Here is a 68,835-nt window from a genome sequence, read left to right as displayed (position 1 = left end):
TTTCATTTTTGAGGGCTAGTCTTTGATATACCTATAAAGTTAATGTGCTAAAATTGTCCTGACACGCATGTATATATTCATACATTCATAAATTTACATGTATTTCTTAAGGAGGATCTCAAGACCCTGTACTTGTCAACTGGGGACCTCAACTGAGGTTACAACTCAAATGTTGGGATGATAATATGTATCCGCTAATAATAAGAACTATATTTCTTCGCGGAAGAATTATTTAAAGTTATTTACAGGCTGTTTTCGTTCGGTTCAAAACATTTTATTTATTTATTTATTTATTTTTTTTGTAGGCTATAGGTCAACCTTATTTTAAATGCTGCTATACAGTAGCAGGGGTTTTTACCTTGTGCTCGGCTCTGCAGGATGCTTTCTACATGTTTCACCGTCACCTCCAAAACTTCAGCATTCTCCATCTTCGACTGTAACTGCGGCGAGTGAAAAGCAGCAGCCACCGGTTGAGCTAAATTAACTCAATTAAGGACACATCGACGTGAGGTCATTTAAATAAAAAGGCTCACTTACGTCTGAGTCTGCGATGAGAATCCTGAGCTCTTGTAAGCTTTCATTAATGCGAGCTCTTCTTTTCTTTTCCATGAGAGGTTTCCTCATCTACAGGAAGAATATCGAGGGACAAGAGAGGTCATGGTTATTACTTTCTGCGCTCTGTCGCAGCTCCCAAAATCTCCATACCCTACCTTCCTGTCAGATTGTGCTTCGCTGTCACCTCCATTCATTCCGCTGGTGTTGCTGCGTACCGGAGCCATGGTTGAAGTTTGGCCAGGAGGCTGCTGGGGTGTTTTCCAGAAAGCCGTTAGCTGGAGTCCGTGTGGGGGACAGATGGCCGTGCGGTAGTTGACTCCTTCAGAGAATGGGCTGTTATTGCCGGGGGGGGGGCTTTCTGCGGCTGTATACGTGGCTCATTTACATATAAATGGATGAACTGGGTGTAAAGACAGAGAAGGCGCGCAACGCCCGTACTCTTTATCAACAGGGGTCCTGGACCGCGGGGCCAAGACATGCGATGATGTGCAGTCGAACTTTAAAGAGTTGAAGTAACTTATAAACTATGCATTCAGGATCATATGTTCAGTCGCAGATAGTTTGTTGCACACTGCTCTTAACAAATACAATTCAACATCAGTTTCCTTATTAGTTGCATGGCTAAGCCCTTATTAAGTTGTGCTTATCAGGGACAGTTCTCACGTCATTAGGAAGTTTGGTTAATTAATTCTTAATTGCTAACATTCAGTTGACAAATGAAAACCAATTAACTCCTGTTTAAAAAGCTGTAAAGAAGGCAAACCGCAAAGGTCCCGATTCACTGTTGTTTTACTTTCTCGTGTTTTTGTTTTTTTTCTTCGTTTTGTTCTTCATAAAGTGTTATTTCAGTTCCTTTATTTTAGTCTATTAAAAAAAGAGAACAAGTATGAGCACATGACCTCATTTATTGCCATCTAAGGTACAGTGTGTAAAAAGAAAGTAAAAATGAATGTTCTATCTTTTACTTGCAAAATAACGTTGTCACATTGATCACATTCATTCAAAGGGAGGAAAATCCGCAGCTGACATTGTATGGCAATAAGTATATAATTTAACAACAAAAAAGACCAGCTACATCGCACCTGTATTATTATTTTATGTTTTTATTTACATATGTACACTTAGACTTCTACCCCCAGTGTAGGTTTTTTGTATGGCGAACTATTCCCGACAAGTGTTGGTTGCTATTAATGCATGACACTTGTTAGCAGGAAAACCAGGTGGATTGTGTAACAGTCGTCCTCAGTGACCATTTTAGCAATGCAAGCTAAAACAATAGATGTAGCTGACATTAAATGACAAGAAGTATATTATTTAACAACAAAAAAGACCAGCTACATTGCACTTATTCAGGTCTTACTATTAAACTTCTGTAACAGCCCAACCCCCTCCTCCTTTTTTAAGGTCTGCCAACACATTCTTTTGTTTTCATTTTTTCAGTTTCATCAAAGCTAACTAAGCGTTTTTTTATAGGTTTGAAAGGTTTGAACTATCATTTTAATTAAGGAAATGCAACATTTCCTTTGTGACTTCTCATTATTTAAACAAGGACTTTCTCAGTAGCATGTGAGATGGTCACTGTTTCACATGTGCATATGGTAAATAGCTGACTGTAATCATGAATAGTCAGTTTGCAAGGGAGATATACTGTAGCACATGGATGGCTTTTGATGCCCACTGTTTGTGTCACAGATCATAGATTACCTGCTGGGGATGCCTTAAGTAAGACATGTGTAACATACAAATGTATCATCTGATTTAGCCTCTATTTGTTTTGACCAATTAAACACACAGACGTTTACGTAAGTCATCACTGATTTTTTTAAATTAAATTGCTCAATGATATAATCATCCCAGCCAGTCTAATGTTGATTATTATACATAGTAGTATACAGGTTTTATCTGCAATATCATCATCAACTGTAGCAATAACCTATTGATAACTTTATTGCAGTATAGCTTCTGGCTGAGCCAATTTGTAACATCACAACATTTCCGGACGATAGTGTTCGGAACAGGAATGTGGGGAGGATATTCAGCTTTAAATAAAATGCGGAATACAATACCATATTGGGATTTCGACTTCAAAGTAAAAGCACGAGGTAGCTTAATGTCTGGAAAATGTTTTAAGATGCATTTTTTTTCCGCTGTAAAACGGGTTGAAAAGCAAATCCGTCGGTGTTTTATGCGAACCAGCTCACAAAATACATAATTTAAACTATTTACGTGCACTTTACACTGTCTACGAACGTTTTAAAGCAGCGCTAGCTCTTATGTTGAAACCAACGACGAGGCTTTTCCCTCGGTCCCACACAGCGCTCGTACGTCAGAGAAGACGCTCTTCTGATGTCACAGATTCCCGGGGGCGAGGCTGCACCGGCGCTATAAAGTCCTCCCGGTGCTGTGGATGGAAGCGCGGCGCTGATCCAGAACCACAACCAGGCAGGAGACAAAGGGAGAGAAAAATAAAAAATAAAATAAAAATACAAACTGAGCTAAACCAAAAACATGGTGAAGATCACCTTCCAGTCAGTTTCGGCGCAGAAGCCCGAGAAAGACCAGGATGTCGACAAGATCACTCTACCCCAGGCTCACGTGAGTTTGCGCATCTTATCTTTCTTTTGTTTTCATGTTGTGGCGTTTTTCTTTAGCACTATTATTATTTTTTATTGTAGCAAGAGTAGATTCTCCTTTGCACAGGATATAACTAAGTAGACACATGGTGTCTGGTCATGCGTTCTCCGGCTAGTAACAGGATTTCATTTTAAACCTTTAATCTTTTAATGTGCCTATATTTAAACGTAATCTAACGTGCAATGAAAACCCGAATTTATTTTTTGCATTTTCTGTAAATTTTACAATTTCTAACAACAGACTGAAGGGTTGCAGCAGCTGTTTTGTTCAGGCAATGGGGTAAATTGTGCAGCAGCATAACGGGCCAGTGCATGCCAGTGTCAGTCTGAGGATGTTGACATTACATCATCTCATTCGGCCGGCCTTGAGGACACTGCAGATAATAGACCTGTCTGCATAAGTGTGCATTACAGATGGATGAGACTGACAGTCCTTCATACAGTGCATACCTATAATATCTTCCAATTCTTATTTGCACTTTTACCTCAAGAAAGAAAACTGAGGAAACAAAGAGAGAGAGAAAAAACCTGCTGCAATTCCTGCAGCAGTTGTGCCATTCTGAGCATGTTATACTATTTCAGTCCTGCAGGGGTTGAATCCATCAGGATGAGTAGTGCGATAATAAATGTTTTTGCCTTGTATTTAATGTCCTTTGGGTGCAGCTTAATTCATAATATACTAGACATACACTATGTGTTTGCAATGAGCAAGAGTTAACCTGAAAATAATTCATGGATACATAAAGAAGAAAGGCTTAGAAGAGGAACTGAAGATGGAAACATGTCAAATCTACCTCATAGATAGATAGATAGATAGATAGATAGATAGATAGATAGATAGATAGATAGATAGATAGATAGATAGATAGATAGATAGATAGATAGATAGATAGATAGATAGATAGATAGATAGATAGATAGATAGATAGATCACATTGCCTCTGTCTTTTCTCAGCCTCCGTTCTTCACTCTGTCCCAGTAGTAGGATATAATTAGATATCAGGCACTGAATAGTCTTTATTCAATCTCCCCCTTCTTCTCCCAGCCCACTTTGCACTGTAAAAACCACTCAATGACGTATCAGTCATCAGAGAAGACACCCCTTTTCATCTGTTTTGTTTACGTCAGCTGAAGGATGTCAGAGGCGGAGTGGGTTCTGATTGGCCAAGACAGGAGGTGAGGCGTCAGAGCCGATACGCAATATGTGTAGATCTATTAATACGTGCCCCCTCCTATGCCGAGGGACCCCTCTACTCTACGCAGCCATCCTCCCTTTTTTTTTTTCTTTCAATCCCACTTGGTGAGCCGGGATTTAATATCGGCAGATATGGAGCTTTGAAGTAGGGCTCCAAGAATAAACCCAGACGGCCACGTGCCAGCATCTTCGTCAGAGGCTGGCACAATCTGTTCTCCCCGCTTCCGCTCTCCATGGCAACAGTAGTATGGGAGAGGCAGAAGCTTGGCCGAGAGACCGTGGGTGGGCATCTGGCGTGCTTCACTCCAGTCCTTCCTACGTCTACCAGATCTCCTCGCCTGACTAACAGCTTGGCAACTGTCAGAATTAACTCTGTTACAATTCAGACTCAGTAAGGAAGAGCGTGGCTCTGTGAGCTGTTGCGTCATCCGGGATTCGATTGTAGAACAAAAGCGCAGCCTTGTGTGAGTTTACTGAGCTGCTGTCTAACCAGTCGCCTTTTCCTCTTTGCCTTTCAGGGGCGGCTGGTTCCTCCCATGAAGCCCAGAAAACCCTTTCCAGTGGGCCTGTGCTGCCTCGCCATTGGCCTCGTCATCTTCACCCTGGGACTGGTGCTGCCTTCCATTTACATCTATCGCTTCTACTTTATGTCCCAGGTTAGTCGAGTTAAGAACTCCCCCCACCTCAAAACAAGTCTTACCTCGAATCTTACCTCACTGGACAATGCAACTGAAAACAAAACATGCTGACAAGGCTTTGTTTCGTGACTTGACAGCAGATCCCAGAGGACAGCTTATTCCACTGCCGGGTCATCTACGAGGACTCTGTCTACGCTCCCCTGAGAGGACGCCAAGAACTGGAGGAGAACGTGGGCATCTACCTTGAGGAGAACTATGAGCAGATCAGTGTTCCCGTGCCTCATTTTGGGGGCAGTGACCCAGCAGACATCGTCCATGACTTCCAGAGGGTAGGCAATAAAGAGTCTCATCCTCTTATCTAAACTCGCGGCATTTGAGTGTTTAAGACTTAATATTTCTTCTTGATTCATTCCAGGGCCTCACAGCCTATTACGACATTGCCTTGGACAAATGCTACATCACTGAGTTGAACACGACTGCTGTGATGCCTCCTCGCAGTCTGTGGGAGCTGCTCGTTAATGTCAAGGTGAGCATTACGAGCGATTTAACACTCGCCAAAGAGGAGCGAGGACACGGTGTTCCCTCGTTACTGACCGCTTTGTCTCTTCGTCTCAGAGGGGGACGTACCTTCCCCAGACATACATCGTCCAAGAGGAGATGGTTGTGACTGGCAGGTTGAGGAACATGAGGCAGCTGGGCCCTTTCATCCACAGACTCTGCTTTGGCAAAGAGACGTACCGCCTCAGACGTCGCAACCAGCGCCAACGTGAGTGAGAATTTGTGAGAAATTATGCGCAGTGTTTGCCCCGGTCACTTCCGTCTAGTTATCACCCTCTCTTAACACCAGACAATGTGAGAATGTGAGCCATGCAATGTGCTTAGGAGAGGAGGCAGAGAGGGGTCACTGTGATCCATCAGAGAGTTCAAATTTACTGTGTGTGGGAGAAAATCGGAGAGTGACCAGAACCAGAACCCAAATTGGGTCTTCCTTCTGGGCACTTCAGACGGTGTGCAATTCACTCCCATCACAGACATTTGTGTGTGTGTGTTTTTATGTGTGTGTTTTTGAGTGTGGGCACAGCCTGGGAACTTCCTCCTGCTACGTGAGTCACTCATAGTGCAGTGGACACGTCCACACATTTGTGGAGGAGGTAGTGATGCGCATGAAAGATAACTCTGGCGTCGCATCCCTCAGTCGGCGTGAGATCTTTTAGAAATGATGCAGCAAACTTCCCCCTGAGTACATATATGGATGAGACTGGTGCTGAATCAAATAGGGCACCGGAGGCATGCCAGCTGCACCAGTAATACGAGGAGTTTCAGTGCCGAGCAGATTTTTGTTTTTCTCAACGCGCCTTTTGTTTCTCTCCCTTTCTGTGCCGCTTCCAGGTATCGAGAGGCGCGAGGCAAAGAAGTGCCACAGAATCCGTCACTTTGAGAACACGTTTGTGGTCGAGACCATCATCTGCGACCGATTCTAAAATCTGAGGCGGAAATCACAGCCATCCGACACTGAAGCCAATTTCAAACCATACCTCTTGAATTCCTTATACGTTATGCTGCACTTTAAGAGCAAAATGTTGTCCTTTTGTTTTGGTTTTAAGAGTTTTTTTTTTTTGTCTCATCTTTGCTCTTTTTGTTGTTAATGTCTTACTTTTTAATTTGGATTGTACGTGTGATGTGCTTGGATTTATCTGTGGCTTGTCCTGAAGAGCAGGAGATATTAATCTCAGTCAAATCAGTCAGTCTGTGACAGTTACATCAGAAAACCAGACTCGCTCTTATTTTGTTTGTATTCGTTTGTTGGTCATTTAAAAAAAAAAATCATTTAAAGGGCAAAACATACCTCATGTAGTTAAGATGTTCATTTTGCTTGTTTATATCATTACCGAATTTTGTATATAATTGATTGTTCCTGAGCAATATACATATATATACTGTAAATTTTCTTCTTAATATCACATTGTTACACATGCATAGATTTTTATCAAAACTTGTTTTTGTGAGAGATCACTTATTTATGTTTTTTTTTTTTTTTCCTTTGGTATCACACTTTACTACTCCTTGGGTTATATACGGCTTTAGACTGTAATTAGTAGCAGTGCTGTAGAGGGACAAAGGGAACCAAAGTCTGCAGTCAGTGATGCTACACGTAGTTGTAAGGGATATAATATTTATATTGAAGAGTGCTTTATAGTTTAGATCACTTACTGTAGATGATATCAAAGGCAAAAAAACTACTTCTTTTTGCTCTTCCTCACTCAGATTTAGCTGTTTGTCTTTAGCTCTCGCCTCCTCTCCGTCCTTTCTGACTTCCGTTCTCTACATTGTTGACGAGTCTTATCATAAATGACATTTTTAGGTGTGTTTATGGTGTACACGTGCTCATATTTCACTGTTTTTGACACTTTATCTGACTGTACAGTCTAAATTCTCTTGTAAGATCTCGCTGCTTTAAAAATAAACAATCAAACTTTCTTTGTCTTTTGGAGTTTTCTCACTATCGGTGGAGCACAGTTAGGATTTTTTGGTACAATTATTGGCACAATCTTTGGAGGATGTGCAAAACAGCATAAAAAAATCAGTTATAAAAAGTTCATTTAGACTGCATCTAGTTTTACCTTTTAGCCCATATTTTCTCAGAAGGTGTCTCTGTGATCTAATTGAAAGGGACAAAGCTTTCTAAATCTGAAAATCAAGTTTTTGTGGGCACATTCAGAAATGAAGTGGTTGGAGCTGCACTTTTAAAGACTATAATCACTGTAATGTCTTGCTGAAAGCAACTTAATATATAATTATAATTATTTTTTTTTTTTAAAAGGCCTTTATTTTTATTCTCAAATTGGAAGTTCTGAATCAAAAGATAAATTTTGGGCTCACATTACCCAGTTACTGGAAGGCAAAAATGCAACAGAAAGCTGTTTTAAGGTGCAAATGAATGAGATATTGAGACTTGCTTTTGCCGAGTTCTCAATAAGTGACTGTTTGTCAATGGATAGTTTTAATTTGAGAGTTGCTGGTCTGGTTCCAGTTTGATGTGCAACCTGGGCAAGGCATTTTACCCGACACTGTCTGATGATCTGTGTGCGAATTCGTGCACATTTATGAGTGTGACTCTGGTGCAAAGTGCTTTGACTGGCTTATTTGACCAGAAAGGCTTTAGATAAACTCAGCCCGTTTATCGTTTTACCATTCATGCCAACCTCCACGTTTTGCCACTCTGGGCAGTGAGTCATAATGGCCTATATACAAAAATGTCGCTAAACGTATGCCACTCCACAGAACAAAGACACCAAAACACTATTTTGGAGAGTCAGACATATATTGTGGAGTGGCCTATTTAAAATATAACACAATAAATGTCGACGTACCTGATTAGTTGAAAGCAAGAATGTACTTAACTTATGTCAGAAAATGTCAGAATATAAAATTTAGAGTCAGTTATTTAAAAAAAATAATGCATGTGTAATAGTTTTTTTTTGTTTTTTTTTTTCGTTCCAAGAATATATTTACAAAATGTTATAAAAAAAAAAACTAAAAGCTATTGTGGGATGATGCCTACAGGATCCTGTGTACAGGATGTTTGGATGAATTGTTTGCACAACTAAATCATCTGTGTTGAGAAACTCATTCAAGGAGTCTAACATTTTAATTGGGACATTTTGATGAGATTCAAGATCAAGGGACGAGTGGAGGTAACCAAAAGAAAAAGGGGATGTAGTTCTGGTGACCTCAGGACAGTAGATTTTGTCACACTGTTTTGCACATAGTTTGTTTCATTTTAAGACTTACGGTCATGGCGATCAGATCAAGCATCTTGTCTTCATGCAGTCCTTCTTGGCACAGTTACAACTGTTTTAAAATTTTAGATGCTTTTACCCTGACTGTCGATGTGTGTCTGTTTAGATGGTTGGAGACTTAATTACAACTATTTCCCTGACTCCCAAAAAAATCAACACAAATTTGCCTCATTTGAATAACATTAACTTCTTTTCCCTCCTGTTTTGAAGAGAGTGGATAGGAGAAAGAACATCTGCCTCATTATATTTATAACCCATATAAACTGAACTTGTAAGAAATTCATGCTAAAAAAGTAAAATAGCATTCTAAAACTACTTCAATTAGGTTGATTTTCCCCTTACTGAATAGGTGTTCTTAACTTAAACATTGGATCCCCCAAAATATGCAGCTGTAGCTGAAACATGTATTTATTTGTTTTCATTTCTACCCAATGCATATCGAGGGCGCTGTGCGATCAAAATAGAGTAAATTGAAGTTACAGAAGCCAGCAAAACAACCTTTTGTGGTTCCCATTGCAGTCTGTAGATTTGTCATGTGGCTTCAATGGTTTGCTGACTGAAGCGTTTAGCACAGTCACTTAGCTACAGGTGGCTTCAATAAGAGTTTCAGACAAAGGGTGGCAAATTTATTTTAAAAATCCATGCCTTCCTGTAAGGCCAAATCATTTAATCTTTATGCATGTTTGAACCGTGAATTTGATATGCTGGTTTTTTTTAAATAGTTTCTAAGAAATGTATTCTGTATTTTTAATGAGAAAGCCCAATCAAGGGCCAAAAATTCCTAAGTATTATCATTACTTCATTTTGTAGTGCTGTGTTTTGGTTTGCAGGAAGCAGCAGAAAATAAACACTACACCTGCCTTGTTAAAAGATTTTTTTTTTTTTGTGGTACAAATGTGATTAGCCCTGTAATTAATTTTCCACTGTGACCGCATAACAGCATTTTAATTACTATGAAACTGGCAGGCATCTCATGCTGTCATCTACAACACTTTGGTTTGTGCTCGCATATAAATTAAAATTTTTCTTCTAAATGTTTATGAAACCGACCCGTAAGCAATCCGGTAGCTCACCCAGAAGACCGACTGCCATCAACAAATTGTTTTTAGCTATTTAATTAAAAACTATAAAAACTTGAAATTTAAAAAATGCCAATTAAAGTGAATTATTTTTAACATACGTATATTAATTTTATAACTACCAAACAAGCTACATATAAAATTCACTAAGCTGACGGACTAAATAAAAAGACAAAATGAAAACATCACTGAATTTCATACTGTAATTTTCTTATTGCTGCGCCAGCTTTTTCTTTTAAAATAGAAATGACATATTTCATTATTATTTTAGGGGAGTTTAATAATAAAATCATTCTTTGTTTATTACTCTCTCTCAAACAGATGGTAATTGTGTAATTAACTAGAAATGAACAGAAACAAAGCTATCCGTTAAAATTTATTGCAAACAGACAAACATTTAAGAATATTTTTGTAATCCCAACACAATACTCTCTGTTATTTAAGGCTCAGTTACACAGTTATTTCTTCTACAAATCAGTCACACTACTTAAACCGTTTGTAATGTACAGAATAAGCAAAAAATAAAAGTAAAGTAAAAAATGTTTCAACTATTATTTAAAGGGTTAATGTTGGTAACCAGCTAGCATCAGTAAATGTTTATTGCATTAATGTTTATCAAGACCATAGATGATGAATTTGGCGTTGACGTAATTGTAACATCATGAATAAATATTCAGACGCTTTTATTAGTGTGCCTTTGACACTTATTCATTTACGTAAAAGATTAAATAAATAAAATCTACAGCTATTTCTGTAAAATATCAAACAAGATATATATTTTCCCATTTTAATTATTTGTTTCTTTTTATGGTACATATATTCATTTACACAGCCAACCAATAGTTATAATAATAATAAGCATGTCCAATGAAATAATATTGTTTGATATTTATCAACTGTGATTGTTTGGTCTTGTTTTTTTTAAAGAATTTCTCTTTCATTTATTTCTCTCTTTCTTTTTGTTTGACCCGTGTTCTTGAGAATCAAAACAACAAAGCTCTGCAATGAGCCGCCTGCGCCAGATTTAAAATGAATCATACCACAAGTCAGTTTCTCATCAGGGAGTGAGAAAGCAGAAAGTTTTCTCAGCCATCTCTCTCTCAAAAAAAAAAAAAAAAATCTCTTTTCATCATCTGTAGTGGAAGTTTTCTTCTTTGCTGCCCCGACTTTAGTTATTGGCGCTCTTTGAGGTTACAGATGCGTCAAGTGGCTTACTGCTCCAGGTCGGTGGTTAATTTTCATTGCAGGTTGACCTGGTTCACTTCCCGTTGCTTAAAATGCCTGCCAAACGTTTTCAAGAGCTGCTTGCTCGGTTTGTTTTACTGCCCAGCTAAAAAAAACAACAACAACAAAAAAAACCAACATCAACAAAACAACACTGAACATGACCCAGGTCGTCGAAAACAAGTCCTATGTTTAGCTGTCACTCTCAAGCATTCAGACCTCTGAAGTGCTGGAGTTTCCTCGCCTTTGGCTCAGTCTGGACATCCTGAAGTTGTTTTTCGTGTTTTTTTTCACCTCGTCAGCTATGAAGTAGTAGCACAGGCCATCCAAGCAGCAGGTGATGTTGGACAGACACATGGTGGTCTGTAAAAACATGCTTATACTTTTCATGGAGCTGCAGTCCACAATCACTTTCTGGTGTACCTGAAGGTATGCGCAAAAGTTGAATATTGTTATATCCAACTGAATGGTAGGACATTTTATATGTTTTTAAATTTACATATAATTTCATACTTTTTTTTTTTGTATTTATAGAGGCATCACGAGTAAATACTAAAGACATAATCCTGATGAATGTCCTTTTTAAATAAGTATTTTTGGAAAAAAACAAGAATCACACAGTGCTAGTGTTCAGTTGAATTTGTATATGTTTACCAGATCTAGAGTTTGACAGTTAATATATATTTAATGGCTATTTTTGTACCAATAACAAATCTCCACTAAGTTACATAAAATGCATTTATGTGCTTTTGCGAATAAAGCAAGCGTAACGTTGAGCTATATAACAATTTTTCAAATAGAATCAAAGGTTATTGATGCCTGCGTGGACGGATTTTGAAACCTCACAACAAACTAAGAAAACACCCAACACTGAGTCATTTTACAAGTGTGTAAAATAGTAAAGCTGTACGCCTACAGGTTTGTCATAAAGAAATAAGGTGGTGAGACAAAAAACATCACAAAAAAACGTTAATTTTGTCTGCTAGTAAAAAACAGTTTCCTTGACATCTCCTTCGAACCAAATCCTGATTCAATTGAACATTGCCAGCTTTGTCAGCTGTCATTCAATTGTAAAATTATCTTCTGTATATGTTTAATTTTAGATATTTACCCGTCGAGTTTATAGAAAAATCTTGAACCCGGTTGCATATCATAATCAGAGCTTAATGTTGTGTGCTCTACAGCTAAGTTCACATTTATGTTAATGTAAAATGTGTCTCACCAGGAACTGCAGGAAGATGGCCAGGTGGCTCGGAGTGAACGGCACCAAGAAACAGCACAGGCCGCTGCAGATGATCTTCACGCAGGCCTGGCTCGTGGTGCTCCGCTGGCCGGACTCCTGGAGGGTCCAGATGACTTGAGCTGAACAGCAAACCAACGTGAGCGCAGGCGCCAGGAAACCAAATATTTGCAAGCAGATGATCACTTTGGGACTCCAGCCATTTTCCGAAAATCGATGGAAGCAGTGGAAGTCGTTCTTAACTACTGTCCTTAAGTTGAAGGTGACTGGAAAGATTGCGGTAAACACCAGAACCCAGATCCCCATGCAGGTCATGACAGCCGCCTTGGGGGAGCGCAGCTGCTTGGCTTTGAATGGGTGACATATTGCCAGCCACCTGTCAACGCCTATGCACATGATCATGTAGATACCGCCGTACGTTCCGACAAAATAAAGGTTTTCCAGAAATGAACAAGCGAACTGGAATTCCTGCGGCCATGTATGATATGCAGCGTGCATTTTGAAGGGTAGAGGCAAGAGGAGGAGGAGGTCCATTAGAGCCAAGCTAGTCATGTAGATGGTTGACTCAGTCCACTTTCGGAGGCACCGGCAATAAACCAGCAGCGCCCCCAGGTTAAAAAACATCCCCACTATGAATATGGGAATATAGATGGCCAGCTCCACGTGTTTCATTGGTTCGTCCACCTCTCTAAAAGAGCACCCACTGCTGCTGCTGTTGCTGTTGTTGCTGCTGCAAGGAAACAGTTTTGGTTCAATTTCATCATGTATGCCAAGTATTTTCAAACTGAACATTTCATTGTGAAAACTTTCTTTCAGATGAATGTGCCGTTCCTGTCATCGCTCTTCGTTCCCACACTGAGCATTAAGCATAAACCACGCCAGTGAGGCAACTGAAACTTCTCAGATGTGTGGGTATGCGAGCTGCGGGCTTGCTTTTTGCGTTTCTGCTATCAAGACCAGACACAACGTGGCATGGGAACTTTTTACATGTTACTACTTTCATTTAGATTGGTGGTGTTATTTTGAATCAGAGTAGCAGAGATCTAGACTGAGGTAAGTTCTAATTTGTGGTGGAAATCACCTAGTCACCGGCATTACTGATCTGCAGAATCATAATTAAGACTTTATTGGGTGTGTGTTTTCATCAGGAGTTGCGTTGAGCCTTAGACTGGCGCTCAGTGGAAAACACTGAGGGACTGATTTCCTTTAACGTCGCACTTAGTCTGCTGCCAACTGCAGTGGCTCAGGTCATGTTATCACACAGCAAAGTTATTTTTGATCTAAGAAGAAAAGTAAAGCATTTTATCAACAGACAGGTCTAATGTAAATCTATGACTTATTTGTGGTGTTTACTTAGTTTAAATGGTTTTAGGGAAACTATTCTTCCAGAAGCAGCACAGCAAGGTGACGAAGATTGAGTACTTTTCAAATATATATATATATATATAAACAGAATTTCTTAGACAATTAATCGTGCTAAATTAAGTCTTTTGCATGTAAATTCTTACTATCAAAGAAACATTTCCGTCTACCTTCCTAAAACACTCCAGCAGGTAAAAACAGCTGCCCAGCAGCTATGCATGAAGAATTTCACCTGCTCTGTTTTTAATGTAAAGGTACAGTAGAAAAATTGAAATCTAGTCTTGCTCTTACCTCATGATTGTCACAGAGGAATTTTGCTGTTTCTTTCTGAGTGTCTCTGCTGTGCCAGACAGCTTCTGCTTTTCTGCCCTTTGTTGTTTCATCACCACTTCCTGCGTCATGCCACACATGTATGTTTGCTCAGATGTGTGTGTGTGTGTGTGTTTTTCTTTTAAAACTGAACTTGTCCAGCAAGTCTTAAACTGCCACACTCGGCGCTGCCAATGTAAGCGATCACTTGCAAACGGATAAAAAGGTAAAAACTGTCTGCACAGATGGAAAATCTAGCTGCAAGTACATATGTTTTAGATGCCACCTTTCTCTTGTCTCAACATATTGTAAAATGTGTTACTCAATTGTTGGTGAATTTTTTTTTCCACTCTTTGTTGGAGAAAAAAATAGAGGTCTTGCAAAAATGTACTTCGTATAAATATGTATATCTATATATCTATATATCTACATATATATATAGATATATGTACATAATTAATCTGTAAAGGACATTTCTATAATTTACAACATTGCTGTTTATTTTCAAGAGGAGCTTCCAAAACATTCAACCATATCGTGCGCACTTTCCACTGAAAACCACAAAGCTCGACCAGAAGTACCAAGCACTTATCTCAAACCGGCACGTTGAAGTCAAGGTGTTTTAGGCTGGATTAAAGTGAGGAAACAAACACTTGACTGTAAGCGCCAACATACCGTTGTCACCCTCAATTCAACGGCTCAATGCTACAAAGAAAAGAAACAAAAGCTAGAAATATCAAATTGAGGAAACACTGGTTGTTAGTAAATGACACCGCTTTCCTATGAATTGTTATGCTTGCGTTTTTGTATTTTTTTATATGTTTCCTCAAACTGGAATTTACATCTCTGCACAGGTTGTTATTTTTGTCCTGTTGATATTGAAACGTGTGAGCCTTAAACATTTGACAATTTCTGTGTATTAGTTCATGTGTGCTTTCGTCTTTTTTTTTCTGCTCAGTTTTGCCTTCATCTTTTAACAGAAATGAGTGATACAGTGTGAAAGAGGCCTCACTGTGATTTCTGTACGGGTACACGGGCTGGCACTTTGTCTGCAGCTTCCCATATCAAAGGGAATGACTGAGCTCTGAGCAGAAAGTGACTATGACAAGCTGCAGAGGCAGATTTTTGACTGTGATTATATTTGAGGGTTTCCTGGTTTCAAGTGTTGAAATGACTTCACTGAATTTTAAGTGTGAGAATTTCTCTGCGCCGCTGTTCAGTTGCCAAAAGTCGGATGTCTGAGCTTCCCAAAGCAGGTGGATAGAGGAAATATCCTAACATTGACAGTCACTGAAGGTGAAGATTTGAGAATTACCTTCACGTCAAAAAAAAAAAGGAAAAAGCCAAGAAACTTCTTCTATTGTACCGAGGTGCGTGTGCTCAGCACGCTGCCCTCTGCTGCTGTGAACAGGGTACTGCAAATGTTCATGGTTTATTAATCCAAATTCTGACTCGCATAGAAGTACTTCATTTTGTCCACTTTTCTTTCAGAGTGATTTTTTTTTGTTGCATTTCTTGACTTATTTAATTTTGACAATCAAACAGACTGCACATAACTGAATTTGACACAACTATATTTGCATTTATCCCTATATTTCTGGATAATTGGAAATCAGTTGGAGCAGTTTGCTTTACAAAACTCAATGATATCACAAATGTTGTGAATTGGTGTTAAATAAATAAGGCGTATTGAACTTTTTCTAAAAATGATTTAGTGTCATGCTCATTTTACGTCTTATATTGCTACTTTACTTCAAATGTACTTGTGTTTATAATGCTGTGGAACCTAGGTTTAGTTGAAATACATTTAATTGAATTTAAACAAATAGTAATAATCAAAAAATACAAAACATTTTCTAGATTTGTTGATATTCACTTGTGATATGTAAAGAAAAACAAACAAACAAAAAAAAACACACCCACCAGTCAAAATCTTTCATTGTTTTTATATATCCAATGAAATATAAGAAGTCACGTCTAAATGGTTGGCTAGAAACTCTGAGACAAATATATATATATCTATATATAAAAAAACAAACAAAAAAAAAACAGGTTAAGGAGTTAAATTTGAACACAACATTCATCCAAAGTCTGACTTTATATTTACTCTACGGAAACTTCCAGTCCACTATTTCTATGCCCTAAAAGGATTAAAAGAAATGCTCTCTTCTTTTTCTCAACTCCCCAGATGTTTCCAAAGGACAGAAATGTCTAAACTTGTTCTGAGTTTTCTTGTCCTGAATTTTCTTGAACAAGTTTAGAATTTCAAGACACTGTAAGTGGAAAAAGATGTAAGAAGTTATGGAAAACAATTAAGATACTTTTATGAGTATAATTACTAGAAAAACAAAAAAAGAGAGCACAACCGACAAACACACCATCTCACGATAAGCACTGGTAGAGCCAGCCAGTATTTATGATTCATCCACACCGAGAAGCAACTGGGGTGTTTTATTTTTAGTTGACGGACCTGCCACAATTTCTAGCTCTCAGGGCACAAAGCATCTCATCTCAAAACGAAATACGAGGGGGCGAGCTCGGCGTTTGATGAGAAAGACAAAAGACAGAGACACAAACACTCATGCAATACAAACACACGTACACACACACACACACACACACACGCACACGCACGCATACAAAAAGGGAGACGCTCTCTCTCCCTCTAGGAGGCTGTGAATTTCCTGATTGTGATGACGATGAGTGCGAGGAGGACTGATGCTCCCAGGAAGACTGCAACAACTATGGCAGTGATGGCCCCCGGTCCCAGAACTCCTAAACACACAGAGACACAAACATTAACTTGTAATTTTTAAATGATAATTAAAATAAAATAAAATAAAATAAAATAAAATAAAATAAAACAAAATAAAATAAAAATGGGCAAAAAGCTATCAAAACTAGCTGGCCTTATGGAAATATATAACTGCCACCTTACTTAAATCACTAACTTACTCTGATTGCCTAAATTGTTTTGGAAAGCTCAAGTTTAATTTCTCTAGCCGCAACAATAATGGGATCAATTAAATTATCTTTGACTGAACCTACCTGGAAACATGACGTGAGTTAAAAGATAAAACAAAAACGGAAATGCTTAATTTAGGTTCACGTAAACATTTCTAAGCCATCGTCCACCATCTGAGGAAAACAACATGGAGCAGTTTCCCAGAAGTGTCCAGAACTCCAACACCACATTGAAAACTCAAACGGGAAATCAAAAAAACAGCTGAGAAAACATTAAAAATGTTGCAGACCCTAGTCTCCATGACTAAGGAGCGTTTAAGATTCAAAAATGAGAAAAAAACCCGAGACTGAGCAACAATGGCATTCATGGGAAAGCTTATGGGCAACTGCTACTGCTGACCAAATAATAAAACAAAACATGAAAGCATGCTCCCATTTGACAAAAAACAAAAACAACAACAAAAAATCATATTTAAATAGAAGAAGACCATAGGAAAAAATATTTTGTGGTATGATAGGATTGGTACTGTATTTTTAGAAGGTATGCATCTAGTTACATAAAAGTATAAAGAACTTCAAAAGACAACAATTCTTTCAAAATGTTGAAGGAAACCGTCTGCTCTGTTTGTGACCTGACCTCAAGTACACTTGGGTCAACCACTACAACGTGGCTTAATTTAGGTGGTCAGAGATGTAAAAGACTGTTGCAAATGACTGATGGCAGCTGTTGCACCAAAAAGTGACACATAAGGTCCAGACAGTCAAACATATTTTCACATAATAACAGGTGGGATTGGATTACTTTATGCCTCTAATAATAAATTATATTCTAATTTAAAAACTGGATTTTGTATTTATTCTGGATATTTCTGCCTGTTACAATGTGTGCAATGGCCTTAAACATCTAAGTGTGATATAAAAGGAAAAGAAGAAATGCAAAAGATTTTTTTTTTTTTTTGCTGCGGTGTAGGGGTGACTCTCAATACAATTTATTTAATTTTTAACCTTCGCCTTCGTCCAGGATCGGAGGCTGCGTGGAGTCTTCAAAATCAAAGGTGTAGGTCTGTCCTGGGTTGTCCAGGAAATGGCTCTTGGTTGTAACTTCAGTCATCCACACTGGTGGATCTCCAGACATGGCATCCTGGTGGTCCCTGCTGGATAAGGCAGGGTCCAACACCGTCTCTGCACAGAGATGGTGGAAAAAAAATAAAAAAATAAAAAATGACAACACAAGCTTGAGCTGCTAACTGCAGAACCCATGATGAGGTACATCTTTATGCTAATAGGCCTTTTTGTCGTCTCTGGGTGTGAACAGCAGCGTGCATGGCCTCTTCTGTGACTCTTTAAACAGTCGGTTTCTTGTCTAGACGAGCTCCGAGTATAAACGCGTCTTTGTAACGGATGGACAGTTTCTCAGGTTGACCCACAGGTACCCTGTTGCTTTTTATTTTTTATTTTTTTATAAAGGCTCCACTAAATTTCCGAGCAAACAAACAAACAAACAGACAGACAGACGGTTGGAGACGGTGAAAGCGTCCAACTCTGTGCTTCTTCCGTCCTTCGCTTTTTCTCTCTCACCGTACAAATTTAGTCTCGTCTGTCATTCCTCTGCTTCAAACGCACGACTTTTCACACTTTGGTGGGAGAGGAACAAAAGCTGTTTCTCTGAGACGTATTTTGATGTTTCCTAATGCAACAGTTAGAGTTATGCTCATGAAAATGTCAAGATAAAGGGTAAAAATAATTAACCTTAATGTTTTTTTTGTTTTTTTGTTTTGTTTTTTGGTTGTGGCGTCCACTGTCGTTGCAGTAGACAAACATCAGAACAACTTTGCTCTTGAACTCCAGTGGAAATGTGGAAAAATTTCAATCATCCCAACTGAGAAAACAAACTCCTCAGGAGGCCCACCCATTCAGACGCTAAGTAATTACCTTATTCAGTTCTTGACTACGCGCATTCCAGCGCTACCATAACCCAAATATATCTGCATTCAGCCTGTGTTTTCTGTGAAACGGGCTTGCTTCTTATCCTCTGATAATTTACAGACTTTAGTCATAAACCAAATGGAGGAGCTCAGGCGCGTGATCACGATGGGGTAAATATTTTCAACGAGATGTCAGATGTGGCATCTGCTAACATTCTTAACTTCAACTTTTGATGTGAGTATTTTTGATGCAGTCGTGTTGACTCCGAGCTGTGAGCAGCTTCCTGTCCTGCGGCTGGCTTTGGGTCTGGAGGCCCAGGCTTGTGGCCAGTTCAGCCATCAATGAGGCCTTCAGCCGACGACACAAAAGGCAGCTTGTGCGGCCAAACGGACCAGCAGCCTTCAACCAGTAACAGCCGGACAGGCCAAAAAGCAGGTACGGCCTCGGCACTGGATGTCAAACAAACTTTTTTTCATTTTTTTTTATTAAACAGACCCCGTGTGTTAAAATGGCTTCTGAACTCTGTGATTGAATGGAAGGGTGAAAGAAATTAATCAAATTCTGTTTTCCGTACTTTCTAGCTGTTTGTTTTCATGAGGGGAGGCTCACTCAAAACTTTCAGTGGTGAAATAATAATTTAATTCAATGTGTCATCGACTCTACGTGTCTCTACTCGCGCAGCTGGAGGTCAAATTTACCTTTTGAATATTACAGATATAATACAATGTGCAAATTGCTTCAAAATTGCACAAAATTATGACGTGCACAACTGTGCAACTTTAAGCTATTTCAAGTTATTAATTACAATCTTTGAAATTTGGTGTATTAAAAACAACTGCAAAATAGTTAGCTTTTAATTTGCTTTAGTGTTTTTTACCATCTTTTCAGAAGGTTATCTAGTTACTTTTCATCGTTGTACTGAATTCAGTAGCTTAAAATTATTTTGCACACACCGGCCATTTATTTATTGTATTAAAGTTGTTTATGTGCTATATGTTAGTAACACAGAGTTGGATTATTGTCCAACATGATCATTATTTGTTCATAATCCTTTGTAAGTTTTGGTAGGTTTTTTTTTTAGCTAATCCTCGTTCATTCATTGCTAAATTTGAAATAATGTTTTTGGGGTAGTTCAAGCACTTCTTTGTGATCTCTATGTACCCATTTTAAAGTGTAACTGTTGCTTTTAACTACTGTTTTTATTCTTAAATATATACATATAAAAAGATGAGAAATTGTTGATCATTACAAAATTTAAAGGTGATTTAAATGGTATCTAATTGAAGCTAGTTGGGGTTGTTTTGTGTGTAGTTTTTAAAGTGCATCTTTTTAGTTATTTACTCCATTTAGCCATTTTAGGCATGTCCATGTTCTCCCTTGATAACTTAGCCCTGTAGCTTATCATGAATTGTAGCTAACCACAGACTAGCTTTTGCTAGAGTGCCAATTTTAATTGTCTTTTGTTTTAATTAAACTACTTTGTTGTAAATGTTAGTGTCTAATTCCAAAATGTCACCATTATGTTTAGCTAAAGTATTTCTTGAACTACTAACTACTGCTTGTAGCAGTTTTTTTTTAAAAAAAGATGGCTTTATAGTTGATCATAATCTAGCTTTAATGTACGTCGAATGTACTGTGCTTTAACGCACATCTGTTTGCTTGTTGCTTTGGTGTGTGTGTTGTCTTTATTCATAATGTCTCTGGTTACAAACTTCTATCCAAATTGAAGCACAAAGTTAGCTTTGATTTTAGCCATTTCAACTTACTTTTCAGATTGCTCGAAATAATTTTTTTTGCTTATAAATGTACATACTGTTTTAATGATTCGATAACTACTTAATATATCTACTCTTCACATATTCTACAGAGTTGTTGTGCAGCGCAGGTTTTCTAATCTCTCCACATTGCAGGGATTATGTTCCACGTATACAGCACCTTTTTTTTTTTTTTTCTGACACCCACACATGATTTTGAGATCGGTATCTTGCTCTTGGTGATTTTGTTATGCAAAGTGAAAAAGTAGATAATTTCACCACCATTCTTCTGATTAGATTGTGGCCCAGTTTGCCTGTTACACGTACGCATTCTCTGGATCACTGCAGCCCTCCGTCTGTCGCACCTTAAAGATGAAAAGTTATTACTTGTAAAAGCGTGGTAGACACCAACGGAGGAGGATTTCAGACAGTGGAAACACAGAAAGCCATTTGTTGGTACCTCTGGGCTCCTCCATCAGGATTTCACACCGGCCAGAGAGATGACCAAGAGTCCAGACAAGGGTGTGTGAAAACTAACCTTACAGAGCCTTGGAAGAACAAGCTATACATCCACAACATAGAACTGGCGTCACCATCTGTCCCCCTTATTCACCCCTTTTTTTTTTTAACTACCACATGTTATGCTAAAGTTTTCCATGGAAAAATATGGAATTCACTGTTCATATTTTATTTTCTTTTAAAAAAAAAGATGATATTTGTGTTGTAATAAGTCAGTTTCTTGAATATTCCCAGCTGAAACTTGGGTAATTATTAAACTATGTTGCCTAAGATTTCGTTGCATATACGAGATGTCGGTTTGCTTCCTCATGCTGAATCAACACATGAGGCTGGAAGTCACACTATATCAGATATTGTGGTCAAGTCCCGAGGCGTTACTGGATGGCAGCCATCTGTGCACATGACAATCGTGACACTTCGTAAAAATCCCAGTAAGAAAAGTAATTGAGAAACTAAAACCACCGATTTTACTGATTCTGTCCATCAAAGACGAGATTGTTTCCAAAGACTTTCCAAAGATATATACAACAAATAGGACATTGTCTTTCTTGTTGTCCCACTGGCGTCTTTAGCCCTTACAATGACGTGAGATTCACTGCTGCTTTAACATTTCTTTATATTTTTAATAGGGCGACGTGGTAGAGAAAAGACTTTTTCCTATGCGAACAAGTTGATGCTGAGCTAAATGTTTCCCACGTCTTAAAAGTCTCTAAAATATCAACCGGTGGCAATCTGAATCACTTATGCTCAGGTTGAGCAAGAAGGAAGTGATTTTTTTTTTTTAAAGCTTCATAAGAACATCAGGCCTCATGAAAGCAACTGAGTCATCATGACTGTCACAGAGCAGCTTTCACAGCTTTAACAACCACATCATTTACTTCTGTCGACGCATGTAAAGGAGCGAGTGAATTGGAAAAGAGGATTGCGAGAAAAAAAAGGGGCAAAATTCACACACCTTCAACTTAAAAACACACAATTAAAGAAAAACTGACTGTAGGTGTAAGAGGAAAGAAACTTAGCAAACTCTTAAAGGGCAAATTGAAAGGCTGAAAAAGCAAAAGGGTTATGTCTTTTTGGTACATTTTCCACTTAGCGTTTCCAGGAGGAGGACAGGAGCCCTCCTCATCACAAGCATGAAACGATGACGGAAATAAGGTTTACCTGTGTGTGCAAGGACCGACAGGAGGCTGAAGAGGACCAGGACAACCCTGCAGACGCTGCTGTGAATCATGGCAACTGCGACAGTCGAGCGTCTTTAAAAACACCTCGGGCCGGAGCTTCCAGCAAGTAGCTGACCCAGGAGGGGAGAAAAAGAGGAATACAGGAGGGCCGGAAAGGGAGAGAGGTCCTGAGCTGAGGCGGTGAGAGAAGAGGTGGGATTAGGTGTGTGCAGGAGCGTCCGGACAGTGTGCGCTCTGTGAAAATGCACAGGGCCAACCCACCCTAAGACACCTCTGAACGAACAGTTCAGCGTTAATGGGTAAACATCTGGACAGACGAGTGTGTGCGGATTAAATCACAAAGATTTCTACCCAAAGTTTTACACATTCGACCTCGAATCAAACACATCTGACTGAAAGACCAGTAAAAGGACGACGGAAAACTTAATTTATTCAAAACTACACTGTCTTACCTGCTATAACAACTCTGTTTAGATATTAGCATTGTACGTAAACATGTTAATGCTACATGCAAAACATCTGAGCTAAAAGACAAATTGTCCACGAGTCAGTCGATAGCAGTTGTTATTTTCTGTTATTCGTCCTCGGATGTCAAACCCTGTAAAAGTAATTATTATATTAATATCTACTTATACACGTTTTTGTTGTTTCCACTCTGTAGCGTGCGCCCGAGACATTTAATTGATTTTTGCGCGAGTGTGGCTTTTAATCAAAGCCAGAGACAACAATGAAGCCATCATAGGCTGTACGGAGCGTAAGAACAAAGCTGCACTGCCCGCTCCCCCATGTGTAGCTGTGCATCGATAATTAACTAGGTGGAATAAGGTAAGTACAGTAGGCTGTGCTTACAAGAATGACACATCTGACTGTTTAGACATGTTTCCAGGTCTGAAAACGCCTCGAGTCAGTCATGGTCCAGAAACTAAAAGGTGCACCATGATGGCATCATGGGATGGCTACATAACCTGATTTCTCTAACTGGCTATTAAATTAACCTGCTAATAGTAACTTATTATACCTTGTTGCACATCTGTTCCTGTGCAACCAACAGAACATCAAAATAGACTTGAGAGCTATGATTACATTGAACTGGTGTTTGTTCTCATATTTCTGCTGAAGTTTATGTTTAGAATGATTTGTGTTAAATGTAATATAAAACAATGTTACATTATGCTCGCAGCATTGTGGGTTATGATTTTTTTCTCTTTTAAATAAAAGCAATTAAACTGTTAAGACATTTTCTAAAAATGTTTACGCACATGACGCAATTCTGAGATGTTTTTAGTATCTCATACTGACCCCGGCCTACTTGAGAGCAAATTTAATCGAACAAAAGAGATTATTTCCCATTTCCATTTCCCCTGGAGTAGTGAAATCATTGTCAAATTAATGGCCCCTTTAGGCAGATGCACACGCATATTGAAGTGTTAGATCAGGATGTTTTATGTTAGTAAGTTTGAGTTAGAAGAATGTGTGGAAATTTGCTATTACATTTTGTTATTTAAATATAGCCTCATTGAAAGCAATTAGCAATAAAACAGAACAGTAACTTCATTATATTTCCAGTCTCCAGAAAAGATTATGACTCTTGGAGCCTCAAAAGTGGCATATTACTCCTGAAAAAACAAAACAAAACAACAAAAAAATCAAAAAAACTCTAGCCCGGATATTTGTTAAATTAAACCTAAATGTTAACTTTTAGATTTAATTTTGTTTTTTCCCCGTCTTTATTAGACTAAATGTATCACTTCTTCTAGATAATTTCTTAAGCTAGCTTTACCTAAAACAACTTCTGTGTCTCTTATCTTTTACTGTCTCAGAGTAAAGGGAAGCAGAAGTAAAGAGTTCAAGTGAAAGCTCCATTTAGTGAGGGACACTAAATGTGTCCCTCACTAAATGAGGGACACATTTACTTTTACTGAAAGTAAATGCTTTCAGTGTAAGAAAGCATTTACAGTGTAAGTGCTTTCTTACACTGTAAATGTCATCAGCGCAGCGAACATGAGGTGGCTGAGCAAAATGTACTTGAAGCAGGTTTAGGACCAAATAAAACAGGGAAAATTACGCTCTCCATGTTTGAGGTGAAAAATCACCATAAGGAAAAAAACAACAGCTTTCAAGCAGCAGTTCAAATGTGTGCCAAGTAGAAAGTGATTTGTAAATGTTATTGGATCGTCTTAAACTCCACTACAGCAAAACGGTACCTTTGTTAGCCGCTAATGGTTGAACTACACTTTACCAAACATAAATATTTGAACTTATTTTAGGAGTATCTACTTATTGTGGTTTTTTATTCTGTGCTTGTTAGATCCTCTTACTTTACTCATCTGAGTGTCTTAAAGTTGACAGAACATATATGCTGCAGAGGGCATAAAATCTCAAATGAAACCCTAACGTCTAACTTGTGATACAGCCAAATACATGTGATCCCCTTTTTGGGAGGTCTGTTAAAGTAAAGCTGGTTAAAGTTCAGACATTTATTTAGATTACAAATGTAGTTGCTGACTTTGGCCATGAATATATATACGTCGTATGTGACGGGTAAGCTTCTTAGTTTTGAGTAGTTTAAAGGATTTGTGCACAATTCAAGTAAAGTACACTTTTCTGCATTTATCAGTGGATAGCACTATTTTTTATTTAGACTACATATCTACCTTTCAGTTTTTGAAAACAATGTAATAGTTTTCAACTATTACATTATTAACTTAGCAACTAAGTTGCTAAGTTAATAAGAAAAAGTAAATCACATAGTATTACACAATACATAATTTACATATCAGGTCAAAATATGGCAATCAGTAATCAGTCATTAGTAATTACCTTAACTGTTAATCAGTTTATTTTGGGAAACGATGCCACTCTTTTCTACAGAACTAAACCGCTTCTCAATTTTTGCACTGGCTTTTAGGTGTCAGCAGACTAGCGATTTGTTTTCACGTTGGCACAACAGAGCGCATGCTAGTCGGTGGTTTTCCTTTCCTCTGCTATAAGCAACCCAATGGACACGCTAGTTTTACTTCCTAAGACGTTATCAGCTGTTTGTGACGATGCATTGTGGTTTAACGCCCAAAATCTAATCTTGGGTGTGGAAACAAACCGTCAGTGAAAATACATGTCAGAAGAGAAATGCCATCTGAAGCAAGGAGCTGGTTAATGTTAAAAAAAGTAAAATATGGAAAAGCATTTTCAACTTCATAACTAATTAAATATGACACAACCCTCATTCATATATAGTTAAAATATTTACATACGTTGTGTAAAAAGACAAGTTGTCGTCCCAATCTGATGGCAAATAACCTCAAATCTCTCCCATTTTAGGTCAGGATTAGAAAAAAATGTTTCTTATTGCTAAATGCAATGTACAAAAAATGTTTTGAGAATTATTTTGAAGTTACCGTCTTTAAAATCAGAAGCTTAAATGCTCTAAGATTAATATCCCTTCAAATCAAATCAGAAAAGTAACTTCATGCCTTCAGCTGTGTAACACTACACAGCAGTGCTGATGTTAACCTTCAGTCTTCCTTCTGCGCAGAAGAGAAGTCGTGTTGGTTTTATTCACCAAATCTTGTTCAACATTACAGCAACATGGTCTTTGGACTGCCTGCGAGTCCAAGGAGAAAAACTGAGGAACCTTCAACACCTGTGTTGAGATGAAAACATTCTTTGTGTCCCTGGATGGAAAGACGGCCTTGAAGTCGGGTGGAACAAATGTCATGCAGAGATTCTCCGCCCACTAAGCTGAGAAGGTGGACATTCAGAACCGCAGGTCAAGGGACCCGGTCCGGTTCATTTGACTCACTGAGACAGTAAGAAGTCCCAACTTGGCTCAAGCCGATTTTTCAGCCATCAGAACCTATCAGACCGTGAAGATCTTCCTCTGGTGAACTCTTTTACTTTTCCAAAAAATATTAAAAGTGGAATTATTTACATTTCCAGAGGAAGAGGCCATTTGATAGTTAAATCTTTAATCACTGCAAGAAGCTGTGTATGATTGTTCTCCAATCTTTCAAATTTTCTCCAGGCGCGACTTTGTTTTTTTCTTGTTTATTTGCTTTGTTTTTATTACTTATTGTTTTTTTAGTTTTTTTTATTTTCCCCTTAAATTTTTTATTTTTTTTCTTTCATGAGGTTTGCAATTAGGCCCCCTACCGAGGAGAACTTAAAACTTCAGACAGATTTTTAAAGTTGAGAGCAATGAATTATGCTTATTTTTAATGAGACCGAAATAACTTGTAACATTATCTGTGTATAATTACCAGTAGTGAGACATTTATTCCCATTTTCCTTATAAAAGTCATGTATTGTAGTGAGGTGATATGCACATTTTGTGGTTTCACTGAATCGTTCAGACACAGATGTGAACAGTCCAAACATAAGACTGTTTTATTATTCTATACTGCAATAAAAAAGTATGACTCCAGCAGATCCTTCTCATATATTATAATACAGATGCAGAATTGAAAGTTTATTCTTTTAACAGCCTAGTATTTTACAAGAAATAGATAACTAGTTGGAACTTTTGAACATGTCCTTAAAACAGGACATAAGTGGGCATGAATCCTTGGGCTCTACTTTGCCGTTAGTATCCATGAACAACCAGCCGAACAAATGAGGGAAGAGGAGAGAGTGGGTAGGGGGAGGGGGTGAAGAGGGGCTTTTAATAAATAAAACAAAAGTATTTTTTCTATCCTTTAACATATTATGAAACCCAAATATCCACTCCTAAAACAAAATCCACATACTATAGAGGCCAAATTTGTCATCTCTGAGTTGTTGTGGGAAGCGTTTCCAAATCAAACTGAAGCCAAAAGAGATCAACAACTCTGAAGAGTGCCGAATGGGCCTGGCAGACGGTTCATTCACCAGTTTGCTCCAGCTATAGGTCAGTTTGCAAGACAGCGGAAAACAAATAAACAAAAAAAAAAATAATTGTAATGGAGAAAATGATTGATGGGAAACAATAATAACAAAAAAACATTTTGAAAATCAGGAGGGCTGGGGGTTTAGGTAAAACAGCTGCTGTTCAAACTGGATACAGTCACTGGGATTTGCTCGGCTGCAGTCCCTTTTCAGTCCTCCAAGGTTTCGATTTCCCCCATATTCAACCTCTCAGATGACGCATTCACAGAAAAACCTAACATTCGGAAAAAAAAGGAAGAAAAAAAAAAGAACAGAAGACTTAGCACACAATGGCAATAAAACCGAGATGCTTTACTAATTTAATATCTGGACGTTTGAACTCACCTAAAAGGCTTGGGTCTGCTCGGACCATTTTCTGCTTCTTTTTCTTCTTCCCTGAGGTGACCGTCTCAAATCGTTGCTGCTGGCCACTTGTATGGTTGGATTGGTAGATGGCTGAAGATCCCATTCCACCCCACACAGAGTCCTTGAGCAGAAACAGAAAATCAGACTAACGAGATCCCAATCATTACCCTGCAGGTGCCTTAAAATTACAAATTCAACCTCCTTAACTTTTGCTTAATTCAGTCAGATGTCCACCTCTCACTAAACAATCACTTGTCAACACTTAATGTTAAATAAATGTGCCAACTCTTTCTGATTAGCTTTGGACTTTGACCTGGACGACTGTATTGGAGCTCAAATCTTCCATCTTGTTTGGATAAATTATTTTTTTCCATAACAAAGCTTATATTAAAATATTGGGTTTAGTTGGTATTTCAGTTTCCTGTCATTTGGACGTTCCCACAGGTGAGAAACACTATGTACAAAATATCAGCTATATGGGTCTGAAAAATGTTCAGGTTGAGACTCCTTAAGATAAAGAACATTTTCCAGTTCTGCTGCAACTCAACCAGACTGGAAAAAAAATGTGTAAAGTTCATAGTAAAGCGAGAAAAACGGATCAAGATGTATGACAGTTCTTTAAATGTCTCCTATTAAGTCTCCCTCTTGCTAACTAGTTTGTTGCTTTTTCCAAAATAATTTAAAAAAGTAAAAAAATAAAAAACATCTAGTAGGAGTCAGATTTTAAAACAATAAAAAAAACAACAACAAAATTGTTCAGGACTGAAAAACAATAATCTATTAATCTGAATTACTTATTTAGCTTTTTCATAATGATACACTGCAAAAAAAATAAATAAATAAATAAAAATTTGCATGCAACGCTTATTTTAGCTGAACACGGCCGCTTTAGTCCTTTGAAATGTGTCACCCTGAATGAGTAACTATTCTCAGACAAAGACGTCTGATTACGTCAGATTTCGACCTGATTATAAGACAATTCATCTGGTACTCGAAGCCAAAAGACAAAATGAAACTTTTGGGTTATTGGATCATTAAGAAAAGAAATGTTTAGGCCTTTCTACCTGCTGCTGCGGCTTGGCTTGCTGTTGCTTCGGCAGCAACTGTTTCTGTTGATTAGCGTTCTGTTTGGCACGACGTTCTAGGAACTGCTTGGCAAAGTCCTTGGACTCAGGAGTGTCCCCCAAATAGGCCCTGACGTAGTCATGCACCTCATAAGGAGAATCCAATTCCTTCAGGAAGCATGCAAACGTTGGAACTGGCAGGAAGACAAATGGCACAATTATACGTCACTCAGGCCACCAGGAGAAGGTGCATCATCAGGTGTGGCTGGAGCCGTTTCCTGAAAGAAAGAAATTGGGGTTTACCATCCAGATTGTTGGCTGTGTTGAGCGAGTGCAGGGTTTGCTCACACCACTGCATAAATGTGTCCTGCTGGCTCTTGCTGACACCCTGGAACAACTTCAGCAGCTTCTCCTCCTCGTCAACCTTCTTACTGGCTCGCCCACTCAAAGAGTTACTTAATGGAGAGGACAAAAGAACATCGGGTTACTGTCATATTAACCGTCACTGTTAGAAGTGTGTATTACTCATATCTTTCAAATAATCAGTCATGCTTTCCCACCACGAGCTCTGACTAAGACAATGTTTTAATTTGGCATCCTAAACAAGTACCTGAGGTTGGCGTTGCCTTTGTTGTTCTTCTGGGTGTTGCCTTTTTTGGTCGGGGGAGGCTGCTGGACGGCCTCCTTTATGGCCTCATCCCAGAAGCCCATGTTTGAGTTGTGGGTGTCGCCCCAGATGCTGCTGGAGTCGGAGCCCCAGTTGGTGCTGGTATTAACAGACCCCCAAACCGAGTTACTCAGCGATGTCTGTGAGGAGACACAAGGTGCTTAAGGTCAACAATGATTTTTCAACACGAGTCTCACGTTTCATGTCATATTTTCACAAAGTTGTCTGAGGCTAGGAGCAGGAGTTGATGGTTGCCAGAGCCACTCTTTTTAGAAACGTGCAAAGTCACCAGCAATAAACCTTTGAAATATTTTCATATTTTTTCTTTACATTTTAAAGAAAGGTCTGAATAAGTTGGATCCTAGACTGTAAGTGCCAAATAATCTATTTTGCTGCACTAAAAATCCTGAGAATTTTCAGCTTAAAACCTGACTAACCTACATTTAAACTCAACCCTTGGGTTGACCCTAGTGCACAATATGCTGAGAGAAAAAAAAAAAAAACATTCAACTGTGGAGCATACCTTTTTTATTTTTACACCTTTATCTGAGGCGCACGGCTTCAGAGTTCTAATCTTGAGAAACGGATGATATAATCTGCCTGCATTCAACAACTGGCTGCAGAAGACAAACCTATGCGTGAAGTGGCTCTCGAACACAATTCTAACTATAACAATGTCTGACTTCAGAGGTGAGAGGTTATGAGTTATCTTTGGATTTCTGTGCATCATTTGGCAAAAATAATGACCTCCATGTTCATATTTAAACAACCTTCATGCTCTTTCCGTCTGACAAACACCACAAACTGCTACAAACATGGAGACACCAAGTGTGAAGCAACAAACACCGATGATTTTAATCTGCTGGAGAAAATTACAGGGAAATCCAATTTCCATTAACTGCTACTTCAAAGCTTGAACAAGTGAAGTCATGACAAATAGCATGAAATAATAACTACCGCTATCAATCGATTAAAAACTTTTGTCAGATTAATCACACTTTGGGACTGTGATTAATCACTATGAGTAACTTTGTAAACTTGAAATACAAGTGTGCTCGCAGTTGTGCAAGCCCCTCTTGTCGCATTCCAACCAATTAAAATGCAAGAAACTATATGGATTTTTTTTGGCTGCAGAAAGCAGGTGATGTAGATTCCTAGTACTCAACAGCAGAAAACTAACTTCACTACACATGCATACAAGTAGTAGCAAACTTGTTCAGGGTACAACTGACAGATAAGGTACATTTAATGTTCTAGTTTCTAGGTGCTTTGCCCCTTTTTGATGCCACCCTGCACAACGACTCATCCTATACCAAAAACCTCCACTCACTGTATGCATATTTTCTAAAAACGTTTCATGCCTTGTCTGCAGACAAAGCATGTCTGAAGGTTCTCATTGTTGAAGGTTTTTATATTCAAGTAGGTTTAAATGAAGTCATTTTCTTCCTCTCCATTCATTTCCTCATACGTTAAGGCAACAGCCGCTTATCCTCATCCAGCCGAGCGACCGGTGCAAATCGTGCATGTGAAATTTTGAGCTTCTACATGTAGATGTGCATACACGGACTAATGATGCAACATGAGAAAGTTGAAAAATGTAATACTTTTGGTGCCGTCTGTGGTTGTAGAAAACTTCTCTTTCGCTGTTGTTCATCGCTCGTTTTGCGACGAACAACAAGCGAGACTTAAGAGCCTCTGTTGGAAAGAGGCTCTTAGGTCAAAATAATAACATTTTTCTGATTATGACAGCCCTATTATTATCTAAACAAAACTGATTGATGATCACAGACCTTTGACTGCAATGTCAGTGTGTTGAAACATACATGGAGAGATCAATTTAATACTTGACCTCAGCACAGAAAGAGGCACTGACGACGTCACTAACTGAAGCTTGGTGTAACCTACTGTGTTACATACGGTTCTGTTTTGAGTTCGGGTCTGCTGGGTGACGGTGGGATGTTGTTGGTGTGGCTGCTCCTTCCGCTGCTTCATCTGCTGGGCCTCCTCCCTCTGAATCTCCAGCAACGACTTGGTGATAACGGGTTGCTTGGCTACATTGCCCCAACCAGAGAGCTTGGCATGCGACTGCTGGGCTTGTTGTAGCGCCTGCTGTTGCTGCTGCTTCAGGAGCTCTTGCTGCTGACGTCGCTGCTGTAAGGGTGAGAAGACAACAAAAGTGTTTTTAGCAAGGATAGGTCACACATGAAATTAATTTATTACTCGAGAAATTGAGATGTTGCTCTGCTACCACAGACTGAGATGATCACAGCGAGTTTCTGATTCAAGTAAACCTGGTGATCAGCTTTTTGTGCAGCACAGCCTCTCATGTCGGCACGTTTCCTGCTAATGATAGTCGCCCCACTGTTACCAACTCAATCAGTGACTGTCTTCCTAAATTTTCGCTTTTTACAGATCAATAAACGTTTAATCACACTTCAATATCATAATTTCAAAAGTAATGCATCGCACAGAGAGATTTTTAGGTAATTCCTGACTTTTCTAAATCTGTGCTTTGAACTTTGTGCCCGACAACAGTGAAAACTTTGAATTTTGAATATGGCTCCCCAAAAAACAAATCCTAAATTAATTGTTGCCGTGATATTTATGTGAGCAACACATATGACATGTGGAGCTACCTGGTCCACATGGTAGCTAATTATTTAAGTACAATGCATTCTGGTTCTCTGTGCCGGTGAGATACTTGGTGACACATAAAGCAGAATAAAAAGTTTCAGAGGAAAAAGAGCTTGGGTGGTGAAGTCATTAGTAAACTACATTTATGTAGTTTCATATGTAAAACACCACAAGTGTGCCACAGATTACTTTATCAAAGTCTTCTTGAAATGGAACTATAAATAATCTTTTCCCTCAGTAGCCGGAGAGACGCATCATAATAAGCCTCATATTTTCAGTCCCATGACTGAAATTAATACCCAATGTTTCATTTCCATTTTGTTGCCATTTGAGGAGGGAAGAAGATATTTGTTTGGTCATAAGTCAACAATAGTGACGCAGCGAAGACAAGTGGGGAGTTTGACTAAAGCAGATAAGCAATATCAGCTGGGTGGTCCTTTTTCATGGTCTCAAAAGATTATAATACTATACATAGCAGCAATGCAAATATCAGCCCAAATCTCAATAGTGTTGCATTCCTCATGAATATATTACTCATATTTTGATCCAATGCGCTTCCACCTTTCTTTACCTGTATTACACTGAGCTGTTTATCAGTAATCTCTCTGACTGGGAGAAACGAAGCAAAAAACACAACGGTTTGTTTTGAGAGTGTTAGCTAAAGGTAACATATTCATTTCAGGCTAAAAATGTAGAGAATTACAAAAAAAAAAAAAAAAGGAGGTAGAGTGCAACATCTTCGTGGGTCTTACCTCCTCGCATGCCTGTCGTTCTCGCTCCTCCTCTAGTTTCTGGATCTCGGCCAGTGACAAGGCATTTTGTGTGTGGTTGTGGTTGGCTGACTGCTGTCCCCACTTAGAAGATGATGGAAGCTGCAAACCAGGACAAAAAGTTTTCTCAACATTTGGGACCATTTTGTCCAGTTTTTAACACCTAATGTCGGCAATGAGTCCTTACCTTCATCTGTGCGAGCTGCTGCTGCTGTTGCTGCTGCTGCTGCAGTCTTCTGAGGGCCTCTTGTTGCTGCTGCCTCTGTCTCTGCAGCTCCTGCTGTCTTTGGGCCTCCTGCTCTCTTCTTTTTTGCTCCTCCTGTTGCTGTGCAAGAGCTGCAGCAGTGGCGGCGGCCTCCTCCTCCGCTCGCCTCTTCTCCTCCTCGCGCCTTCTCAACGCCTCCAGTTCTTCTTGCTTTCTGCGCTCCTCTTCCTGATGAAGAAGAGAGAATTGCGTTTATTGAAGCATTTTTATGGAAATCACTGCTTTGAGAATTTATTTATTTACCTGTTTCCGAAGGAACTCTTCCCGTTTCTTTTTCTCCTCTTCTTCCCGCCGTCTTTCCTCCAATCTTCGGAGAGCTTCCTCCTGCGCCTTCCTCTCCTCCTCTTCTTTTTGCCTGCGTTGTGCCTCCTCTTGTTCTCTTTGTAGCCTCAGCGCCTCTTCCTAAAGATCCAATATTAAGTCAGAGCCATTAAAAAAAGTTACTCCCAGACTTTTCTCAATTTGAATAGACGGTTAAATTGCGCCACCTGTTTTTGCCGAGCCAGTTCCTCTTCTTCCAACCGCTTCCTTTCCTCCTCCTGTCGAGCCCTGAGAGCCTCTTCCAAACGTTTCCTTTCTTCTTCCTCCCGTTTTGCTCTTAACTCTGCCTCCCGTCTCTCCAGCTCCAACTACGTATTTGAACATAAGTTAAACATCGGTTCGATCAAAGATCATTAAAACATTTGAGTAGATTATATCGAAGGTGATGATCAACACCTTCTCTGTTGGCCATACACCAATCCCTCTAGGAAGGTGCAATCGCAACTTTTAAAGTAAATTAACTAAACATTCACATATTTTGTGTAGACTTTCAAATTTCCCATGCCATCACAACTTTTCTCCAAATCTGACCAACGTTTTCTGCAATTCCATTAATTGTTTTACCAGTCCTCTTAGCCCCCTTTTAAGTTAACTTCCTGTTTCATGACAGGGAGTTAAATGTGTGATACCAAATGGTAACATTTGCCCTTTTTTGCCTAACATTCTAAAGATGTTCTGTAGGGTTTGTTTATATTGTGTCTACAGTCTATGATAACTTGAATGACCGATATTGAAGTCTTCTTTTGCACTTAACATAGTTAATGTTTTGCACTTTCAAATCTTGTCTTCTTTGGGAAGGTTATGTGCAGCAATTCAACTTTTTTTGCAAGACCAGATTTATGGCAAAAATAAAGCTTCAAAAGAAATTTGATGCAACCTTTTGAAAAACAGGTGCTGCGAAATCAGCCATTTTAGGCTGCAGAAAACCCCCCCAAAAAAAACAAAAAAAAACATTGCAATATCCTGAAAGGACTGATAAACCAAAGACTTGGTGCACGTGATCCAAGGCAGACCCTTAGATCACCATTGGTCCATATGTGAATTCATTGGACACCAATGGTACAATGAAAGGAACCGAAAAGGCACGGAAAACCCCGGCATGGAGAGCAGCTGCATTGTTATGGTTTTGGAGCAACGAGCTTCCCTCTTTAAAAAGTGCTTCCAGATTTTGGCTTGTGGTGACATTTATGTTTATACATTGTCCCTTTCTAAATAACTACTTCACAATGACTAGCTGTAAGAGAAATACACTTAATATTCACCTATTATTAGCAAAATAAAAAAAAAATCAGCTTGATCAAATAATCACTTGTTCTTGTGTGCATGCACACACATAAGCTGAAACCTTGCTCCTGTCCAGATTTCTATTGTATATCATTTTAAACACATCAGCGATTTTTGTGAGAAACCTTGAGCCGAGTCACTGCTGTACAGTGTAAAAGTAGTTTTGCTTTTAAATATCCCGTCATCTCTGATAAGTAGGCAGGCAGACAACAGACAACTTTCTGTCCAAGTCTCCCGTTAAATTTGAGATTCTGTAATAGCAGAACTTTGCTTTCCTTAAGGCACATTTAAGCTAGCTCTGTAATAATGTAAGAAATATTTCGCTGCTTAACGTCATTTTGCTCAAGAGTGAACGAATACTCTGAAACGACTCCATTCTGTCTGTACCTCCAAAGGTCCACTTCAACATAAACCTGTATCCACGATCTGAGACCTCTTGATGCAACGCACACTCAGATTACAAACGATAATAATGCAGCACGTTTTGACAAATCAGGGCCATTGACAAACATCGGCTAGCAGCTCTTATTTAGAGTCAGCAGAATTATCTACGCCTTTGTGTAGGAAAACAATATCTGGAATATATTGAGTAAAGAAGTTGTGAAATGTACATTTGTGTTATTTCATATTCCAAAATAGTACATCTGGGGAAAAACCACGTTGGCCTAAATTTAACAATGGGGAATCTTTAAATGCCAGAAAGAACAACTAAAGTCTGATGAGGTGATGCTTACCTTTGCAGACCTTGCCTTCTCAAACTGCTGCATCTGCTCAATAGTTGGAGCTTGTGCCACTGAGTCTATAGGCAAATCCCATACACTGCTGCCTTCCCATGCTGTGTGCAAGTAATAAAAAAATTATCTGTGTAACTGATTTGTTTCTGCAACAGCAAATGCAGCCAAACGCCAAAAGCAGAAACTCACTGCTTGTAGCAGCCTGTTGAAGGTTTGGTGTGCAGGAGGCCTGAGGAGAGGGATTCTGCATTTCCCACACCGAACCCGAGTCAGGGACTGGCAGGGATCGGGTAACAGGAGGTAGAAGACTGTCAGAAGCACTACAGAAACACAGACAACAAAAGAGGAAATTAATACACCACTATTGAAAATTGTGCCAGACATGTAAATCCCGACTGTTATCTTAATGTCAACGTGTGAAATATTGCAATTACAGACGGCTGTTTGGTTGCAAGACTTAGTAGGCTACAGTATTTCAGGGTTTGTGTGTTAAATAAAATTTTGCATTTGAGCACATATATTAACGATTCTTTACACAGACACTTGATATAAGTCTTATTGAGTGAGATCAGAAAGCGCAGGAGAACGGTGAAGGTGTTGTGATGATTAAAAAGAAAGAAAGTGAGGAGAAAAATGTAGGCTAAACATAATCTATACTATAGATTATATGATATTTAACACCATCGCAATGTTATGTTTTCCAGATATCAAACAGACGAACATAAGTTAAATATGGACTTAGAGCAAGGGAATTGAAAATGTTGGTAGCACTTTATTTGAAGGGGTCTGCATAAGACTGACATAAACATGATGGAATCTTCTGCTGTCATGAAGTGTAATTTGGTAAATGACACTTATAATGCAAAGTTGACACTTTTAATGCAACTTTTTACACCCCTTCAAAGTGTTGCCAAAATTTTATTTTATTTTTTTTAACTAATTGCTCCCAACCTTATCTTTAGAGCCTGGTATTGCTGCAGAAGCATGTTGATCTGCTGTTGGTGCTGCTGCTGCTGTTGGAGAGGAGCTGAGTTGAGCACTAAAGTTTTCTGCTGGGCCAACGCCTGGGCATACTGTTGCCTGTTCAGGAGCAAAACAAGAGACAAAGAGAAAGAGGAAACAAAGTCAGGAACTGAATAACTTAACATGTGATGGTAAAGGATTCAACTACATTATGGTGAGCAAGTTCTAATCCAGAGACAAGCTTCATTTGGCTTGTGTAGTTGAGAGCTTGGAAGCAGGAGGGACATGACAAGCATGTGCCTATAATTAAAGCAAGACAAGGCCTAACAGGTACTATGCTCATTGTTAATCTATTCACTTAACCTACTCAATAACTGGGAACCCTCTCTGTTTCACACACTGGTCTATAGTTTGTATGGTTTAAAATAAAATACAGATGCTTGTGTGGAGAAAGGCAACACAAAAAATTTGCTTGCTTGCAGAGAGAGTCTAACATACCTGAGGAGGTATTGATATTGCAGCTGCTGCAGCTGGTAAAGGTTGAGAGCAGTGAGCTCCTGCTGTCTCTTTAACCTCTCCTGGTCACCATCAGCCTGGAACACAGAGAAGAATAAAATAAGAACGGATCACAGCAGTGTCAAATAAATAAATAAATCAAATAAATGACTTATTTGCAATCCTAACATGTTCCTTAGAAAGCCTAAAATGTTGCATGCTTGGATTGAGATCAAAGCAAAGGCCTTATGTGAAGATTAAACTACATTGTTTTAATTTCTACCATCAATATTACATTTTCAGGAAACATTTCAAACTCTCAAGCTAAGAAAAAATGTTAACCAAATACCTTTAAAAACATCATGGGACAACAGTCAATTCAAAACAATTTTGCTTCATAAAAAATATATTGGGAAATTGAGTGTACTCTAATGCCATCTACAGGTCACTGTCTGGTACTAGTAAAGAAAACGAAACCTGAAAAGCCTTCAAGCAAATCAAACTGGTTTAACATTAGACTCACCACAGAGCTGCATAATTAAGTTCCTGGAAACTCTTGTTCCCCAAAAAGCTCTATGTTGAAACTACCCATTGTTCGTTCTGGAGTTCTAAGAAGCATAACAGCCTCTGACAGCGATGCATAAAATATTAGTTTACAAGATATTATCAAGCCTTCATTTGTAAACATTTATAAAATCCAGAGGAGCTGCAGAGAGCATTCGTATTTATCAGCATTAGTAAGAAACGATAGAAAACATTTCAAGTCAATTCAATCGTGGCTAAGAATAGCTGGCAGAATGAAAAGGTCAAATATTTTTGAACAAAGCAGCTAATAATGCCTGACGAGAAATCAAGCAAATAATCTATATTTGGCTCCCAAGTTGGTAATGAAAATTTCCTCTCAGCTTGACTTTTCGAGAAAAACAGCTGATTTGATCCTTTATTTCTGCGTGCTGTAACTCAGGCTTCAAGTTATCACTTCCCAAACGTTGTAAAACATTAGAGAGTCACTTGGATTTTGAAGGGGTTCCTACTTGTAGTGGTGGCGGTGCGGGGCCTGGAGTAAAGGGCACCCTCCCCCAAATCTTCATCATCTCTCCCAAAGGTTGGAACACTTCATCGCAGCCTCTTTTGACCAACAGAGACATGGTGAAGTAACCAGCCTGAAACCAGTCAGACATCTCGTGATTGCTGAACGGACCTGAGGATGTAAAAGTGAGGCGGGGGTCCAAATGAGACATGTTGCGAGAAAGAATGTGACGTTGAAATGTACAGCACATTGATCTCCCTGCCTTCTCACCTTGTATCTCCCCCTGTGGATCTTTGTAAAACCACTTGAGAGCGGCTTCGTGGGTAAGTGGCAGGCCCGCAGGCTTAGGCTTCTCTGAAGTCTTTGCTGCAAGTCTGTCATCATCCACCCCGCTGTCCTGGAGGTATGCTACCATCTTTTCTGCCTCCTAGAAAAGAATATCATTTTTAACTCAGCCAAAAATATACACAGCTGTAGTGTGACATTATTCAGAACAGTATTTGATGACAACTTCCAGCAGAATTTGTGGAAACTTACTTGCTCAAAGTGTTTCAGACCCTCATCTTCATCAGTGTCATGCGTCACCGTGGTGAGTCTGCTCATAGGTGCTATTATATTTGGGTAGGGTAAAGCATTGTTTATTGCCACAGGGATTTCAATGGGTTTTTGCTGTGGTAGATGTACAGTGGATGACGGAGCAGAAACCTCTGCATGAAACAGACATAAGCAGAAAGTGTCAGTTGCAGGGGGCCTACTAAGTCTTGCAACCAAACAGCTTATTTTCGATAGGAAATAAAGTCCCACCGGGCAGGGTGGTGGAAATGTGGGCCATGGCATGCGACTCCAGGATGCTACTAGACATGGGAATACGAAGCGGTGCTTTGCAGGGCTCCGGTGGGAGCTCCAGGGGCGGGTGGCGCTCAGCTGGTCGTTCGGTCTCGTCGGTTCTGCTGGGATGGTTTGGAGACAAATTCTGAGGAGGGGGCTGCGACTCTGAGACTGCTGAAGCCACGGCTGGACCAAGAGACGGACCGTCTTCTGACATTCTGGCTAAGTCTGAAACGATTAAAAGAAGCACAAATTCACAAAAATGAATGAATCCGTTTTCCATTTCAGTTATTTTAAACTTTTGTTTTGGCCCAAAAAGACAAACGGCGGCAGAAAAAAGGCTCTCGTTTCGCTCAGATAAAAGATATCGGAGCAGACAAGAGGCAAGGTGGAGAAGTTGGCTTATTTTTTCTTCCATCAACAGAGACGCTCTGTAAGCTTTTTAACAACACCGGGAGGGTCGACTTGAGTCAGCTCAAAAGAGCAGCTTTTTGTTCTCTCACCCTTTAAACTTCTGGTTTAAGTTTTTCAAATCAAAACAATTCAGACCCTCCTTAAAGATGACAGATGTTTTTTATAAGAACAAATTGTAGCATCAGAAGATAAATTTTGTTTTAAAGACAGACTTCATTTCAAAATAAATGAATTTCTTGCTTATTTCTATTTAGATGCACCGGTTTATGTAAAAGCAAAACTAAATCTAAAGTGATGATTATTTTACTGACCTTTTCGATCAGGTTCTCTTTTGGCTTCTTTCTCTGTCTCTTTGGTCTCCCTGGGTAAAATATCTTCCTCCTCCAGACCTTCGTCACACTCTTCCAAAGGTCTGAAGTCGAGCTCTGCTTCTTCTGGGATTGGTTCCTTTGACGCTTTCTGATAGCAAAAGACAGAATATTTAAACAAAAGTTGACACCAGCATTATCCCAGAAACCTCAATGCTGACAATTTATTTTCAAATGTGAAATGACAGGAAGTAAATATTTAACTGTTTTTCATATCTTACCTTTAGAGAAAGGAAAGCTCCTGAGGAATCAAACGTCCCAGCTTCTTCATCTGCGTCCTCCAGACACCACTCTGGTAAGCTGTCTCGCTCGTCCTCCAGGCTGCCGCTGCCTGACCTTGGTCTCCTGTAGCCGCGCTCCTCTTCTCTGGCGTCAAATGGGAAGCGCCGACGTTGGTCTGGATGTTCCCGCCACCCTGCAGACCGAGGCCCATCTAGGAAAAATGTAATGCAATCAAAATAAAACAAAAAAACAACTACCAATCATATGTTTAAACTAAAATAAAGTTAATAAAACTGGAGGGTTTCCTCCATATGCTGTGAGCATTTTGTGATAATGTAAGGGCAACCAAATCTTGGTGATAACTACAGATATTTTTCCATGGCAAGAACTGGAACAGAGGTAAGCTCTCGCTCACTTTTAGCTATCTCTTCAGCAAAGTACAATAATAAATAACATCTCAGAGTGTTTTTCACGGTTAAGTCTTAAAAAAATCCTTTGTGACGAGGAAAACGTGTAAATTTGTCTGCACAAAAACCACATTGTGCAAGTAGTTGCATTTCATGTTAAAATGCTCATTCTTATTTTTTTATTTTTTGAGGCAGGCTTTTTTAAATCAAATACAAAATGGCACATATTTTAATTTAAGAGTTTATTTTCCTAACTTAAAGATAGACACTTAGAGAATCATCAGAGAACTGGAGTGAGAATGCCTATTGAATCTGTATAGCTAAATCCTTATCAGTTCTCATTCACAGTGAAAAGTAACTCTGCTGGTTACTTTTATTTTATGTTAGTAGTGGAATATTATTCCACTTTTGAAAGTTACACTTTCAAAAAGATATTCAAAAACTCAGTTTTCATGCAAGTTTATAATCTTTGACAAAAGTGTACTTTTCACCCAATGATAAGCCCAGGGCCATAAAATCATAATACACCAATGCATTTATCAAAGATGATTCATCTAAGATAAATGTATAGGTGATGTGGCTCCTGCAGGGCCCACCTGGGCTCGGGAGACACCACCGGTCATTGTCCCGACGAGAACCTGCCAGGCGCCAGCCCCCCTCATCATCCTCACCGTTCTGATCGTCACGAGTAGTACGCCAGTTCTCACTCTCTGAACGCGTAAACTCGTGCTTCCTGGGTAGACCCGTCCCTCCGTCCTCATAGGTGCCCGGTCGGGCTGTAAAACGACCAGGCAGAAATGAAACAGGAATCATAATATAAACAACTAAACAATAGGCAACGTGTAATTTCCCCCAAAATTTCCAGTGAACAACTTTAATTTCTGTGAAGAGCACTTACTGTGATTGATCTGAAAATGTCCAGGAGCAGCTTCTGATACGTGCAAAGAGAAAAACGAGTTGGTGAAGCAGTTTGTATGCCAAGATACACACACATTGATTATTTGAGCTACAAAATGTTAGACCAACCTGGGTCTTTTCGACCTGGCTTTTCAAATCTTCTATCTCCCCTGGTGGAAAAAAAGTCATCACTAAAAAGGAGCAGACCAGTCAAAAACAAATCTCACTGCACATTTGTATTGGTCAAAACAATGCTTGATGATGCCACAAACACTTGACACCAGAAAATCATGTTCCAATACCTTTCTTCCCAGCTTTGAGAGCGATGGATTTCCCTCCCTCCACGACCAAAACCTTCCACGTCGTCAAAACTTCTTTGGTAAAACCCTCCGTCACCTCTTCCCCGCCCTAAAAGTTAAAAGTGCAGAAAGTAGGAGACAGTATTTTATCATGAATGGGAAATGAACGTAGTACACGTAAAGTGAGGCTGAAGTTCCGGATGCTTTGCCTAACAACAACTTTAAGCTGCTTATGTTACCAAAACACATGAATATATCCTTAGGAACACTAACTCTGTAAAAAGAGGGAACAAGCACCTATCAAGTGAATGAAGTTGGTCTACCCCCAACATTTTTTTGTGAGTTTTGCACCACCACCTTTTTTTGACCAACAAACAACCATCAAGTAAGAATGACCATGTCTGTCCCAAAGTGCAGCCTGACAGCTAAACAAACAAACAAACAAAAAAACACCAGATGGCCAGTCCACTCCTGCTTGTGACAAACTCCATCTTCAAAATCACATTTGGTTTCAGAGCAAAACTGAACACGTGGTGCTTGTTAGTTTATACAAGTCAATTTACTGTTAGTAATTGGTCAAGAGCACATGTGCTTAAGTACTGATTGTCAGCAGTGTATTTATTAAAGTTATGTTAAGACAGACCAACAGGCTGCCTCGCTATCAAATTGAAAACCACAGAGACAAAGTGCTTTAAGTCCTGTAACTGTGGCAAAAGAAAATTAAAAAATCACTGTGTTTAAAAGGAAGTTTAGTCCTTCAAGGGATTGACGAGTTCAAACAGCTGAAGTTTAGGTATGCTGGGTAAGCACAACAACTAGAGTTGGGTACTGCTACACCCCGTGCTTCAAAGTGTGGGAAAAATGATGGGCTGCCAAAAGGAATCTTAACCATCTACTACAGTTGTTTTCTCTCTGAAGCCCACAAGATCAGCAGCTCAGCAAATGAAATATGTGTCTTACATCTGCTCTTGAAGTCACTTATTTCACAGAGGTTTGACACCACAGCGTATGTTCTTGGTTCAATTCCTACCTCTACCTCTAGATGTACTTCGGCCTCTTGGCGCCCCAGCTATGGGCCCACCACCTCGCCCTGTCAGTCGGAGTACAGCTGCGCTGTTTACAGACATAGAAAAATTTCTCTGCAGATATAAAGAGGGGGAGGGGAGATGGGAGCAAACAGTGAATTCTTCAGATTGATCCTTTGCTCATACCTTTATGACTAATTTATGAATGAACCTAAATAATACATTTTTCTCACACAAAAAAAAATCTTTTTGCAATCGACATTAATGTCCAACACATATCACAAAAATGTAAAAGCTTTGCACTCAATAGTTTTTACACAAATGTGTAACATTTGTTAAATATGAACAGACGTACAAATCTAATTACATCATAATTACAATGCCAAAAGCAAAACACACACAGATCCACATAGTTGATAAGTCAAACATGCATCTATTCTGAAAAGCTATCCAGGGGAAAACTCAGCACACACAGAAATTTGGGGAAAAGGAAATGCAACTTTTAGCATTTTAAGAAACTTAAACAGCTAAAGTAAGTAAAGTTTATTATAGGTAACGTCATTGATTATTATTAGAAGTCGACATGATTGAAGCATCCCAATTATCAACTGGCCTACAGTAGGTCAAGCCTGAATTGCTTTCTTAAAATGATGCTGAGAGTATTGTGTAATTTTGCCTCATGTCATCCACCTCTTCTTTTCACAAACCAAACTTTTCGCCCTCCACCTTCTTGCAAAACTATTTCGTGACTGGTCAGAATTTTGTGAGTGTGTTTGTTTGTCAGTCCTCTTATTGCTTTCCTACCTGTTCTTCCTCCGTAAAAGACACGAGTGCCAGAGGCGGCAAAGGTTCTTCTTGCAATATGGGTAGAAACTCCTTATCATGTAGGTCTATAGGGATCTGGGAGAGAGGAAAATACATTTTTGTTTCTAAGAGATGCTAAACTAAGTAAAGCATGCATCTCATCATGGATTTAACTTGTTTTTATGTAAATCAACACTGATGGAACGACGGATACAGATGCTGCAAAAATACTCACCTTGTTGTCCTTTACATAAAGTGCTAACATTTCTTCTCTCCCGTAACGATAGTCTGCAAGTTTATACTTTGGCAATGCAGGTGAGAGTGGGGGAGAAGTAACAGCATTGCTGCTTCCACCGCCACCGCCGCCCCCTCCTCCAGACAGGGCACGGAGCCTTGCAGAGAAAGAAAACGTTGTTAGGCAAAATGGTCCAAAAAAACAACAAAAAAACAAGAGAAAGCAGTGGGCAAGACTGAACGTGTGCTGCAGGAGCATCAAAAAGATTACTCATGTCAGAACAAAAAAAATTATGACCGTCATCATGCTCAACCATTCATGTCTGTTTTATTACCATTCAGGTCCAAAGTTAAGTGTCTGGGTTTCGGCCATTTTTCCTTCACGTTCTTCAAACATGCAAAGAAAAAGAAGAGATTATCTTCAATTTATTTCTAACAAGTACAAAGATTGGGAATCAAACGTATTCATGTGTAGACAACGGTGCAAGATAAAGTTTTAGAAATAACAGTGATTTTAATCTTGTTTATATAACAGTTACAATAATTCGAAATAACCATTAACCATATTTTGATAGTTATCAGAATGGGAATTTACAATGATATTTTTCTCATTATAAATAAACTTAACAGTTATTGCATCCAAAAACAGTCCTCCTGAACTCATGAAAGTCAGATAAAGCTTTATTAAGATTAGGACAAGTTGGATAACAGTTTAAATACCAGCTTACTGATTTTAGTGAATTTTAGCCGTTCAAGACATAAGGCCCATCCCAAGAGAGCATAAACAGTTTAAGACTTCAATCTGCTATTTTAGGACGCCTCCCATGCAGGTCCACTACCTGCAATTGATAACAGAGGTGCCCTCATCTTAAACAAATAAGCTTTCACTCCTTGAAAAAAGAATCATGAACTGACGATAGTTATATATATTACATCAGCTTGACAGCAAAGCACTCCAATGAAAGGCTTCTTCAAATGGCAGGCACAAATGTTTACTACTGCCATATGAAATCCTGGACAAGTTAGTTAGTGTATTTGTCCACTTAAAGAGAATTGATAGACCAACTCAAAATGAGTTAGAAACATCTATGGGAAGTTACACATGTGTTTTGCTCATTTTGCAATGTTTACATAAATCAATTGTTTCAACAGACTTTGCATGCCATGACTGAAACGGTTGAAAGTTGAAACAAAAACTGTTGAAATCGGTAAAAGACAACTCGGTGATTGGAGCAATACACTTTTGAGAAGAGCTCAAAGTTCGTCAGAGAATTAGAAGATACATTTGTATTTTATTGCTCCTGTTTATGATATAAACTTCAATCCCTAAGCGAAAGTTATTTGATATCAGGCATTGCGACCAATCCAGCTGCTTAACATCAGATTGCAGTTAACCATAAAGGGCTACGCTCGGTTTGAACACTGAAAGTTGCTTTAAAAGGTTAACAGAAATAACCCTCACTGCGATGTCAGGAGAAGCAAGTTAAGTTTATAGGTTCAACAATTCAACAGAAAACTTTATTTGACGTCAATCACCTTGTTATAAGAACCGAGCGTACAATAATATATAAATTGTAACTTAGCCGCGCACATGAAGTTAAAGTACTCTTTAGCTGCATGCTGTTACCTCAATGTATTTTTCCAACCAACACGAGAGCCAGTTGTGTTAGCACGTTAGCTTAAGGTTCTTTAGCCCAAGGGTGGAAAAGTATACGTTTGTCATACACAGGTATTTATACGTTGATAATTATTTCAATATTATTTGTATGTGTTTAATATATTTCACACGAGCACCACTGTACTGGAAGTTAATTTATATATTTAACCGTAGAAGCTAGCATGCTAACTGACTAGCTAATAGCTGCACGCGGCCCTCCCGAGCAGCCTGGATCCACAGCGGTGTTTCTTCGTGAAGCTGTACCGGATCCAGGACGACCTAACCTGAACGCCAACACACTCTATCTCGATGCTGCAAGGCCAAGTCAACATGGTAGCTTAAACAGCACCCCCAACCAGCTCCCGGCCGTAAGAACATGTCTCTTTCATATGGGACTTAAGTCAAATGTATAAATATTCCTGGCTGGTGTATGAAACTTTGGCTGTCTTACCTCTGGTGGCTGTGACAGCTCAGGGTTTGTATGCGTGTTGTTGAGTGGCTCTCTCTCTTCGTTTTCCACAAGATGGCTGAGTCTGGGTCACATGACAATACACATAAACCCGTATGCAGTGGACAGATTTGCTGACTAGTACAAAGTGGTAATGATTATTCCCCAAATGTGTCACATTCAGAAATAATAATAATAATAATAATAATAATAATAATAGTAAATGTAAGAAAAACACCCATTTATTTACTAAAAACTAAAAAATATTTACTAAGTCTGGCTGTAAAATTTGCATTCCTACCAATTTTAGTGTTCTGTATACAAGTATTTAACATTTTATCTGAAACATGTTCATTTTCATATTTCTATTTTTGGTTTGATTAATAGTATTTTAGTGTCTTGTTAAGTTTTTGTTTGTGTTTGTTTTTTACAGTGTTAAGTCACCACAATTGTGTTTCCCCAGTTTTCCCCTCATCCATAATAGATCAATTTATTTATTTTACATGTTTGATTGATTTTTTTTTAACTTCTAAAAATATGTATACAAACCAAACAAAAATGCATGAAAAATATAACAATAAATTCCCCACAATGTGGAAAAAATTGAATGTTCAATGAAAGTTTAAGCACAAAAAATACAAAGTACAAACGTGGTTATCTAAATTAAGCATATACAATTACTATTTAAAATAAGAAATACGTAATGTCTGATCAGAAGCAGAATTGTATAGGCAATCTTTGAGTACACCATTTACCAGCTATTAGAAGTGTTATTAGTGCTTCTATAATAAAAACTAAAGCTAATTATTTCCCGGTAGTTTCACTTTCTTATAGTTTATTATTAGTTTTCCACCCATGTGATAGCTTGTTAAATAGGGCTCTCTGGACGTGTAACTCACCTTACAGGTTATACCAGGAGAGCCCCTACTGTTGATGCAAATTGTGTAAGACAGGTGTTAGCAGGCCCGGGTGGGGCGGAAGCAGCTGGACGGTTGGATCTCATTACAGGGTTACTTTATAGAGTAAAAACAGCACGTATTTTGGTACGTGAATTTGCTTTCTTTTTTCTGATAGTATAAAGTGAAGCTCCAAGCAAGAAAAGTCACGTGTTTCACAAGTTATCACAGCCGAGAGTTCTAATTTTCCGATTTTCTTGGTAATTCAACACGTTTTGTTCAATGTTGTAAGCTATTTTAAAGAGTTTTCTAATTATCTGTGAGGCGAGTTCCTTACATGTAGCTTTGTTTTCTATGAATTTAGATTTGATTAAACTTAATAATCTACGTCTTCCCTTTTACGGACTGTTATAACCGAATAGTGAAACAGAGACCGTAACAGGCAGAAATATCATGCCTTTCTCATAAAGTATTCTAACATTTGGCATACCAAAAAATATATAACACAATTCAATCCCTTGTCAAACGTTGTGTTGTGATACTGCGTGACATTACAGCATCTTGGCTCGTTGGTCTAGGGGTATGATTCTCGCTTAGGGTGCGAGAGGTCCCGGGTTCAAATCCCGGACGAGCCCTCTTTTTTTCTTCTTTTTGAAAATTGCTCTTTCTGCACTGTTGATAGTAGACTAGTACTGTCCCCGACGTACGTAAATGCGCTCTCTTTACATAAGTGTTCTTGTTCTGAGCTGTAAGTGGTCTGTTTTTGCGTAAATATACAACAGCAACTTTTTTTTTTCCATTGGCTGATTTTCAGCAGTACGTGTTGTAAATTCTGCATTTGCCATTTTTCCTAGCATTTTATATTTCACATATTTTTATTGTCACCAACTTTTAAGTGTACATAGCATAGTACTTTGTATATGCTTAATGTTTTACTCCCTGTACTTTGATTCTGTAATAGCTTACAACATTGAACAACTATAGTTGACTTAAAAGAAGCAATTTGCTTTAAAAGACTTGACCCCGACGTGATTTGAACACGCAACCTTCTGATCTGGAGTCAGACGCGCTACCGTTGCGCCACGAGGTCTGTTGAAGAAGTAATGGCATAGCAAATGCTGATATCCTGGTATACGAGATATTAAATGGTTACCTGCATGTCGGACTCAGCGTTCGAGAGATCATCAAAACCCATTGACTTACTGCCAAAGACAGCTAGGATTTTTTTTAAAGCACTTTATTTTTAGAAGCAGTTGAGACCCAAATGGAGGTATAAGAACGAGATTGGTGGGTCGGATATTTGATTGGCTACCATGGAGCGAATCATATTACACCGCATATATTAGTCGTGTGGTGGAGTACAAGCTTTATTCCACGGTTTTGACTTCTCTTTACGTCGATGTGTCGCTCTCTGCCACTCAAAATGCACTTTAGCGGTTATTGAAGGGGGAGAAACAGCGCCCCCGAAATGTCGCTGGCGGCCAAACAGCGCGTTACTTGCTGTACCTAAACTATGAATTGCTTCCTGCTGTAACTGCAGTTCATTAGCCTCCTGTAAAAAAAGACTCTAGGGGCTTTTCAGATAATCTCCACCTGAAGTCCTTATAGCCCAAGCATTTCATTTATGAGACATTCAGTTTTACAAACATGTTCTCGGTTGGCGACTTATGGCCGGTTAGCTCAGTTGGTTAGAGCGTGGTGCTAATAACGCCAAGGTCGCGGGTTCGATCCCCGTACGGGCCAAGAACTTTTCTTTAAGTAAAGTGTCACTGTCATGCAAAGTGCTATACAACAATAGTTGTAGCCTAACCTAACTAAATTTAAGAAGATGTTTTGTGTCTGTTAGCTTTGGAGACTAAAGTTTCCACCAATATTTCTCTGGAAAATAGCTTAGGCTCAGTCAGGATGGTCATTTATTTTCAATCTTTACCCACTCTCTATGGAGCTAAACCAGTCTCATAATTCACAAATGCACATATCAATATCCACAAATGGATCTTGTACAGTTGTGAGTCTCATCCTTTGCATTTGTGGATCTCCTTCTGTACATCTGTGGATCTCGTACTGTGCATTTGTGGATCTTGTGCATTTGGTAATCTCGATCTGTGCATTTGTGAATTATGAGATTGTTTTAGCTCCATACTCTCCAGCCGCCCCTTGTTTAAAAGTCTAGTTCTGTCCGCCACAACGGAAACCGTTTTTTACACTGCTAACGCTAGAAATACAAGAGAGCAATGTGATTCTCGCAGTATGTGTAATAATCAAGGCAAGTCGACTAGCTAAAACTGAAAAAAAGGAATGAAAACAGCAGTTACAGACATAGTGGCCAGAACGACAGAAGAAAACAGAAAATAAAAATGTGTCAGACAGAAAATACAAAATATATAGAGTGCACATTGTTTAAATTTCTTCAGGCCGCATGTTAGTGATCCGTGGCGTTGGTGGTATAGTGGTTAGCATAGCTGCCTTCCAAGCAGTTGACCCGGGTTCGATTCCCGGCCAACGCAAACGTTTTTGTCTCTGAAAAGGAAGCTATTGATGTGAGCTGTTTCAAATTAGTTTTCCAAATATTATTCATGGATTTTTGAACATGTACAGTTACTTATTTCTGTAACTACACTTGGGTTATTATTCCATAATTGTAATAGGGTAAACCAAATATGTGTTTTCATCATCTAAGAACAGTCTTCGTAAGAAACAGGAAACATGTCATAAAACAAATTCATTCCAAGCATTTAATCTGGCACTGAAGTGAAAAGCAAACAAAAAAAACAAACAAAAAAAACATGTTATCTCTGTTTTATAGCAAGTTTGAATCAAACTGAATTAGGATTTTTGCTGTTCTTAAGTCCTGCAGGACTTCCACCGTCTGTTAACTGTGTACTAAATCCATGTAAGCAAAAGAAGTGAACATGTAAGCTCATTTTTAAAGTGTCACAAATGATAAAGGCTGAGAAGAGAATGAGATGCCATGAGATGCCCGTGTGAGTATTACACACACACATACTTTTTAATATTAGTCACACTAATTTATGACGAATCTTGACATTTGAATGAAGACAGAGAGATTTGACCTGTGGAGGAAATGTGTGGCTGTTTCTCCTCCACAGAGTGCTGTAAGTTAATTTGTTACCCTGTTCAACAAGTGTTAATCCTGCTTACCCTCCTCTTTTTCCTGTGTTGCCATGGATATGCTATTCCTATGGCAACTGCATGCCTTTGTGGATGGCCTCGGGCCCCGCCACAGAGTATTCTGAACCTTTCATTACACATTCCCTTCAAGCTCACAAGCAACTCATAGAAGTCACACATAGGCTCACTCTCTAATTGTTGCCTTTTCTCTTTGCCTCCTGCTCCTCCCTGTGTTTTTCCACAAACGGAGCTCATGATACCGGATGCTCTGGTCGAGGATTGTGATCAGATTTAAGGGAGAATTCCCTGTCATACGAGTCAGGGCTTCTTCAACTGTCCTAATTTCCAGCTGCAATAGAAACCAGATCTCCACTTTAAAGATTCATGAGATCCCTTACGAAACAGAGGACAGTCTAAACCAGGGAAAGTGTTTCTGTGTCAGAGAGAGCGATGCATGAGTATGGGAGTGGCTGTTGGTGGAAGTCAGAGCCTGAGCTGAGGCAGAGTTTGGTTCCCCAGTTATTACCTGGGCTGTAAAAGAGTGTGTGGGTGAGTGTGGCAGGTGGGGGACCTCCACCTGCTGAATGAACCCTGTTAGCATCGGGCAGTACCATGGGCTACGAGTGGGCTCAGCCCTGTTTGCCATTGTTGCCGGCTGCATCATCATCGGGGTGTCCAGGGAATGTGATGCTGATGCTGTAGGAGGAATCTTCCTGGGAGCTGGAGGCCTCGGTGAGAGTCTGTAACTCCGAATGAGAAACACTTTGGTTTGCTTATTTGCTTTTCAGATTATCATTTGCAGATGTTGCAAAGCTATTTAGAAAGTTCTAAATAAGACAAGAGGAGTTTCTAACAACTTTTTTGTAATAGTTGGCTGAACATTTTAAGCTTTGTATCACTTTGATGGTAATTATTTGGTTTGTTTTGAAATGACTGTTTCTACTAAGTAGCCAAACCCAATGGACCTTGCAGTTCCTCACAATAGGATTTCCTTTAAAAAGATAAAAATATGAAAAGTATGGTCTCCTCCTGTATTTAGTAAAAGACTGCAAACTGCAAGTTTTTAGGATATGTTTTTACTTGCTTAACACTTTTGAGATGTAGCATTTTTGTTAATTTTTCTTTGCAAAAAAGCCCAACCTTTGTCTGACTGGATGAATCCTGTCAAAGCTTCAGCCATTGAAACATATGAAACTGTCTTTTTTTTTGTTTGTTTGTTTTTTTTGTTTTGTTTTTTAATCTAAACTGTCCATATGCATGGTAATCATATCACTTAAAAGTTAACCTCTACCTCAGTCTTAAATCCTTTGATACCTCTACTTCCAGGATTACCTCATATTTAGCTCCATCCATCCTTCCAAGACACTCCAACACGCTTCCATTTTCCTGTTAAAAAGAACAACAAAAAAACAACAAAACATCTCCACAGCATGATTGTGCCACTAAAAATGTTTTATTGTTAGGTTAGTTTTACTTGTGGACTAGAGTGACTAGAGATTTGAGTTAAACTATTGTCTTATCTGACCAAAATGTTTCCTATTCAAACTTGACATCAGTCATGAGTCATAAAAGCCTTCTTATGGATTCTTTCACCAATAGTGTTTTTTTCTTTAAATGTTTAAAGGTGCAATTTTGTTTCATAAACTTTTTTTTTCTTTTCTTTTCCATAATATTATCCCTGATATGTCTGCTGTGTTCTGTCATATTCTTGACGCTTTTGTTCGCTGGTGTTCTCCAAGAACTATCTCCATTTCTCCTTGACAGAACAGCTGTACCTATTCTAAGATTGGATTACGCAGGAAGATTCTTTACATGTACAATGGCAGGACATTAGCTGAATTCACCCGATATATAATATGCATAATGCATTGAAGTAAAAGTAAAATGTTAAGGTCTGCGACTAGCGACTTCTTCCATCCAATGTTCATTTGATACAAGACTGTAACCAGAGCCAGCTGATAGCCGTAGGAGCTGCTCTGATAAAAGCGTGTCTGGACTGGTTTCCTGGAGAGAAAGAGGAAAGGGCAGCGCTTGTGATCTGTGGAAGACAACATCAGCATGTGTATGCATAGTTAATGAGAAACTCATTCTCGCTGAGGAGTTGATCAGCTTTTAATAATTAATTTGTCTTGCTAACGTGCGGCTACCTGCATTCGCAAATACAATCTGTGCACCGCAGCGTGACTGATACTTTCACTCTCGCAGGATTTTGTGCGACTGAGCAGCAGACGTCCTTAATTATGTGTTTTTTGGGGCTTGTGTGGCTCGATGCCGCCTCCGACACACAGGCTGACTAATGAGTATGAACAGAGTGTTCTCTGCAGATTGTTTACCCTCCTTCTGCAGTTTCATGACATTTTAAGCGCAGACATGCATCACAACCACCCTCAGGAGCTGCCAGGCTGTAATGCCAGCTCCTTAGACTAATAAGAAAAATCAATAAAGGTGCTGATTGGGGGCGCAGGACTACAGAAAGGTGCCAAAACCATGCGATTCAAATGCCACTTTGCACTTTGAACTGAACTAGAAGAAGCATCTCACCTTGTATCGGATGTAAGGATCATACTGGGAAGGCTTACACTTTGATATACAATGAAAAATTCCCAATCATCTGTGTCATAGTGAAATAGACCATCTTCTATTTTTCAGACTTTCTTCTATCTTCCAGGCATCAAAAGCAATTAGGTTACTTCTCAAAGTAAATTAACTAGTCGCAACATGCAAATTATGAAGCAATTTCAGACCATTCATCAAAAACATTATTGCCACTTTCCGCTTTGCAGGCTTGCTCATTTCAATCTATCCCTTCGTAAAAGCTTGGCTGAATATCAACAACATCCTGCCATCTTTTGGTAAGTTTTTTTTTTTTTGAAACCGGACATAGATTGAATTTCTCACTTATTAAAATACACAAAAGTTTTTCTCCATCTAAATATTATTCCACCTTTTATCCTTCTAGGAAACTTCAGAGTTCACCCCACTGTGGCTAACGCTGATCAGCCGGCTGAGACACTGAGACGAGAGGGTGAGTGGAAACGGAGTGGAGGCAGCTGAAACTCCAGGGATCTTAGTTCACCTGCATTTATTATTCATTTTGACATCTGCAAATAGATCGGAAAGCCAATAAGTACATATTTAGAACTTTTTCACATTTTGCCAGGCTACAACTACAAACTTTTATGTACTTTAAGTTTTGCAACAGCAAAAACACAAAATAGGAAATACACATAAAATAGACAGAAAACAATAATTGATTAAAATGTGAAAAATGAGACATGCATTGTTTTACTCCAGGTTCCTAAATGAAATCCAGTGCAATCCACTGCCTTCATAATTTCCCTAATTAGAGTCACCCAGTGTTCAATTTAACCTCATAAAAATGCAACTGTTCTACAAAGGCCTCAGGGGTGAAAAAACATAGTTGGGAAGCAAAGAGGTCCGTGGTAACTCTGGAGGAGCTGTAGAGATCCAGTGCGCAACTAGAAGAATCGAGTGGAAACATAAGCATAAGCAAACCTGGCTTTACACTGTAAAATAGAGACGTCTCTAATTTATGGTAAAATGCCAACAGCTGTGGTTGCCAGAATTTTTCAGTATAAATACAGTATTAACCATGTTTATGTGGATTATACTGCATAAATATGATGAAATCCTTATGTATATGGTAAAATTCTGTGGTTGCCAGAATTTTGTACGTTAAAATTTCTTCAGTAAAATTTGTACGTATTCTGAAAAATAATCCATGGTGCAATTCAGCTACCAAACTCATTACTGCATCGTGCTCTGTCCTCTTTCCTGTGGTCCTCTTAGGCACTCAGAGTCAACTCCAACTGGAGCGCTCAAAGAGTCGAATGGGAACCTTTGTGGAGGGAGGACCAGCTGCTGAGCCCAATCCAGAGGAGGGGTACGAACTGAAAATAGAAATAAGATTAACTAAACTGAATATAAAGTAAACATGCTTGTACTGGCCACTTTATTAGGTACATCTTCCTAATACTCGGTTCCCAGAAAATCGGAAAAATGGTTTTGCCTCCGGTAAATCAGCAGGTTTCGAAATTCTCTCCCAGCAACGTTCAGAGTACCAGTGACTTTGAATGCCACATTCAAAGTCACTAAAATTTCATTTCTTCTTCCTTCTGATGCACAGTTTGAACTTCAGAAAGTTTTCTTCACAACATCTGGATGTTTTAACGCAGCCAGTTGCTCCCGGGCGACTGGCTGATTTGCTATTTTTGCTAACAAGCACTTGGACAGATGTACCTAATAAAATAGCTGTTGAATGTATATAGAGACCTGTTAAAGAAACATGTTCTTTGCACTTCACACATGTGCAAATGCCTGTAGACAGACCAAACATCTGTAGACTTTCTTTAAGGCGTAAGATGCTGTTAATTTTAATTAATATGACAGGACTAAAACCGAGTTGTTGCAAAAAGATGTTTTTAACCCTCTAACTGCCATGAGGACGCCGGTGTCCTGATGGACCCATTAACTGACATGTAAGTGTTTTGGGGGTGAAAATTAAGGCAAGAGTATAAGTATATTTTATAGGAGACTCTGGATAGATGTCCTTAACAATGTGTTTGTTTTACATTTAGGACATATGTGTTCCAATGCCAATTGTTTACATATAAATAATGAGCCCAGTCTTTAACATGGTGGGATAAAAAAAAAAAAGCTGAACTAGCTATGATAAAATAAAACCTGACTGAGTGAAACACATAGGTGCCATAGACCAATGCTCAAACATTTTTACAGTTCTCTGAATATCAACAAGTCCACTAAAAAGTAATGAACATGTGTGCAATAGATTCATCCAACCCAATCTTCTTCTGATATGTTTTTCTTTATGTGTCTTTTTTTTTGTCTCTCTCTCTTTTTTATCTTTTTCAGTTCTGTCACACACTGACACCCACCACATAGCCTTCATTGCCAGCATGACTCACGCATTGGTCTGTTGCAGGACTTCTTCAGACATGCCAGATGTCTTATCGAGACGGAAAATGAAACAGTCACCCACTGCTCAAGACCTTCCGTGATGTCACCATGTCACATGACTCCACCAACAACTCTCCCCTGGCAGCAGTATTCTTTAATCAACTGTTGTTAAAGCTCAACCGCAGATTGCAGTTCCCTCTTTTTATATGAATGATGTGGTCTAATAAACCTACAAAAACTAAATCCATATTTTTTTTTTATTTTTTATTTTTAGATTTGTTAAAGTTAAATCTCGAAACCTGTGATGGAGGTGAAGCTCATTGGGCTTGCATGATGTTAAGAGTAGAATCAAATTGAAGGTTAGTTCCTTCATAAAGGCAAAGCAAAGTGCGTGTGTTGTCACAAACAGCGATATGTAATAGGTTCACACGGTGACCTGCTCCCCCACCGTGCGACATAATGAGCATATTCAGGACGACGCAGGGAGAACAGCTGCTGCTTGGAAGGTGGTGATGGTAGGAAGGCTGCTGTCTCACAATAAAACATGGCGTGCTGTGAGGATGAATGATGCAGAGTTGCGTTGATAAGGCTTAACCAACAGGTACCTGAGGATTCAGCAGTGCCTTAATGGTTGCCGGCAGCTTTATTGTGAGACTTCAAACAAGAATGCCTCACCATGCAATCCTCCTGCGTCACCGAGGGCAACCATGAATGCGCATGTGAAGAACATTACAGTATTCAGGGCTTTTGTTCAATCAGTTGACAAGAAAGCATGTCAGTGTAGAATTGTATGGTGATTACTAAAATACACCAAAACAGACCCGTTTTAAGTACAAAGCGTTTAATCAGGTTAAGCTGTCATCTGTTTTTCTTTTCATTGCTATTTTACTTTCAGTAATTTCAGATTGCCTGGACTAAAAACTTACCTTTAGGTTGATATAAAACATTTACTAGTTTAATGTGTCCTGGTGCAGGTCGGCTTATTAATAAATTTGATTTAACTTAACATTATGTCCAATCCTTTTCTTGCGTATGACATTAATATCACGCATCTCTTGATAATCATTGGGATTCTTCAAGTAATTAACCTCTGATTGAAGTTATTCTGTGCTGATGCTCTTGCAATAAATACTTTTCAAATTTAAATTTGTTTTAAAAGTCATCTCAAAATCCACAGGAAAACATCTCACCTAGCTTTCCTCCTCCATTTCTGTGTAAGCTGGTCTTTGAGCAGCAGCAGCTGTTTTATTGCTCATTTAATCACATTTCCCTTTCAAGAAAATCTACAAAGAGATTTAAATTTCATGTGCAAAGATCTAAATCAAGCATATTAGACACACGTAGAATAAAGGCAAGCTGACAAGAAGAGGCTTCAACGCTCTTCATCTTCATTCAGCCCCACTTCACAACGAGTGTGGTACGGAAAATCATCGATGATTTAATTATCCTCCTGCTAGTTCGGGAGTTTTTAAAATTAGATTCTGTTTAAGGCCCAGAAGAAGACATCTACTTGTTTTAAATAAACCTTTTCTTTATTTTGTATAAAACCAGATTAATAGGTTAATCTGAATCTAAATACTTATTCAAGATCCAAAGTAGATTTCTGTTGTATAAAAAGATATCTGACTCCAAAAATCACATACTGCTTTAAGAGAATGTCATTTTATGTCTCTTTAAATCACTGTCAGGTTTCATTAAATGGGTATTGAAATGAAGGCTTGTGATTGGTCATGTTATTCACTTAAACTCAAATCATATAGAGAACCTTATAATTAACTATACCATTCTTTCTGTAAACAGGATCTATCAACTGATAGGCCTCTGGAACTTACCTGTCAAAGAAACAAAAGCTTCTAAAACATTTTATTAATATTTATTTGCTAAAAATTTATGTATTTCAGCTTTTCAAAAGTTGAACTACTCAAAGATGTACTCTTTCTTTTGTACGTATTAGGTACCTCACGTCTTTGACAAAGAATGTCAATTTCCCATTCATGTTTAAGCATGTCAGCTCCAAAAAATAGTTGGTGAGTTTAAGAAAGTAACAGTTTATAAGCAACACATTTCAGATAAGTACAAATCCCACTGTTACTGGTGGGCTTAATTCTGGAGATGTAAAATAAAAGCACATATTTTATATATTTAGAGATCAAATTTCCATATCAGCATGCAAACAAGTAATATGTTATACCTCCAGCAAAAGGTAACAAAAAAAACGTAAAGCTGGGCAATAGTCACATATCATACAATTAGAGTGGTTTAAATAATCATTATTTTATTGATTGCTGAAGTGCTTTGCTTTTTCATTTGATACTCAGACCGGAGACGTTTGTTTTGTTTTCAGTACTTGTTTCACACAGGAAGGTTACTGGTGGTGCAAAGACTCCAGTCTCCATTTCCATGTAAAAAAAATCATTGGCTGGCATCTAATTAACGATTGCACACGTGACAATGTCTTTGCACTGCATAAAATCACCCTCACAAAATGTAATATTGTTTCTTGACTTTACTCGTGTTGTTTTGAGATTGTAGACGTCTACCTCAGTCTTGACTTTTTTGGAATAGCTATTAACTTTAATATGTGTAAAAAAAAAAGAAAAAAAAGAAAAGAAAAAAGTATCTAATGGTAAAAGCTTTTCACAGAAAGTCTTAAAAAAAAATCCTTTTCTAATTATGTGGTAAATCAGCTTGCCATACAACGACCCACTGATGGATGGATCGCTGACGTGGAGAACAGCTCATCGCATCCAGCGGTCCACAGAGGAGGGCATGAGCTCTGCGCGGCACTCATCAGATATGAATTAAGGAGACATGAATCCTTTACCCAGTCAGATAGGAAGATGCCTCGGACACACTGTGTGGATCCGCCATTTACGTGACCTATCAGGCGCTACAACGAGCATCTCTCCTCCGGTCCACATCTGGAGCGGCGAGTCAGCTCAAAAGAACTGCCGTCTCACCTAAATAATCGTCTGTCTCCTGCCGGATTTGACACCCCACAGCTTTGTCTGGTGTTTCCTGTGCCACTGATTGAATTCCTCTCATGACTTGGGCAGCTCGGCGTTGAAAAGGGGAGGGAGAAAACGAGCAACGAACGCAGGATGCCCAATATCCGTTTGTTGTTGATGCAGCCTTTTAGCGTGTCAGTAATTACATGCGACTATGAAGAAACGGGGGATCACCGTGAAAATCTAATGGAGTAACAATGGAAGCACCTTTACTGGGTTGACATAATGGGTAAGGATTTATTCAGATTTGTTTATTTTATTATTATTATTATTTTTATTTTTTATTTATTTATTTATTTTTTACATAGAATCAGCATATCTTAATGTTTGGGACATGCATTCTGACAAAAGCCAATTTACACTTGCACAAGATATGAAAGACGCCATACTCTTCTTAGCTCTAACATGCTGAATACATGCAAACTGGAATAAATTTGAAATGTAAAATTATTTGATAGCAAATGTGTACCAAAAGCCTTTCTGGCCTGAAGTAGCAGCTACACTTCTGATAATATTTAAGTTCTCTGATCCAGAGCAAATACACATCAATGCTTGTCAGACATCCTCAGTTGTTAAGCAGCAGAGAAGAAAGTATGTTTTTTTTTTTTTGTAAGAATTTAACAATTATGTGCTATTATTTACTTCAACACATTTGCTGTTTGTCTATCTCAATTAATTGTCTTTGAAATCCATCAATTAAATTGTAGAATTGATATTTAAAACTGGATTTTTACTAAGAACATCTTGGAGATTGGTTTATGATTTCAGGACTGCATTATCATACTTTCTTACAGATTATGTAATGCAGGCTTTGGATGTCAGTCAGCACTACAATTTAAGTGCCAATCACTGATATGAAGCACACGGTGGTCACTGTTTACTGCTTGCATTTCTTGAGTTATAATATGTATATTTTTTAATTACATGTGTGTTTATGGCTTCTCTTTGTTTTCAAAATATAAAGTACAGTACTTCGCAAAAGTGATCAGACTCCTTGAACATCACAACTACAAAAAAAAACTTCAATGGTTTTTACTGAGCTTGTGATGGGCTAAAGCTAAATCGATGTAGCATGTAGTAATGAAGAGGGGGGGGGGAACATGAAAAAGGATTCCGAGTTTTTATTTTATTCTATTTCCTACAGAAGAATGAAAATTCAATATTTTTCATTCTGACATTTCTTTGTTTTTTTTTTTTTTTTTCTTTTTCCAGTATACCCCTAAATAAAATATAGTGCCATCAAAGACCTTCAGGAGTCACCTAATCAGTAAATATATTTGTGTTTAGTTTATTTCCACTACAGACACAAATACTTCAAAGTTGTCTTAGAGAAAACTAGTGACCTTTTCAGAATGCACACTAAAAAGGTCTTAGACACTCAAAGCTGTGAATATCTAATGAGGAGAGCATCATTCAGAGAAGCAGCCAAGTGGCCAACAGGTGGTTCCACAAAGCATTTGCTCGAGAGGGATAAATACAAATGCATGACATACGTTTAAGATTTAAAGAAAATACAGCGTAATTTTCCTTCCACTGTATAATCACGTCCAACTTCTCGATGGCGTATCACGTACAATCACAGCAAAACACACACAGAGTGTGAGGTTGCGACTTGCCATAATGTGGAAATGTTCACGGTGTATGAACACTTCTGCTGGGCTCTGTGGCAACACAGCAATGAATGATTAGTGTTCAGTGATGCATAAAATAAACTCCCAGGAAGGACACTGCAGTGGTTAGATGAAAGTATTATGAGCTCAGAGAACACATGTGTTATAGTCAGTTGCTGAAGTCTGTTTATGTTTTCATTCTGTGCCCATAAAGATAGAAGATAGACAAAAACAAGTCCCGGAGGTAACAACATGGTCATCACTGACAGGAGCAACAGCACCTCTGTGCCTAAAAAGGAGCCCAAGAAGAAGAAGAAGTCTCGTCCTCATGGCCTTCCCTCTCCGGCGCTCTGCTGTGCCTGTGGACTATGCATCATGTTGGCAGGACTCAACATCACCCTGGTGGGAGCATTCGCCTTCAGCACACTGGTGCCTTCTGCCAACCCTCCCATCATAATTGGGCCCGTCCTGCTGCTGGTGGCCTTCTCCTTCTTTGGCGCCTGCTGCGTGTGCAGCCGCCTCCCTCCCCCGAGCAGCTCTCGAGGCTCTAAGGTGGGCGGCAGAGGGGCGGGATTGATGGGACACGGCGGGCTGGCCGGTGGTGCGGCGTTCGAAATAGAGACCAGCGAGCACACACTGCAGGACACCACAGCTGTGCAGCTGAGCCCCACGTCCTCTGTTGGATCATCCAGGGCCTCCAGCCCGGAACGAGAGGCCCCTGGTGTGACCCCACAGGGACCTTGCAAGCTCTTCACCATGGAGACCAATGGCCCTTCCTGCACTTCTGCCACGGCAACGTACTCAGCTTCTGCAGCAGCGGGCGGGGAGGTGAGGCTCAATCTGCCACGAGAAGAAGTGGTCACCTAGCAAAAGCAGAAACACCTTCATAAAATCCAGAGCTCTAGTCGTGTGTACATACGCTTCTGAGTTTGGTTGCTGGGACCGACTGTGTCCTCTTGTTCACGTAATGCCATATAAATTTGTGAAGAGTGTGGTTTTGATTTCTCTGTCTGTGCGACACGTCGTTAGCATGCAATGTTGAACACACGTCGGCGTACTTGTGAATTGAAGCTTTTGGAATTCCGAATTCCTACCTCTTTTGTGCTGTTCCCTTATAAATTTGTTTAAATCCAGGGCATTATGAACAATTTCAATGCAGAAATGAAGCAGGAGACTTTTTTTTTTTCTCCGCACCTGTAGTCACCGCTGACCTCGACTGTCTGCGGAGATTTCAGAGTGTTTGAGAGAAAACTTGGATCACATTTTTAATCTGGAATTACATGTGAAAGGGCAGAATCTGGCATTTGCTGAATTGCTGAACTTATTTTAGGGGCATACGATTTTATAGGCCAAAGGGGTCCCAAAGCAACATTCTCCGAACAGAGACTAATTTCTAGTCACAAGACCTTTAGCAAGTATATTTGCAGTACATTAACTCAGTGCTAAACGGTGCATATTGTCAAATCTTTGGAAGCATAATTCTTGTAGCTTTTGTCATCACAACAGCTAACACTGTGAGTACCGTGTTTCTTTTCATTATCCAGACCTTGTGATAACGTTTATCTGTTGTTAAATTCATCGTGGGGCTCGATTTAGACTTGCGTGAACCCATGACGTTCACCTCACCGTTATGTACTATTTACGACGTTGCAAAACCAGGTTTATTGGAGTATAACAGCTGAGATTACATCTGCTCCCAATCACTGTGATGTCTTCTTATCAGCCATAAGTCTGTGTGATCACAGGAGACGTTAAACCCCTGATTTCCTTTGAAAGGAAAGTTGCCTTAGACGAAAATTTCAGGATCAGTTCAATGAGGGCTAATCAAAATGTACAAACTGCAGTTTCCCGAGAAAGCCTCTATGTTGCTCTGGACTCAGAATTTTTTTTTTTTTTTTTTGTGGTGCATGCCAACGGCCTAAATGTTTCCTTTAAGATGTGTATTTGGAGTAGCGACAGTGTACACGCAATCAAAGCCAACTAGATCATAAACGACTGTAACATTGTCTCTCAAAATGACTTGTTCCCCCCCCTTGATAAAGATCAGTTTCATACCAAGTTAGAGCGCTGAACTTGTGTTTTTTTGTGTGCATGCTCTGGAAAAACAAAAGACTTGAAGATGCAAATATTCTCGTGAATTGTCGGTGTTTTGTCTGTGGTTTTATTTTGGGTAGCATAAGAACCTGCTGAAAAAAAAAAACTGTAAAGGACAAAACTATTTTTGTGAAGTTTATAATTTAAAATAACTATTCCAAATGTGAATCGCATAAAAGAAATAAATAAAAGAGCTCTTTCAGTAAAATTCCAGGTATACATGTGTGACGTATCACTGAAAACTCATTGAGACTGCTCTACTTTCGATGTGAAATGAGGTCCAACTGGACATTATTTTTCATAGTGGAGAAAACAATTACAATGCATCTTAAGAAATATATTTCAGATGGGCCAGTTGACATAAAATGCATACTAGATGTCAGTAATAGCAACAAGTATGTTGCTTTTTTTTTATCCATACATAAAAAAAGATCAACTCACATTTCTTTCCATAAATTATGTTCAAAACGTGGAATGATCTGAATCAGTTTACCAAATTTATTCAAACCCAGCGAAGGTTTTTCTTCACTGTGTGTTTGCGATTATTGTCTCTTAACTTAAATATTCACTCTACTTAACATGTTTAGATTCTTATCAAGAATATTCCACTTCATCATTAGTCGAATTGTATGACATTGAGTGCAACAACATTCAAAATGAGTTACTAGGGAAATCTCATTTGACGTGGCGGTGTTCTGTCCTGTGTTTTAATGGCTTCTCCAAAGGTTTTGCAACAAGCTTTACATGAGCTGTAAAATGAAAGTTGATCTATATAACTTGTCAAGTTTTCCCAATCAATTTTATGGCAAATTGATTCTTTATCTTAATGATTTAGTGCTGTTTGACATTTCTGGTGCTAAAAGCCAAGGCAGGCTGGCTGAAAATGTGGCGCGAAGGACAAGAAATCTTGTCTCCTCTATAAACACATTAAATCAAGATGGCCTTGAGCAAAGAGTGCAACATGAGCTCCATCTGGCTTTTCTGGAGCGTTTAAGCGGTAGGACAAAATACTGCCACCAGAGGGCGCTAATGTCACATCTTTGAGCAGCAACGAACGTTGCGTAACTTGCCTGCATTTTCCAACCTGCAGAGAAATACCAGTAAATCAGAACAAGTGCTTACTGGAAATTAATGAGGCTGAATCTGTGCTGGAGGACATATTGTGATTGAAAGAAAATATCTCTGAGCCAATTCTTTTCTTACAAGTGTTTTTTTTTTTTATCATTACAGAGGTGTTTACACGATGTGTACAATTTAAAACATGACAGTGAAGCTTCACCTGGAATTAAACCAGTTCCCTGCCCTAAGATGGTTGTGAAGATAAAGGTCTTCTTTCCACATGAAATGGTGAAGGCAGAGAATTTCCTGGTGCCCTAGTTAAAATGACTCAGAAAAAAAATGGAGTAGGAGAGCTTTTCTCATGCTTAATATTTTCCCTCTATCTCTTCCTCTAAAGTCTATGTTGCAAATATTCTCATACCCCTTTTACATTTACTCTAATGCATATTATTTAAAAAGCGAGAAATCCAAACAAGACAGCACATATTTACATATGATAATATGTAATATTTGAGCTGTTTCCCAGCTCAGCTTCACCATGTCGGTATTTAGCTATAAAATTCATATTTAAATAAAAAGATGAATTTTTTGTTTTTTCTTCGTCTAATAGAAACCTCAGAACTTCTATTAGACGCATATGGTATAAGTTCTTTTTCTCCTAAATAAAATTAAGTGAAACCAGTTGCCTTGAAATGAAAAATACAAATATAGATAAGATTGGCAAGAAGAAAATCCTTGTTAAAATAAGACTTAAGATTAAAGTTTTGTACAAGCAACACAAGAGCCACAACATGTGAAATAAGTTTCTCAAATTAGATGAAACAATAATTAAACTTTTTAGTCTAGATGTAAACTGCCATGTAGGGTGAAAATCTACCAATGCACATCTCCCTGAATGAAGGATCCCCACTATGAAACATGGTTGGTCCAGCATCATACTGTGGGGATGCTTTGTTTAAAAGGGGCATAGGATGGAGATGGAGAAAGAGGACAAGAGATGGAGAAAAATACAGGATGATCCTAAAAAAAACACCTGTTTCAGATTGTACAACAACTCGGCTTAACTTTTCAGTAGACAACTATCCTACACTTACAACCAGAGCGACATTGTAAGGGTTTAGATTAAAACATAGTCCTGAGACCTGATCAAAATCCAGACCTAAATCAAAATAGAAATCTTTTGAGAGCTAGAAAATTATTGACCTCAGAGTCTGCTCATCTAAACTTAAATTATTTTGCAAAGAACGGGCAAATATTTCTGTCTCTGGATGTGCACAGCTGGTAGAGACATAACGCACAAGATCTGCAACTGTAACTGCAGCGAAAGGTGATTCTATAAATTGACTTTGCGGGGCATGGATACAACTGCACTGCACACTTTCAAATTTGTTTTCGTAAAATATAGTGAACTCTGTATCCTTAGCAGTCCACTTGACAGTTGTCCAAAACCTTGTCCTGGTTCATCAGATAAAACACCAATAAAAGACGTTTTAATATGAGGTTATGACATGTGAAAGTTCAAGGGGGGTACCTTGGCCAGGCACTGTAAATCCATGCACAAGAAGTGAGAACAATTGATTTTAAAATAGGATTTTATAATCTTGACACAAATGCAGTTTATTTGGTTTCTTGTCCAAAATGTGGTCAAAGTAGAGTCAGAAAGCAGATGGTGGGTTGAGGTTTACCTGTGACTGCAGGAGCCAGGAAAAAAACTCAGCCAAGACACAGATAGTGTCATGTGTCCACTTCATTTATTGGGGTTTTATTTGACTATGCTGTGTCAGAAAATATTTATTTCTTGGAAAGTCATCAATCCACCCACTTCCTGCTGTAAACTGCTTTTATGTTTCATTGTAAGTCCCAGATCCAATAGACCCCTCCTGTGGGACGCTTGCCAAACACTGTCCTATGTCCTCTGCCTCTCAGTCTCGAATGAACAGATTGTAAAACACAGCAAAGGTTTAGCCATCTTGATGCTGGAGAGTTTACTCCCTACGGTGCTAAGTGGAGCATTTTTATGTTTATGGTTTTGGTGGGCAAAGATCAGGGAGCTGTGCCATGATGTAGTTTAGCTTAATTATCACAAAATGAAGGACAGATGGATGTCACACTTTAGCATTCCAGGGCACGCAAATCGCCAAAGCATTCTTTCAAGAGACAACAATGGGGTTTTATAGTTCTATGGGACGGGAATGCAGACTTCCTTATTACCGGCTGTGATATACAAATTCTGAAGAACTTATTTGGCGCACCTGCATGATGGCACAGGGTGGGTAATTAAAAATGGTTTCAACAGATGCAACCTTTTTTTTTTTGTTTGTTTATTCTTTGCACCACAGCAATATTCCCAATGCTAGGTGGAGCTGGTCAGCAAATTAAAAGAACATGCCGTACTTTGCCAAAGTGGTGACACATGCTGAACCTTCCCACACGTTGTAATGGTGACATAACACACATTATTTTAAATGAATTGGACTAGAGCTACAGCACAAACAGACTATGCAAAACTAAAGAAATATTTCAAAACACAGCAAATGGTTCAACGCAGAGGTGGAGTTATGGCGACATGGAAGTAGCACAGCTGATATTACGTAGTTCCACACAGATGTGGATGTAGCTGATCTTAAGCCCCTTAAGATCAGTGTGTCTCCATTAGCAGTGTGTTCCTCATTATTGTGAGTGTGAGTAATAGTGGGAACCTGGGAGCACGGGCAGGAAGTGAGCACGCAGGAGCTGTAGTTAATGGTCCGATTATGTCATTTGCAGCAACATGATGGTGCAAACGATAGGTGGGTTGCTGGTTTGATTCTGACTCTATCTGCCTGTGTGTTGTGTTCTTGGGCAAGACACTTCACCCACCTTGCCTGGTGGTGGTCAGAGAGCCAAGCGGAGACGGCTTGTGAATGTGTGAGTGAACGGGTGAATGACTAAATAACTAAATGTAGTGTGAAGCGCTTTGGGGTCCTCCGGACTTGGCAAAGTGTTTTTACCATTCTACACTCAGCAAAGCAGAATCTTGACAATTTGGACTTGACATGGACTCAAATGAACCCAAATATTCCATTTTTCTTTAAAGACCAACACGGTCCTCTTTATGTCATCCTTTAGATTTCCTCCAATGACTCATCCCTGTTTGTAGATATATTTTCCACACATGCTCGCAGTGCTTTGTGTTAATCTGTCACATAAAACTCCAGAACAGTACACTTAAGTCTTTAGATGTAATGTGGCAAAATATGAAAAAAGTTTCATTTGATAAGAATACTTTTACAAAGCAATTTAAAAATATGGTAATTTTCTATCAACATCAAAAAGCTGCACAGTTTGAAAGATGTAAAGACCTGCCATCAGGCAAAGTAACTGCTGACACAATTTTATCTGCCTGTTACATCTGCAAGTTAGTAATGCAATATAGAAATGTTTCTAGTTTTAGCCAAATTCTCTGAGTGTCAGGACCCTCCACATTGCCATGCGTACGTCCATATAAGTGTCTCTACTCATCCACACAAATGTTAGCGTGTAAGAGTGATTCAGACAGCGTGTGCCACAAAACCTCCACGCATTACGTATGGAATCCCAGATACATACTCTCAAATGCATCCACCGCAAGTCGTCTTCACCACTGTCCCACACATATGCTGAAAAGACACACAAACACTGACACCTGCACTTGTGCATCAAAATCCGCTCCAAACCGGAGCACGGCGGATTCAGATGCTCCGTTCATGTGCTCCTGTGCTGATGTGCTTGTGCGCGGGAACACTGAATGGAATGAGTCGGCAGAAGAAGGGAGGGGGCTGCAGGGTGCAATCAAGCCGAAAAGATTAGGGGAAGACGAGCTGCTGAGGATCTATGAGAACAGACACTGGTTATATAACTCCAACCCAGTTCAGTCCGCTTCTAAAGAGAGACTGGGTGGTAGAGCAGAGGAGCATGTATGGGACAGGGTGACTCCCTGGGCTCAGACTCAACTGAACAAGGCCATCAATTAGCTGCGTTTACTGTGGGTTTCAAACACTTCATTACACGCACATTCTCCAGGTCAGCAAGGATGTTAAAGAGTGTACAACGAATAAGCGAGTAAGCATGTGTTCAGGTTGTGTTGCATTTTGCAACCCTGCAGCGGATGTGTTTACTCGACAATGCTTTCCATCTACCTTTGGACACCTGATTTGATCAGAAAACACACAAAGCTGGCTTAGTTCTACGGGGTACTGGGGTTGTTTTGGTTAACTCTGTGTGCCAGGTACAGACTGGACTTGCAACTGCAGGACTCGTTTAGCCAGTGTCCACAAACTCTCCTCTCCCATGCCTGAGTAGAACAAAGTTTTTCACAGACCTGGAGAAAAAGTCCTGCTGACTTTGATCAAGACCAACCGGTGTCCCTGTGGTATTTCTTGCAGAGACTTGCATATTAATCAGGGCTAACAATGGATCCCTTGCCATTCCTAATTCCTCTATTCACACTTGCTAAACGGCAACATATTCAAGTGGCTTGGCAGTTGCATAACCTATCTTTGTTTTATTTACCAATCTATACGTAGGCCCTCTGAAAGGGGGCTGGTAATGCACAGAAAGGACATCAGTGCAGGTCTGGGAATTGATGGCGATAGCAGAGCAACCATTCAGCTTCATGGAAAAACATCAATGTAGAGCCTTCCGATCAATTTTTCCTTCTGACATGCAGCCATTTGGTTAATCAATGTTGCTTTTGGATGATTCAGTTACACTCGATCTCAGTGCATACACGGTGCGGACGGTTTCTCTTTGCTGCATGCGTTCTTTGGGTGATTCTCTGAAGTTTATTCTCATGCATGTGACCCTCTGATTATCTTAGCAAATCGATGCGCATACTCAGAATAGAACATTGGTGAACAAATATTTAAAGGTGATGACTTGTCAAACAGTCAATTTCGAAAATCTCCACACCAAAATAACACACGGTGATGACTGGCTCCATAGTAGCCCCTAAAAATGCACATATCTGAACCAATGAGAGAAGACTTTACCCCCTGATAAGATACCGGTTAGAGTACGGCTTTTAGGGATTATGTTTGAGAATTCAGCTCTCTGTAATCGAGATCTCCCATGGTACAAAAGTTTTGGTAAACAACATGTTGTACCACTCAGTGCCAGCAGAGGCCCCTGCTTGTTCAAAGAAATACAGGGACATGATTGAAAAAAAAGACAAACAAAAAAAAAAAACACACTCCTGCACAGCAGACCGCTTCAGACTGGTTTCCCTGCTCCACATTTCAGGGAAGGCCGTCACACTCGGGAAATCAACATCCATCCGATGTCAGCTTTTTCTGTGCGTGCTTCTTGTCCCCTCTGCATCACTTATAACCTGGAGACTGATTCACCTCTAATTGTTTTATAAGCACAAACTGGACTTGTGCTCCGGCAGTAAAGGCAACCCTCTAGGTGGAGCCCAGAAAGCCACTCGTGATGCTTTTACGTCTGCTTTTGTGGTTTTCTAATGCTTTTGATAACAGCCTGCAAAGACACCCTTCTTTGAGGGGAAAGAAAGAGAGGTCCCTTTCTGCTTACTTGTGCACTGTCAGGTGCACTGCCTAATATCTACCATATGATCAGTGGGAGTCAAATGACCATATTTAAATAAACGTCTCCTAAGCCGTTATGTGTCAGGTGTTTAGTTTCACAGACAATAGCATGGCACCACTAACAGAGGGCACTTTTCCTGCGGGAACAAAAGGCCAGTTTAGTTTAGAGCTGGTGGTAGACACTGGCCACCTGTTGAAGAGAGGAAGCCACTCTTCAACAAGCTGGTTTTTCTATCGGAGAATCGGTTTGCCATGGCAGCGGCTATCGTCACACATGGCCCCGCAGGGGTGGCCCAGTAAGTGTCAGCCCTCATTACCATCCACCGCCTTTAGGGGAAGCCTCTTCCAGGAGTCCTTTGCAAACAAATAAAAGAGGGATGCTTTACACTTTAATGACTTTCCCACAGTGGCTCTTGTAAACAACAGCTCTGCTTAAAGTGCTGTGCACTGGCTGCAGAGACCACAGGAGAGTCCCCAATGCTCAGCACAGGAACAGGAAGGGAAATACTGAGTCCACTGTCTGATTGCAAGACCAGCCAACGAGCACAGAGGTGGGGGTGAGGGGTGAGGTGGGGGGAATAATCAGATCTTTATGTGGCCCTGGGGCCAGCAGGGGACAGCCTCGGCATTGTCGTCACAAGTCCTCCCCCTCATTGCAGTGTGACTGTTCCTCGCGGTCACGTTGAAACACCCCCAACAAAAACTTGAGGTCAGTGCGTTTACTTCCCCTAACAAACCTGAAAGCTAACGAGAGAGTGAATGTCAAGTTCAAAGCAAACAAATGAGGCAACATGTTCTCTCAAATATTTTCTCCTTTTTTTTTTTTTTTTTTTTTTTTAAATCCAGCATGTTTTTATGGGAACAGTGTCTTGTTTGGATCCTGTCTTGGCAGGTTTGTCAATGTCAGAATCAAGGGCCATGTTTAACTGGCTGGATGTGATCACATGAGCGCTGTTCCCCTCCAAAAATAATCTTTTAGAATTTATGCTCTGTTGACATAAGACAGAACAAATGATAACAGAACCGGCAGCGAGTCTGTCTGGGACAAAAGTACAACACA

The 68,835-nt window shown here is 39.2% G+C and overlaps 7 protein-coding genes and 4 non-coding genes across 17 annotated transcripts in view; 6 read left to right on the top strand and 5 right to left on the bottom strand.

Annotated features, from left to right (window-relative positions):
• LOC103143046 (transcription cofactor HES-6-like) overlaps positions 1 to 1,483 on the bottom strand; it is a 4,092-nt gene extending 2,609 nt beyond the window's left edge. The window contains exons 1-3 of the mRNA XM_007559431.2: positions 711 to 1,483; positions 538 to 624; positions 359 to 440 (exon numbers count right to left, since the gene is read on the bottom strand). Of these exons, the coding sequence (XP_007559493.1) occupies positions 359 to 440; positions 538 to 624; positions 711 to 779 (238 nt within the window). The 5' untranslated portion in view covers positions 780 to 1,483. The remainder of the gene's footprint in view (positions 1 to 358; positions 441 to 537; positions 625 to 710) is intronic.
• Positions 1,484 to 2,932: 1,449 nt separating this feature from the next.
• Positions 2,933 to 7,498, top strand: LOC103143045 (integral membrane protein 2C-like). Its single transcript, XM_007559429.2, has 6 exons — positions 2,933 to 3,150; positions 4,902 to 5,039; positions 5,159 to 5,350; positions 5,437 to 5,547; positions 5,637 to 5,787; positions 6,411 to 7,498. The coding sequence occupies exons 1-6, from the start codon at positions 3,064 to 3,066 to the stop codon at positions 6,500 to 6,502; spliced, it is 771 nt and encodes a 256-aa protein (XP_007559491.1). The 5' UTR covers positions 2,933 to 3,063; the 3' UTR covers positions 6,503 to 7,498.
• A 3,363-nt stretch (positions 7,499 to 10,861) lies between these two features.
• On the bottom strand, positions 10,862 to 14,450 carry LOC103143044 (G-protein coupled receptor 55-like). The gene is made up of 4 exons (XM_007559427.2): positions 14,018 to 14,450; positions 12,347 to 13,094; positions 11,344 to 11,547; positions 10,862 to 11,230 (listed from the first exon to the last, which is right to left on the bottom strand). Exons 1-4 carry the CDS (start codon positions 14,134 to 14,136, stop codon positions 11,195 to 11,197), a joined length of 1,107 nt encoding a protein of 368 aa, XP_007559489.1. The 5' UTR covers positions 14,137 to 14,450; the 3' UTR covers positions 10,862 to 11,194.
• Positions 14,451 to 16,239: 1,789 nt separating this feature from the next.
• On the bottom strand, positions 16,240 to 22,632 carry LOC103143042 (uncharacterized protein C2orf82-like). Its single transcript, XM_007559426.2, has 3 exons — positions 22,360 to 22,632; positions 18,005 to 18,181; positions 16,240 to 16,810 (listed from the first exon to the last, which is right to left on the bottom strand). Exons 1-3 carry the CDS (start codon positions 22,427 to 22,429, stop codon positions 16,701 to 16,703), a joined length of 357 nt encoding a protein of 118 aa, XP_007559488.1. The 5' UTR covers positions 22,430 to 22,632; the 3' UTR covers positions 16,240 to 16,700.
• Positions 22,633 to 26,735: 4,103 nt separating this feature from the next.
• LOC103143041 (PERQ amino acid-rich with GYF domain-containing protein 2-like) lies at positions 26,736 to 46,390 on the bottom strand. 6 transcript variants are annotated; one of them, XM_016674989.1, is made up of 30 exons: positions 46,374 to 46,390; positions 45,478 to 45,559; positions 43,705 to 43,756; positions 43,371 to 43,527; positions 43,136 to 43,231; positions 42,337 to 42,445; positions 41,310 to 41,415; positions 41,137 to 41,198; positions 41,009 to 41,041; positions 40,782 to 40,886; positions 39,703 to 39,914; positions 39,425 to 39,572; positions 38,676 to 38,927; positions 38,409 to 38,578; positions 38,142 to 38,298; positions 37,876 to 38,042; positions 36,845 to 36,939; positions 36,335 to 36,463; positions 35,573 to 35,703; positions 35,384 to 35,484; positions 33,533 to 33,673; positions 33,288 to 33,446; positions 32,967 to 33,212; positions 32,762 to 32,881; positions 31,293 to 31,526; positions 29,319 to 29,515; positions 29,012 to 29,163; positions 28,709 to 28,902; positions 27,624 to 27,768; positions 26,736 to 27,513 (listed from the first exon to the last, which is right to left on the bottom strand). In XM_016674989.1, the coding sequence occupies exons 3-30, from the start codon at positions 43,740 to 43,742 to the stop codon at positions 27,449 to 27,451; spliced, it is 3,921 nt and encodes a 1,306-aa protein (XP_016530475.1). In that variant the 5' UTR covers positions 43,743 to 43,756; positions 45,478 to 45,559; positions 46,374 to 46,390; the 3' UTR covers positions 26,736 to 27,448. The 6 variants fall into 6 exon arrangements, with proteins under 6 accessions (XP_016530475.1, XP_007559486.1, XP_016530476.1 ...); XM_007559424.2 differs by having other exon boundaries at positions 27,624 to 27,765; XM_016674990.1 differs by having other exon boundaries at positions 39,703 to 39,896.
• A 543-nt stretch (positions 46,391 to 46,933) lies between these two features.
• On the top strand, positions 46,934 to 47,005 carry trnap-agg (transfer RNA proline (anticodon AGG)). Its single transcript has one exon. It is a non-coding gene; the product is annotated as a tRNA-Pro (tRNA).
• A 383-nt stretch (positions 47,006 to 47,388) lies between these two features.
• On the bottom strand, positions 47,389 to 47,460 carry trnaw-cca (transfer RNA tryptophan (anticodon CCA)). Its single transcript has one exon. It is a non-coding gene; the product is annotated as a tRNA-Trp (tRNA).
• Positions 47,461 to 48,039: 579 nt separating this feature from the next.
• On the top strand, positions 48,040 to 48,113 carry trnai-aau (transfer RNA isoleucine (anticodon AAU)). Its single transcript has one exon. It is a non-coding gene; the product is annotated as a tRNA-Ile (tRNA).
• A 692-nt stretch (positions 48,114 to 48,805) lies between these two features.
• On the top strand, positions 48,806 to 48,877 carry trnag-ucc (transfer RNA glycine (anticodon UCC)). The gene has a single exon. It is a non-coding gene; the product is annotated as a tRNA-Gly (tRNA).
• A 1,085-nt stretch (positions 48,878 to 49,962) lies between these two features.
• Positions 49,963 to 55,446, top strand: LOC103143040 (kinocilin-like). 2 transcript variants are annotated; one of them, XM_007559423.2, is made up of 5 exons: positions 49,963 to 50,234; positions 52,286 to 52,354; positions 52,462 to 52,527; positions 53,313 to 53,406; positions 54,466 to 55,446. In XM_007559423.2, exons 1-5 carry the CDS (start codon positions 50,087 to 50,089, stop codon positions 54,539 to 54,541), a joined length of 453 nt encoding a protein of 150 aa, XP_007559485.1. In that variant the 5' UTR covers positions 49,963 to 50,086; the 3' UTR covers positions 54,542 to 55,446. The 2 variants fall into 2 exon arrangements, with proteins under 2 accessions (XP_007559485.1, XP_016530417.1); XM_016674931.1 differs by having other exon boundaries at positions 54,396 to 55,446.
• Positions 55,447 to 57,135: 1,689 nt separating this feature from the next.
• On the top strand, positions 57,136 to 61,246 carry LOC103143065 (uncharacterized). Its single transcript, XM_007559467.2, has 2 exons — positions 57,136 to 57,677; positions 59,273 to 61,246. The coding sequence occupies exon 2, from the start codon at positions 59,311 to 59,313 to the stop codon at positions 59,923 to 59,925; it is 615 nt and encodes a 204-aa protein (XP_007559529.1). The 5' UTR covers positions 57,136 to 57,677; positions 59,273 to 59,310; the 3' UTR covers positions 59,926 to 61,246.
• Positions 61,247 to 68,835: the final 7,589 nt, after the last annotated feature.

This window comes from Poecilia formosa, unplaced genomic scaffold (genome assembly GCF_000485575.1).
Source record: "Poecilia formosa unplaced genomic scaffold, Poecilia_formosa-5.1.2 Scaffold104, whole genome shotgun sequence".
Taxonomy (NCBI): Eukaryota; Metazoa; Chordata; class Actinopteri; order Cyprinodontiformes; family Poeciliidae; genus Poecilia; species Poecilia formosa.
The sequence above is the reverse complement of the archived record's forward strand: the minus strand, read 5'-3'. Positions and strand labels throughout refer to the sequence as shown.

Bases quoted from the DNA above. Each gene is read 5' to 3' on its own strand.
- LOC103143045 (XM_007559429.2), top strand. From the start codon at position 3,064: ATGGTGAAGATCACCTTCCAGTCAGTTTCGGCGCAGAAGCCCGAGAAA. The intron at 5,040-5,158 runs GTTAGTCGAGTT...GTGACTTGACAG, and splicing joins GCTTCTACTTTATGTCCCAG to CAGATCCCAGAGGACAGCTT. The intron at 5,788-6,410 runs GTGAGTGAGAAT...TGCCGCTTCCAG, and splicing joins ACGTCGCAACCAGCGCCAAC to GTATCGAGAGGCGCGAGGCA.
- LOC103143044 (XM_007559427.2), bottom strand. From the start codon at position 14,136: ATGTGTGGCATGACGCAGGAAGTGGTGATGAAACAACAAAGGGCAGAA. The intron at 11,548-12,346 runs GTGAGACACATT...GCATACCTTCAG, and splicing joins CCATCTTCCTGCAGTTCCTG to GTACACCAGAAAGTGATTGT. The intron at 11,231-11,343 runs GTCTGAATGCTT...TGTTTTTTTTAG, and splicing joins GAAACTCCAGCACTTCAGAG to CTGGGCAGTAAAACAAACCG.
- LOC103143042 (XM_007559426.2), bottom strand. From the start codon at position 22,429: ATGATTCACAGCAGCGTCTGCAGGGTTGTCCTGGTCCTCTTCAGCCTC. The intron at 18,182-22,359 runs GTAAACCTTATT...ATCTCTGTGCAG, and splicing joins GTCGGTCCTTGCACACACAG to AGACGGTGTTGGACCCTGCC. The intron at 16,811-18,004 runs GTTAAAAATTAA...CTGTGTGTTTAG, and splicing joins GATCCTGGACGAAGGCGAAG to GAGTTCTGGGACCGGGGGCC.
- LOC103143041 (XM_016674989.1), bottom strand. From the start codon at position 43,742: ATGGCCGAAACCCAGACACTTAACTTTGGACCTGAATG. The intron at 38,579-38,675 runs GTGGGACTTTAT...TGTTTCATGCAG, and splicing joins CATTTCCACCACCCTGCCCG to AGGTTTCTGCTCCGTCATCC. The intron at 32,882-32,966 runs GTAAGGACTCAT...CCTGGTTTGCAG, and splicing joins AGCAGCTCGCACAGATGAAG to CTTCCATCATCTTCTAAGTG.
- LOC103143040 (XM_007559423.2), top strand. From the start codon at position 50,087: ATGAACCCTGTTAGCATCGGGCAGTACCATGGGCTACGAGTGGGCTCA. The intron at 50,235-52,285 runs GTGAGAGTCTGT...TCCGCTTTGCAG, and splicing joins CCTGGGAGCTGGAGGCCTCG to GCTTGCTCATTTCAATCTAT. The intron at 52,355-52,461 runs GTAAGTTTTTTT...TTATCCTTCTAG, and splicing joins CAACATCCTGCCATCTTTTG to GAAACTTCAGAGTTCACCCC.
- LOC103143065 (XM_007559467.2), top strand. From the start codon at position 59,311: ATGGTCATCACTGACAGGAGCAACAGCACCTCTGTGCCTAAAAAGGAG.